The sequence below is a fragment of the Citrus sinensis genome, chromosome 2, assembly GCF_022201045.2.
Source record: "Citrus sinensis cultivar Valencia sweet orange chromosome 2, DVS_A1.0, whole genome shotgun sequence".
NCBI classification, from domain to species: Eukaryota; Viridiplantae; Streptophyta; class Magnoliopsida; order Sapindales; family Rutaceae; genus Citrus; species Citrus sinensis.
Genome location: NC_068557.1, coordinates 18,682,839 through 18,743,786, shown reverse-complemented (window position 1 = coordinate 18,743,786; position 60,948 = coordinate 18,682,839). Strand labels below are relative to the sequence as shown.

The window sequence follows — 60,948 nt, the reverse complement described above, 5'->3', positions numbered from 1 at the left end:
TTATGTGTCTTCTAATATGTTTCTCATTTATAGTTTTTTCTCAACATAATTTCAAAGGAGAGAATCAGTTGAGCTTTTGAAATTATTGTCAAAATTATATATTAATTTTTAGGTCCTTTAGGGAGATGATCACAGAATAAAATCACAATCCTTTACAGTCATTTAGAGATTGATTTCTTCCACTAAATGTTTTAGTACTACTCATTATCTCAAACATGTTAATACTAATTAGACTTTAGTAATTCAAGATAATCATAAAATAATCATTCATCAATAATCTAATAAAAACATACCGATCAATTAAAAAGGACCAAATACATATATACTAATTATAACTCATTCCTATATTTTATTATATTAGACTAATCTTGAAAATGATCTAATATAAATTAAGTGTGCAAAAAACTATAAATAAGAGTCTAAGAGATTAAAAATAAAGCAATGAGCCAATGAAATCAAGAAGCTATTCAAACTAGAAACAAACAATTTTTTTTTATTTTATAAAATGATCACATTACTCAAACACTTTTGATTGTCATATTTTTCCTTCAAATTGTTTCAAAGAAACAATTGTACGTTATTTATATATTTGTTTGGTAAATCCTTCTAGGAGATATGAAGAAGGAAATTTGTATATAGTTGTTGAGTGCTGGGGAATGTGTATTTATAAAGGATAAAATCATCATTTTGCACTCCAAGTCTCACTAACATTCATAGTTTTATGTATTTAAGTCTTTTAAACTTTAATTGTCTCTAATTTGGTATAATTTGAATATTTTATGTATTTCAAGGGTATTTTGCTTATTTCACAATTAACGGGAAAATGGACAGTAAAACGGACAACATTTTTGAGCTAAAAATAGCTAAAAGGTAAAATCGTAATTTTAGGATTTTGGTAGGGCCCAGCTAATGTGACATTGACCGATGATGTGACAACCTTTTATTGCGTTGACTGATGACGTGACAATATCATATCAGACCCAAAAATTGGCTTAAAATATTTGCAATACACTCAATCAATGCTAGTTGGCTTTTATGTTGACCGATGACACGAGAACATGGCAAAAAAAAAGGGTATATATTAGATGCGCTTCATTGAATCATAGCCTTCGTGACATGTTCCATCCAATTAGAACTTGCTACGTGCAAATTTTATTGAACTCACAAGCACACGAATCTATTGTAGAATAGATTAACGGTGACGAGTGTCGATCCTACGAGGAGGTGGATTTTAATTATGTTTAGAATTAATTTTCTATGGTGGTTGGATTTATGGTGAAATTGATTTAGACTATCCTAGACTTTAAATGGGAATGACGGAATTAAATTAAAGTGGAAACTATTATAATTGAAGCACTTGGGTATCTGTATTTGCATCAACATGCACCATGGGCTAAATATGCCTTATTATTGCCAATTAAATCATGAGGGAGATTTTCACTCCTCATGAACCACACTCTAATCAATATGGTGCTAAGAGCTTATCGTGCCAAATAAGGTATCTAGACAAGATTATCACTATTTGTCGACGAAAAGTCAAAACATCCACAATAATTAGAGGGTAAGAGAAAGTAAATTTACCAAATAAAGCCCATGGCACATGTTAAGACTTCACCTTCAACCCAAGCTTGAAAGATAATTAGCTACTGATAATTGAACTAGGGGCAAAATGGAAATTTATTAAAATACGCCGAAAATACAAGATAGAGAAGGAATTACAGAAAATTGAACTAAAAAATGAATTCAAGGATGCCAAATTAGGGGGGAGAGCCCCATTTTTATAGATACATTGAGTAAATTATGATCATCGAATTAAAAATATTTTAGACACTCAGGATTGTGCCACATCATCAGTCAACAATACGCGGTTTGACCACAAGGTTTGAATAGTGACATGGTTTGAATAATGACGGGGTTTGGATGTAAATAATCTTGTGTATGTGCATGTACCGTACGTATGATTTTTGGTCCACTGATATGCTGCCACGTCACTGATCAACAATGCATAAGAATTTTAGTCCAATGGAATCGTGACACCTTATTAGTCAATGCCACATCATCGATCAATTCCATGTCATTGTTCTGTATATGTGAACAATATCGTGAACAGTAACATGGACAGTACCGTATATGTGAACAATGCCATTTTTCCTTTTATACTCCTCCTAAGATTTTCGACTGTCCTAAGTTCAAAACTGATGTCTGTTTTGTTGTCTGATCTCTCGTTTATTGTGAAATAACAATGGTGCCCCTAAAATACATAAAATACTTAATTAAAATAAAATACACATAATTAAATCACAAGAAGCTTAAATACATAAAAGTAAGGATGTTAATAAGACTTGAAATGTAAAATGATGATTTTCTCCTTTATAAATATACACTTTCTAACGCCCAACATGCACCACAATCTTGATCCGATGCCATGATTTATCCGTTGCATCTGTAAATAGGGGATTCCCCCTAATTTAACAGCTCTGAATTCAAATTTAAGCTGTATTTTATGTAATTATCTCTCTATATTGTATTTTCTTCAAATTTAATATTAAAATTACTGTTTACCCCTTGTTCAATATGAGTGGCTAATTTAATTCTAAGCTTAAGACGAAGGTGAAGCCTTAACATGATTTATGGCCTTATTAAATCACTTAACATTAGTTAGACGGAAGTGGATGAGTGCAATAAAAGGCAAACTTCAGGTGACGCGCTGAAAAAAGAAAGTGCTTGTGTATTTTTGAAAAAGGCAAAACAAACAGGTGGACGGTGGATATTTTCCCTTATTTCTATTAATCTTGTGAAATGTATGAGCAATTTTCATGGATTTAACCCAGGCAATTATTTCTTTATCTCTATCTTTGATACAGTCCAAATCTAACCATATTCCATCATGACTGATTGGTCTTTCTCGATACTCTTCTGGAGTTTTATATTCCTTTTTATGTTTAATAGCCTAAAATATTGACTTTGTAGTCTTTTATAAGTTGGTATCTCTTCTTTAGTATAAAAGCTCTATCATTAGGTTTCCTTTGTTTAAAGACTATTGGCTTTGATTGATTCATCTTTAGATGTTCTATTCTATTTTCAATATTTTGTAAATTTATAAATATATCCTCTTCTTCATCATACTCTTCATCTTTGTTAGATAAGTTTGGATTAGATAATTCTTTTAATCCATTGTCTATGTTTTCAATTAACATTCTCAGACTTATTAATTTTTTATTGCCATTTATTTTGTTAAATATTGGTCTTGATCTTGATTGAATTTCATTATTTTTCTGTTCATTATAGTAAATTATAGTATCTTGTAAAATTTTATTTTGTTCTTGAAGTACCATAAGTAATTCTTCCATATTGTTATTAATTTTTTGTACTTCAATCCTTTTGTAATTTTTCATTTATATTTATTCCAAACGTATTATCAAGTTGCTCAATATTTTTTTTCAATTTTATTTAATTGAATTTCTATCTTATTTAATCTTACATTTATTGAATCTCTATTCATGATAATGGTGATTTCTTGTTTTAATTTATCTTGATCTTCGATGTTGAAGTCTTTTATTAATTGTTTAGCTTGATTAAATTCTTCACTCATTTGATCTCCTAATTTTTTAATTTGTTTCATATTTTCATTATTAAAATTTTTAATCTCAGGTATTTCATTTGCACACTGTATATTATTTATGGATAAATTAAGGTTCTTAATTTATTTAATAAATATAGAGAAATCTAGTTTAAATGATTATTTCCCTACATATCTGAATCATTTACTAAATCAAATAGTTGAAATCTTGCATAGGTAAATCCTCTATGTCTGTAACTAGAAGGTGAGAACTTGTTTTTATATTTTGAGAAATTATTAGTGGTTCTAGTAATTTATCCAGTGTACCATCTTTCTAATAATTCAATCGATTCAATAAGATATTTATGACATGATATTTCTTATGTAATTTGGAATATTGTTCTTTTCTAATCCTTTATATATAAAACAGAGTTTATACATGAATAGATCTTTATATCCAATTAACATACCATAGAAAGGATAATTTTTATGCATAATCCTATTATTATTCCAATTATATTCATCTTTTTGTTTAATAGATAATTGTCTATTATAATATATTACTAGATCTTCGACATAATCATCAACAAAATTGATATTCTGTGTTTTTCCATGAAATATAATTTCTAGAAATTTCTTCTCTAATTTTACTTAGTAGAATAAGATTTATGTTTAAATTTCTATTTCTTATTATTATAAGTACTTCAACTCTAAATCCATGAATACATGATGAATACAGTTGTTCTAATTATTTAATATCTAAATCATTTTATTCTAATGAATAATATTGTTTATACTTAGTTATATATCTTTGACTATCATTAGATTATATCCTCCATTATTTATGAAATAAACAATTATTTCATTCATTTTTATTTTTTATTATGAAATAATTAAGTACATGGCTTGTTATACTGACTGATATAATTCTCATTTGGGTTAACCATCATAATATATGTTGCTGGTTTTCCGCCAATATAACATAATATTTCAAAATGTTTTGAACCAAAACTTGGCTCTGATATCATTTTTGTGGAATAAAATCAGCCCAAGGTTCACAATAGGTGTAAATGATTAATTTTTAATATTTATGATTTTTTTTAATTTTATTTTATTAAAAGAAAAAGGACAGTTACACTTCCATAATTTATGGAAATGGTCATGGAGACCCCCATAGTTTTTGTAAGGGATACCAAAACCCCCTTCCATTAACTTTTACTGTTAGCTTAGATGGAAAATATTAAATTTACTTTTATACCCTTATGTTGCACTTACTTTTCTTTAAATTGAATAATTAAATATTTAACAACTGTGGCTCAACATAATGACATTAATGTACAATTTTGTCCCTACATAAATTATAAAACTAAAAGATATTGTTTTATAGAATCATTGTCAATGAGATTTTTAAGTTATATTTACACCATTGTGAATCATTTTAATCACACAAATACCCTTAAAATTGGATCAATTTTTACAATTTTGATGCCAACTACAATAGTTTAAAATATAATCCATTAATACTAGCTAGGTGATTGCATTTTCCCGTGAAAAATCAATTTTAATTCAATCAAGTTCCATTGTTCATTAATTCATCAAGTTCATTTCATGGAAATAAAATCCCGTTAGGTTCAAAATCAATGACAAATACTCATGAAAATGTAAATGGAGGCATGATATTCAAGAACGAGTCATGCTATTGCAATAGTTGAGCTGTTACAAACAAAATGATCTTGATCTATCAGATCAATTCAAATGCATCACAAAGTCTAATTAAAAAAATATGTCTACGATCCAAATGCATCATATCCAAATCCATTATCAAATTAATATGATTTCTTACTCTTTGCGGCTGTAATTGTGATTCACTACTAGAAAAATGACTTACTATGACAGATTTTTTGTGATAGATAATAAAAACTTAGTTATTTATCAAGAATGTATGATAAACATTTGACAAAGTTTTTATCTATCACAACTACATGATACTTATGTGACAAACTAAATTTCTATCACAAGCTATAATAAAAAAATAATATATTTTATTTATTTTTGATTTATTTTTAATTTATTATTAAGTTGTTCACAAAAGTGACGTCTTTTCAACAAAACAGAATGACGTCAATTCATTAATTTATTACAACAATTGAAAGCTTTTAATTAAACTAAAATCAAAATAGAATTTGCGAAGAGGAAACTACGTCATTTATGAGCTAGACACTTAACTAAAATAATTTCCAAGTGTTCCACAACTTTAATAAATCACATTTCTCGCTGCAAGTGAGAAATCCAAAATAAAAACCCTAAGTCAAAATTTGAGGCTCTTCACTCACTAATAAAGAAGACGAAAATACACCCTTAATCCTTCAAAATCGTTGTTATTTGCCATGTAGAAGTTGATGTTCTCCTCCAAACCCTAAATCCTTTGCTATTGAGTAATCCTTCAAACTCGCCGATCGTTTTTTAAGAAACCTTCACTATCGCTCCTGTTGATGAAGGTAAATAAATTTCGTTCTTCTCTATTCTTTTGTTCCTCAATTGGATTTTTCATAGATTGAGTAATAATAAAGGGAAATTAACTCTCAATTAAATTACTAGGGCTTGGTTGGTTGTAATTTGGGGTTAATTGCAATGGTTTTGTACAATAATTCTTCCAATAAAATTTGATTTAACTTGTTGTGCATTTAGTACAGTAACTTTGGAAAACTTAGGCTCTTCTCTAAGAACTACTGACCCTCCTAAGACGCGTGACTTTCTTAAAAAAAAAAGAACTTTAAAGAACCTCTATTATCGTTATAGCTAACATGTGCCGTTGTTATTAAGTTCATTTCGATACTTGCTGTAAAGGGGGTTAGTTGTTCTATTCTCCCCTGTTTATTTTATACTCTATCATTTTTTTAATTTATGTTTTCTCTTGACAAAGCTTTGTTGAGGTTTATTAAAAAAACTTACATTATGAAATTCTTTTGTTAGTAATTATGGGTTTTTGTTACGTATGTGAAATTCTTCATCATTAATTTTGATTATTGAATTTTGCGATGACTTCTTTTCAGGGGTTAAAACTGTTAGAAAAACACTAGATCAGTTCAGAAAGGACCTATGTAGTCAGGCAAAGGTAGACAGCAAGCCACTGTGGTTTGGCTTCACGACTTTGGTGATAATGGTTCAAGGTAATAATGTTTTTACATTGGTTTGTTTTAGCATCGTCTTTGAAATATTTGATTGCATAAGTTTAAGATAGCTCATGACAACTATTTAATTATCTTTTTCCTATCACTCAAGTTATGTCCTGTCTAAGGGGGTCATTGATATTTATTGAATAGACGGTGACGATACCAGCATTGCACAATGGTAGAATACATCTCTATATCTTTTCTAATTTTATTTTTATGTTGGTTCTGATTTGTTACCAATTAAAATGCTAATGTTTGTTGTTTTGCTAAAAACAATAGGACTGACTGACAAAAACACAAAGCAACTTTACGTTTCAAGTTGACAATAATGTTTTTATTATTCATACTATTATGGATTGAATATTTGTTTACTATTAAGTTTCCTTCAAATTTTTAGATCTTTGACATGAAATTTATTTTTTCTCAACTTATATAGATGATGGATTTTATTATTTTCATTAGAAACTTATCCACTGTTTATGGTTCCAATTGTCCTTACTAAACCAATGACTACATTTAGAGGTTTTCCATTCATTGCCTATAAGAATAGTTGTTCATTCTATTTTCTTGTCTTGGTTTATTTTTAAAATCAAGATATATTTGTATTTTTCAGTTTATCGTAGTTTAACAAGAAAAAAAAATAAAAAATAAATTGTAAACAAACTTATTCTTGGCATTCTTTTAAATCCTTGGACAATGAGCATTCCTTTTAACATATTTGTTGAAAATCTTGCTTTAACAAAAATTCTTCTCTTTGAAACATTAAAGTAAAAATATCTCAAATGCTAATGTGATGTAATCCAGATGAGAATACTAGCCTGCGTCTTCTTTCTTTGAGTTGGATATGGTCAATGTTCACAAGCCTACAAGCATGGAATTAAGGTTGATAGAATGGGGAGATTCTGGTGATTCCAGAATTTTCTAATATTTCCTCTTTTGGATTTTTAGAACTTTTACCTTTCTTTTTATTAGTTTGATTTTGGTGGATTTTGTTTAATTATGTATGGAAAGTTGTTATGTTTTTAGATGTTTTGCATTAATTAATTTGTAGTCTTTGAAATATACTCAATTTGGTGCATAAAGAAATTCAAAATTGAAATCTATAGAAGGCTAGACTAAAAATTCTCTTTTCTTGTATTTGGCATTGCACTTGGTTCAATATTTCTCTTCAGCACGTATTTTGTTGCACAATAGTTTGTTTATACTTAAATCTTTTCTAATTCAACAACTCTTAATGAAGACCTAGTTAATTGTCACTGTTATATTGTTAGATTAAAATCTTATTGACTCCCTTATTAACCAATAGGAATAGGAGAATAATTAGATTAACAAATAGGAGATGCATGCATTGAATGAATATCCTTTTTCCTCTTAATACATCTTTAGGAACAAAAAAAAAAAGTTAATATAAACTGCATGCATTGAAGATGTCCCTTATTTTCCCTTACCTATTTCTCTTTTACAACTCGTGAGGCTTACTGCTTCATTATGTCAATTGTCAAATGTGATTTTTTTTTCCTCTGGGGCTATTTATCTCATTTTTCCTTTTGTATCAAAGCTGATTAAATCAATTACACACTGGTGAACTTTATTGTGAATTTGATTAATTGTATTTGGTCAACATGTTAATTTGTATTTTTTTGGTTAATCTATTTTTCAGATGATGTTGGTGGCTTTCGGGAATTTAATATCAGTGTTTTTTTATGGATTAATTGTTTTTCTAGTGATAAGCTGATGATTGGATATTGTAAAGGATTTATGAGATATGTTATACGATGAATTTTGATGATGCTATTTGTTGGAAGTTTAAAGTGATTGAAATTTTTAGTGTATGGTGCTCTTTGGTATTAGATAGTTTTATGAATTTGAATGTAATTTTATTTTGTGAATTCAAGTTTTAAAATATGGCTTTTGCTATTTCTATTTCAAAATTCCGGAATTTAAATAATGTTAATTACTATTAATATAATTTCAAAATTGAAAATAATAATTTTATTTTTTTAAACCTTAAATCTCTTGACAGAGAATGTGAATCATTAATATATGATAGATTTTGAAGAAACCCACCAAATTCAAAATAATTTAAATTACCCGCTAAAATTTTCAATTAATTCTCGAAAGCTTTGCAAAACGAACATCACTTGGTTCATGACATATGTGTGATGAATATACGCTGTCATAGGAACATGTGATAGATAAAATGTTGTCACAGATTCATGAGAGGGGCTACAATGACAGATGGAAACTCTGTCATAAGAGGGGTCGGATGACAGATATTCTCTGTCATGGTAGCCTTTTTTTTTTCTAGTACTGATTGTCTTTCAGATTGAGTCGCATTTAGTTACTTTGCTACCTGCACATTACCATACGACAAGAAGACAATAAAGTAAGTTATTATAGCTAACACAATAAATAATTTGAAATTTCAAGTTAACATAATGTAAAATAAAGAATATACCTGAGATGAACTTTTTGTAGGGTTCTTAGAAGACCTTTTGTTGTGCCCTACACCACTGCAGTTAGTGCACTTGAAAATTTGCTTATTCTTTTTTTTCCTAAGCAGTTCATTCGGTTCCTTCTTTCTTGCATGTTTTTTCAGCTTGTTAACTTGCACTAGCATTTCTGGTGGATTAATCTCAGGTCCTTGAACACTAGGCCATATTGCTTGATTTGGCAGGGGCTTTATAAACTCCGAATAAGTAATAATATAAGCTCGAACTGTTAGACGTGGATCTACATAATTAGCAGCACATTCACACTTCATTACAATACATGGCATTGCATGCTTACAAGGGATGCTACTAATTTGATATGCCCCGCAACCACATGTTCTTTTATCTAGATCAACTACAAAAGATTCATATGTGACATCGTCAATGACTTCAAAATCATAATCGTCAATCTCTAAAACCTTGCATGTCCTTCCTTCATCCCTATTCACATATAGTTTCTTTTTGACATCAAGGGGTAGTCTACCTTTCCATGTCCTAGCCTCTTTCATTATCTTATATAGTCTCCTCATTACTTTCCTTCTAATGTAATCCATGAGAGTAAGCACTGGACTACCCTTACGCTCTTTTAACCAACCATTCCATAACTTTGTTATATTGTTGGTCACATGATCAGACTTTGCAAGATGATCAGAAGCATGTCTGGCCCACTAAGTTTTGTTAATGTTTGCCAAATATGTGTATGCTTTAACTTTTTTCTTTCTTAATCTTTTCGATGTAGTTATTATATTCATTTTCTTATGTTGTTCTTGCTGCTGACCAAAACAGAGTTCTAAACACTTGTTTAGGCCATTTACTTCTCACATTTGCAAATAAATGCATAGCACAATATCTAACAATAGATCTAGGCTAGAACATTGCCAAACTAGCCAATAAGCCCTGTTTATCTGTCATAAAGGTAACAAAACTATCATATTTAATTTCAAGCCACTTCCTCAAAATGCTAAAGAACCATATTCAGGTCTCTGGACTCTTTGTTTTACAAATGCACACAACATAGGGAAAACACCACTATTTGCATTTAAAGAAATTGCTGACAATATAATTCTACCATAAGGCCCCTTCAAATAACACCCATCAATATAATAAACCACCTGCAACTCTTGATAAACTCATTCTTCAAAGTTAGAAAACTTGGCATAAACCTTTCGAACTTAACTCTGTTAGGTTTACCCTGATCAATACATTGTAGCCTGACAAGTACTCCTGGATTTATTTGTTTCAAGATTGGTTCATAGTTCCTTAGCAACTGATAAGACTCTGAATGACTTCCACTATTTATAATCTTGGCAATCTTTTTAGCTTTGTTAATCTTCTTAATACTACAGTGTAATCCATATTTCTATTCTCATCTCTTTATACATTGCTTTTGGGGGAATTGCAGGATTATTCTGCAATGAGATCTAAAAATAATTGGCAATCCAGTACATGGAAGCCTCTTTTGTCTTAGAGTTTCTATCACATTCATGCTTCTCATTGAGTTGTTGAATTCTAAAAATAGTTCCAAACTTTACCCTAGCTATATAAATGTACTATTTATATGAACTTCTTCTTCAGTCGCACCTATACATCTAGCCTTGAATCTCTTCTTTTCACTCTTAAGTTTAACAATATCAAATCCTTACTCAATTAGATAAATTTTTAACACTCCTTTAAACTCAACCACAGTGTTAAACTCATCTCCAATTAACAATACCAGCTTACCATCTCGACCAACCTTGCTTTTTTGTGTTTCTACAGATTTCATAACCAAACAAATTGTCATATCTTCATCTGATTCAATTACAAATCCTTCATCTCTATCATCATACTTATAATTGGACAAAACCTCATCATTCTCACCATCCCCAGTATCATTTTCACCTTAATCATCTAGATTTGCTCCATCTTCTTGAACATTATGCCTATCCTCTTCAATAAGCACATCATCATCATTGTCATTATTTGCCCAAAATGTTTCATCTTCTACAAATTCAACAACATCATCTTCTTCAACATATAATTGTGTTTAAATTGTTGATAATTCATTTTGACTTTTTTCCAGCTCACCTATTTGCATTAACTCATGGTTATTGGGTTCAAAGTGTTGTTATTATTGGTTGACAGGTTCATTTGGTGGAATTGGGTCCGGTGGTAGGCTTGGAAATTTTGGGGTCAGTTGGTGGGCTTACAAACTTTGGATTAGTGGTGAGTTTCTACTGTTGTGTAGTTTCAGTGGATTGCATATGAGAGGGACAAAACATCTGCAATCAATATTTCATACACACATCAAATGATCATCTTAACCAACAATCCAAAAAAAAACTAACATGGCATAAATTAATTCCATACATTTTTAAACCCAAAAGTAAACAATATTTTTAACCCACTCAATATACAATTCAAATCTCCTTCAAAATTAATAAGCAATAAATAATATAACAACCAGCAAATAAAATAAATGATTGGCTTTATGCACATTAATATTTTAAATTATTTTATATAAAAATAATTTTAAAGGAAAACAAAATTTGTCTACTTTAGAATCTTTTTATTTTCCTTTCACTTGGTCTTCTATTGCCACTGAATCCTAATATCAATACTTAACCCATTTTTCAATGTATGCACAAATCGATCAAAGCATGCAAAGTTAGTGGACAATATTGATCATGAACATTAAAAAAATGTACACATACACACAAAACAAAACCAAAAAACATTTGCCAAAGCCCCTGAAAACCCGCAACCCATTGACGAATTCTTAAGCCATGTGCTTGAAAATTATTGTATTATCATTTACTTAGTTGAAATCATCAAATAAGTAAAAGCAAATAAAGAGAAACTTTATTTTTTCTCACCTTTGCATTACTAGGCAAGTGTTTTGTAAACTTCAATAGGACGTTGGTGATTTTGAAATCCTCCTCCAAAACCATTGATAATTCATACTCTCTATATACTACTTTTAGTTTGATAAGGATTAAAAAAATAATCTAACAAAATTGGTTATTTTTTGTTATGTAGAAGTATGTTGAAGAGGACGATGAATGGTAAAATACGTTTTAATTGGCATAGTAGTGTATAAAATTTTGTTCAATTAAGTTTTGACATGTGGCATTGATTGGATACTTACATGTAATGTCTAATCAATATTTTTAAAATTATAAGTTAACTCAAAGTAAAAGTATTGAAATACCATTTTTCCATTTAAACTAATAATAAAAGTTAACAGAAGGGGTTTGGTGTCATTTATAAAAGATTTGGGGGTCCTCATGGCCATTTCCACAAATTATGGGGATGTAGCTGTCCTTTTTCCTTTATTAAAATGCACAATGTGAATGTCCATTTGTTCAAGCTAAAGGACATCTTCTCAAAATTTACAAAACTAGTTCACTTATCGAAATAAACTAAAACATTATTATTACCTCCAATAATGATAAGGATCCCAATTTAAGTCCCAACTAATGTGGCATTGTCACCTCAGCTATGTCATTAATATTTATTAGTTTAGGATTAATTATAATTTCACCTCTTTATTATATGAATTTTATTTTTTGCCTGCAATAAATCTCAACTTACGATATCCTTAATACTCCCACATAACCTAGCTGCAATTCAGACTTATTCAACAAATAGAACTCTAAGGTTTTTTTTTTTTAATTTCGTTTTAATGATTGAAATGGAAGAACCTGAAAGTATTTTTTTTAGGTAATTTTTTTTTGTTAACGTTATTCATGAATTTCTTAAAGATATGATTTGAAGTTATACACTTGTTAAGAGAACTAGCAAAATGTGTACCTGATAGTATTGATTTTTAGGTAATTTTTTTTGTTGACATTATTTATGAATTTCTTAAAGATATTATTTTAAGTTATATGCTTGTTAATGTATTTCAACTAGACAATCTAATTTCATTTGAATCAGGTTAATAGTGAGAACGAAATAGAAAAAGGGATAAATGTTGAAGAAGAAGTGGAAAAGCCCAAAATTGGAATGATCTATGATACCACTGCTGAGTTGTTTCAATTCTACAAATTGTATGGAAAACTGATGGGGTTTGAAATTATCAAAAGACCTTCACGAAAAGATGACGAATGGGTGTTGAAATTTATGAGTTTCAATTCTTCACGGAATGACAAGTTAAGATGTAAATAAAGGCATGCATTTAAATTGCATCCCACAACAAAAACAAATTGCAAGGTTAAAGTTAGTGCTTCTATGCTTCGTGATGAAAAGTGTAAAGCGAGCTCTATTGTTTATGAGCATAATCATGAGCTTAGCATACTAAACAAAGCTTGGTTTCTTAAAAAAAATAGAAGTATAAGGGCATATTGAAGAGAAAGCTGGAATTAGGAAAAATAAAAAGTTTTATTCTTTAGTTATTGAAGCAGAGGGATATGAGAATTTATCTTTTCAGATAAAGATACCAGAAACTATCTAAATAAAGAAAGATGCTTATGACTTGAAAAATGAGATCCTGCTGCAGTACAAGACTAGTTTTAAAAAATGCAGGCTGATAATCCAAACTTCTTTTACATTTGGTGAAACGAGCCACCTCGAATCCCTAGGGCGAGTCTATCTAATCTCATCAAAATTGGATTGACAATAATCTAATTAGTAAGAATTCTTCCAAAAATTCAGCAAAGTCTCCTTTATAAATATAACACTTCTAGCCTGCAAATATGTAAAACAAGCACTCCCTTAAATAATTCAATATACAACAAACTCCAATGATCAACACCCTCAACCAAAATACTGAGTTTTATCCAAGATATCTCCAGAGTATCAAAATTTATATTATAACTAATATTAACATACATTGGTTTATTCTTAATCTCAAAAGAATAATACAACAAAATTTTACAATCCAAAAAAAAAAAAGATGATTTGGATGTCCTAACAAAAATCATCTATATCTTATAACACTATCATGTGACCAAAATTCAAAATATTTACAGTCTTTGGGTCGATTTGGTGTACCTGCAATCTCTTGTTGGGGGGGGGGGATATAATAAAATGGGATATGTATAAAACTTAGTGAGCTCAGTGAGTGGATAATAATTTTGAAAATAAATTTTTACTTTTAAAAAAATAATTATATCATTTCTAAATAGGATTTCATCAAATCATATACGAGAAAACATTAATAAATCATTTAACATATAAATCAGATTACTAACCTTGAAGAGCATATATAATATCATATGTATTAACCATGGAAATCATATCACAATATCATATAAAATACACAAATATGAAATCATCACTAAACAAGTACCCAAGGAAATAATCTCGTCGTATCCGGACCTCAACGGATGGGCAATAACCTATTATGTAGGTATCGTCATGCCCCGGAGCTACACGGATAAATAAGGGAGTGTCATCTCACATCCCGTCATATATGTGTATGCATAATCTAGTCCCTAAAGGACAAAAGTGCCCAAACACACTGTCCAAAGCCTCTATGTGTGCTCAGATATGACCAAAGACGTGTATTTCATCTGTATCATATGTATCTGTGTCACTGTTATCATTATATCACATGTATATGCCTCTAAAAGGCAGAAGCGCCCAAACACACGGGCTAAAGCCTCTATGTGTGTTCAGATGGGCCCCAAAGGCCTCATCATAAATGTATCACTGTATCGGGAGAAGGGTATTATCCAATGATTTTGCAAACAACCTTTTATATACATATACATAAACGTATAATCATACTTTAAATCTCATTTCTTTTTCCATTTACATACTTTAAATCCACTTTATTTTTTAAAAACTATTGTCATGCATTTACTCAAAATCGATAATAAAATCATTAATCATACGCATTTTTAATAATAAATAACAACATGTAGATAATAATCCATTTCCCAGAAAATCATTAAATTGAAGTATTAAATACTTATTTATCAAATATGTTGTACTATATCGTAAAATCATAATATATTATGAAAATAGGTTTTGTATATTCCACTTACAGTGACGATGTTCAGATTCGGTTTTCGTCCACGTCCACGGACTGGTTCTTGCTCGCAGATCCTTCCCTATCAAGGAAACAACATAATTATTTTCAGTAAATCAGAGTTAGGACTAAATTTATTCGATAAACTCGAAATGAGCATCTATTAATAATGTACAACTCCAGTGTCAACAAAATTACCAAAATACCCTCACATCCATAAATTATTAAAATACTCTAAAATTGCAAATCACCGAATTATCCTCGGAATCATAATTACAATCAATCCTTGATTTTAAAAATTACTAAAATATATATAGGGTCAACAATTACAAAATTGCCTCAAAATATGAAATTACCGTATTATCATTGACAGTCAACGGTGACCGAAATTCAAGCGGCAGTGACCGAAAAGCTTGGATTAGACACTTCTGGCCAAACTGAATTCAATGGTATCGACAGTGAGCTCCCACGCGTGGCGCCGGCATCGAAATTTAGCTCAACAATCGTAAATCTCTCAATGGCTGATGGACAGCAAATCAGCTCCCCCAGTGGCTGTGGATGGTTTGAAATTGAAGAAGGGGTTGTGGGAAACAAAACTTAGCAGGTGGTGTCACCCAAAACTGGCAAAAATCGTGGCGAAGCAAGTTGGAAAAGTCGTGGGTTTTCAAGCTTTGATTGCTGTCGTTTTAGTTGTTCTTCGGCGGCGATGATGGCTAGGATATGATGGCCGATCTTCAAGCTTCTGATCAATACCTTATTCGGCCAGTCACGTGGCCAGAATTGTGAAATACGATTGGGTCAGTTCTTGGGTTTGGGTCGAGTTTTCTGGGTCGGTTGATAGCTTTCTCTCTCTCTTTCACTTGTGAACCCCTTCAAAAGTTTGCTAAGCTTCCTTTTTTTATTTTATTTTATTTTATTTTATTTTTAACCACCTTTTTTTCACGTATGTTACACTTGGGTATAAATAAAGATTGTTGTTTGTTTAAGAAATATACTTTGAATTGATGTAAGGAGTAAGGCTACAAATAAAGAGTTTGGTAATGTTATCATATTTGACTTGATATATTTAACAAACAAGTATGATATGTCATTTTGTGCCTTTGTTGGGGTTAATCATCATGGTCAGTCAACTTTATTAAAATGAGTTTTAATTTCTAGAGAGATGTTGAGACATATGTATGGCTTTTTAAATCTTGGTTCGCATGTATGGATGATAAGGCTCCAAATGCCATGATCATCGATCAAGATCCAAAAGGGAATTGAAATCATTTTTCCTAATGCACGATATAGGTAGTGCTTGTGACATATAATGAAAAAGTTGCCCGAAAAGTTAAAAGGTTATCAATAAAATGAATCAATTAAGGTTAATTTGCAAAATTTTGTGTATAATTCGACTGTACATTCAGAAGACTATGGATGTTGGTTTACTGTTTGAGCGAGATGATACACTTGGTCAAGGTGTGATTGGGTATGTCGATTCTAATTATGCTGGTGATTTCGACAAACGACGGTCAATCACCGGATATGTATTTACTTTTGTTAGAGGGTCAATCAGTTGGAAATTTACACTATAGTCTACAGTTGCATTGTTGACCACAGAGTCTGAGTACATGTCAATTGCAGAGGCTGTTAAAGAGGTTATTTGGTTATAAGGCTTACTTGAAAACTTAGGATTGGTACAGAAGCACATAAATGTGTATTGCAACAATCAAAGTACTATTCATTTAACAAAGAACCAAGTTTATCATGCACATACAAAGTATATCGACGCACGATTTCACTTTTGTGCAGGAAATTTGTTGATGAAAGGAATATTCTTCTTTAGAAAATCAAGACTGCAAAGAGATCCTGCAGATATGTTGACTAAGGTGGTGACAGTGATCAAGTTTCAGCATTGTCTAAAATTGATTAATATCCCGCAAGTTTTAAATAATGAGAAAAGCAGAGATTGGAGGATGATTTGATATATGGGGGAGTTTAGTATTCAGCTCATATTTGGATAAATTTTTGTCAAGGTGAAAAATTGTTGAAAAGTCAGCATCGAATCCAACTTTTGTTGAGCACATGGATAGCAACGTTTGACTGCAATTGCATGTGCTAGCATGAAATTTCTTACTCTTCACAAAGTGAGCACAAAAGCCATTAAAAATGAAAAATGGCCAAGATTTTTTTTCATGCATTCATATTATAAGCTTTGCCTATAAATAGAGAAGCAGAATGCATTTGTAACCCATCCAAAATTTGTGAGATCTAAGCTCATTCCAAGTGAGTTTTAAAAGAGGATTTCCTTAAGTGCTAAGGGGATCCATTTGGGTGTATTGGGGTTGTGGGTTTCGAGAGTTTTTCCAATTTTGTAAATTCCTATTATTAGTAAAATTATCTTCCAGTCTTTATTCGTAGACGTAGGCTTTACGCCAAACCACATAAATTATTGTGTCCTATTTTCTTTACATTTATTTGTCACATTTATATTTCTTCAAAAGTCGCAGTCACCATAGTATTAGTAATTACCCAACCACACGTTTTTGCAACATCATATGATAAGGTTGAAAAAAAAAACCAAGTAGACTTTAGCTCTTTTAATTATCGGATCCCTTGTATTACTCAATATGCCTTTGAGAAACAATTTCAAGATGCATGTACATCTGTAAAGTTTGAAGAATTTCAGTGAGAGCTAGAAGTTAAAATCTACTATGAATTATCCTATGATAAAGATAATGTTTCAAATTCAGATTTTATAGTAAATGAAGATGTTATAGTTGAAGGGAACCATCATCGTGTCTCTTTTACAGTTTACATTAATGATGCTATTGGTGAAGTTAAATGTAATTGTCGATTATTTGAGTTTAAAGGAATATTATGTTGGCATATACTTGTTGTGCTTATTCACAAAAGAATTTTCTATGTTCCTACACGATATATTTTAAGGCGATGAAGGAAGGATATTAAATGATGTCACACTAAGGTGAAGGTAAGTTACAATAACTAAAGCACTAATGGTGCGTTTACTTCATGGGAATGAGAATGAGGTGGAATGAGAATGGGCTGGGAATGAGAATGAGGAATGGAAATAAGATTTCAATGTTTACTTGGCAAAAATAAATAGGAATGAGAATGTGCTGGAATGCCATTGATGTATTTACTTAGCAAAATAAATGAGAATGAGGAATGAGATTGAGAATCAATTTACCAAAATACCCATAGTATTAATAATTAATAAAAATAATTAATTTATCATTATTAACAATATTATCATTATTGTTTTTGTTGTCATTATTATTATTATTATTATTAAAAATAATATTAACAATAATTAATAATAACTAAAATAATAAAGTTAATAAAATTTAATAATAATAATAATATTATTATTAAAATTTATTAACTTTATTATTTTTGTTATTATTAATTATTGTTAATATTATTTTTATTAATATTATCATTATTAACATTTATTATTATTAATTTTATTATTATTATTAAAATTTATTAACTTTATTATTTTAGTTATTATTAATTATTGTTATTATTATTTTTATTAATATTATCATTATTAAAATTTATTATTATTAAATTTTATTAACTTTATTATTTTAGTTATTATTAATTACTGTTAATATTATTTTTATTAATATTATCATTATTAACATTTATTATTATTATTATTAAAATTAAATTTTATTAACTTTATTATTTTAGTTATTATTAATTATTGTTATTATTATTTTTAATAATAATAATAATAATAAATGTTAATAATGATAATATTAATAAAAATAATAACAATAATTAATAATAACTAAAACAATAAAGTTAATAAAATTTAATAATAATAATAAATTTAATAATAGTAATAATAACAACAATAAGGATAATATTGTTAATAATGATAACTTAATTATTTTTATCATTATTTTTATTGTTAATAATGATAATATTAATGAAAATAATAATAATAATAATTAATAATAACTAAAATAATAAAGTTAATAAAATTTAACTATTATTATTATTATTATTATTAATGACATTTAAAATAATAAAATTATTTGTGATTTGAATAAGGGTAATTTAGGAAATATGAAAAAATTAGAAGGATAGAAAAGTAAATTTATGTTTCATTCTCATTCCTACATTTTCATTCACAACCCCCTATGGGAATGAGATTTTTATTTCTTATTCCCAAATTGTGTGGGACCCACACATTTTATTCTCATTCCCAAATTATATTTTGCCAAGTAAACATAGGTTTTATTCACATTCCCCAAACCCACAAGTAAACACATCATAAACCTAAAGGTCTTAGAGTTGATAAGATGAGTAGTTCATTTTATAAAGTAATAGATTTGGCTGCTGATAGTGAGGATAAATGCAATATGGTGTTGGAGGTAATGAATAATCTAAAAAAGAAACTAACGTCTAAGATAAATATTGGTGGAAAAGCTTTTGTAACAATAATTTGATTGATGACAATATATAAGGAAAAGATCTTAATAATATTTCAAATGAGAATTCTAAAATTCTTACTCCACTAGTTGTTAAATTTAAAGGTAGACCCACATTTAAATGGAAGCAATCAAAAGTTGAGCAAGTGATTTGAAAAAAAAAATGAAGAAGAAAGTGAAGATAAGAATTAAACTAATCAAAGAAGCTTGTAGAAGATTCTTATATGCTTGCATGTATAAATCTTTGATAATTAATATTCTTTTTCATCAAGGATGTTAAAAAAAGTAAAAGCAATTATGTTGCTGGCATTGACATCCAATCTCCTTCTAACCATGAAGTTCAAATTTTTTGGACACAAGAAAGCACTATTGTGCAAGTATTGTTATTACTTGGCAGTTTTCAATAACAAAAGTTAAACATGTTGTGTTAATTACTGTACTAATTATGAATTCCATTATTTTTTTATTGTCATTTTCATCTATTACTTGTTTTATTTATGTTTTAATAGTGATTATCTATAATTATAATGAATTCTGTATAGAATCCTGGGATCCCTCTTGGTATAGATGGAGATGTACTTGCAAATGCATTATATGGAGGAGTAGATAATATGATTCATTCAAAATTTACTTATGGAAATCATATTTAGGTCATTTATCCCCCACCACCTTTTTTTTCAATTATTTAATTTAATAATTATGGCATAAAATATATAATTGTAACTGTTTTGTTAAAATTGCATTTTGTACAGGACAACACCAAATTTCAAAGAGATGGCAAAAATATACAGTGTCAATGAACAAAAGCTAAGTTTGCGAATGATTTGGTGAAGAAGAGCTTGGTTTCTGGAAAATTCATGTCATTAAACAATATGGTTATTTTGTATTTAAGATAAAATTTGTGTTAATTTGGGTTTTCCTTCTTTTTGGTCTCCGTTTATTAACTCATCTTGAAATTTATTTTCAAATAATGTGACTAAATGGAAAAAATTTTCTTAAAAAAATATTTCTCATCCTATGCAATTGATTTTTTATAACTTTGATAAACTACCTCAAAACATCTCTCCGCTTATGGATTTGTTTTGAAGTTACAACTTCTATTAGCAGCATCTGCATGGCAACTTATATATTGTGCATAAAAATATCAATCAATTTAGGATTTAAGCTTAACTTTCTAGATTTTGTATATAATTGTGACAATAGTTGCACAAGAAGATGTAGTTCATCTATAATAAAGAATCATTACATCTCTTGCCTATAAATAATGAATAAAACATAATTTGCAAAATGTATAGCCAACAAATATTAAGTAATAAAAAAATGAATTAAATCCCAAGAGTACGTAGGAAATACAGGACTTGGTGTTAAAAGTTGATAACTAAACACCTTCAACACAATTACAATGAAGACATTAATATGCTAGATCCAGTGAAATAACATCAAAAGTAGCATAGGCCAAATCTTAAAATAATTTCTCATGACAACAATTGACTAGAAGCATTACATCCAAATAATGTTGGCATTTTTCAATCATAAGGAAAACTTGTACTTCTCCAGTGCCTGCAAAAATTACCGAACTTGAATATTGTATGATAGTGATGAATGATAAAAAAAAAAAATGCTAAAGCAAGATAATGCACATCAAGAGGTGCAATCCTAGCTTCAAAGTCTTTATAACCGCTTTATTATGCACAATTGTAGAATCTTATTTAATAAATAGAAACAAGAGGCTATGCAAAAGGCAATTGAAATTATTTTTCCTAATGCACAATTCTAACTTTAAATTCTAATGCATAATCAAGAAGTACAATTCTAGATTTTGAGGGAAAACAAGTGAAGAATATAATTCAATCACAATGGAAGAAACTAAAAGTTGCAACCATAACCACCATTTATATTGAAAGATGAAATGAGAAACGATTTCTTTTTCATCCTATAAATTATCGTTTCAGCTTAGTTTGTCAGCAACCAATGGACCATGTTATCAAATGATAAAAGTTATTTTATTAGCAACATAATTAAACTGAATTAGGATACATTTTTCACTTTCAAAAGTTCAGAGAAGTAAAAAGCCCAAAACAAATAATATGAAATATTTCAGCAACACCTTGAATCTTAACCAAAAATATTTAATTATTTGTTATCAAAAACATGAATTTAAGGTCTGAAAATAAAATCTGAAATAAAAATACATGCATAAATTAGAATGATAAAAGAATTAAGCAGTACCTAAAGTGGTAGTTTAAGAATCAACCTAACAGAAATTTCAACACCCTTTCATCATCTTTATGTGAGGTTCTTTTGATAACTTCAAGCCCCACCAGTTTTCCATACAATTTATAGAACTGAAACAACCTATAAAACATATCGAAGATTATACATTAGCAAGCATCATAAATTAAAAAAAAAAAATCTTAGAATTTTATTTGTTGAATAAGTTTGGATTGCGGCTAGATTTTGTGGGAATATTAGGGATATTGTAAACTAAGATTTGTTGGAGGTGAAAATAAAATTCTTATAATAGAAAGGTAAATTCATGTAATAGAGGGGTAAAATTATAATTAATCTAAAATTAATAAATATTAATGACATAGTTGATGTAGCAATACTACATCAGTTGAGACTTAATTTGAGATCTAAATAGTGGGATCCTTGTCGTTACTATTTTTACCTCACTAATTTTTACTTTTTTAGTCCTTGAATCAAATAAATATAATATAAAACTAAAAAAATTAAAAATTAAAAATTAAAAAATAAGAGAACAATAAACCGATCCCATCCAAAACGACGACGTGTCGTTTCAAACTGGTACTCCGTTATATGTAAGAAGTCAAGGACAATGTTCTTGGAAGATCCCCTTTTCACTCTTTCACTCACTTACCCCATCAGAAATCACATCAGAGATTAAAATTAAAAATGGGAGCTTTTGTAAAGTTAATAGATGCAATACTGTTTGTATTCTTCGTCGCAATCGCGTTGGCAGTGCCGTTGATCGACGCCCAGGCCTGCCTCCCCGTCAATTTCTACCCACCGTTCCTCGTCGATCTAAAGACATGGTACACCGATGAATACGGCGATTATTTATTCACCGAGAAGCCACATTTCTTCGTCGGCATCATGTGGCTCCAGCTCCTCTTTCAGTGGCCACTCGCCCTCGTCAACATCTTCGCAATTCTTACATCTAAGTCCTGGCTTAACACCACCTGCTTAATCTACGGTTCCTCTGTGCTCACCTCCATGGTAAACAAACAATATCTTCTGGTTTTTCTTCGATTTTCTTGAAAGGATTAGGGGTAAGTTTGTAATTTTTTGTGCATCGTGCGCAGGCGGCTGTGTTGGCGGAGCTGATGGGATCGGGAAAGGCGAAGGATGAGCTGATTACGATTTATTGTCCGTTCATGGGCCTCGCTGTTTTGGCCTTTTTGCGTGGCCTCGTGGGTCAATCTTCTAAGACGACGTCGTTTAACATCGGCAAGAGACCTGCTTTGGCTAGAAAGAAGAAGGCTTGATTTATTACTTTATGATTTCATGAATTACTGCTTCGATGGTTTTACCACAATTTTGCTTGATTTATTTTGCTGTTTATGCTTCCACTTCCATAGCAACAACTTTGATGATTTTTTTTTTTAACTCCTAATTTTGTTGTTTTACGTGAATTAACATTTTGTTGTCATTCTTTTGATTGGGTTGAAATTAATGATCTTTGTTAATAATTGAACTCAATTTTAGTGTTAATTATTGCTTTGTAATTCTTCAACAGTAAACCGAAGCCATTAGCTGACGAATTCAAATGTGTGAACTGGTCTCATGAATGAGTGAATTATGGCATTGACGTGAGGCATACTCGTAATTAGGCAAACAAGACGACATTGGAGTCCCTAATAAAATGTTGATTCAGTGTAAAAATGTATTTGCAGTTGTGTCTTGTGTAATTAATTAAGCTCGATACTGTGTTCGAATAATCAAGCCGAAGTCCCGAGTCTGCTTCGGAATCTCTATCATCCATATGCTCTATCAAAAACAATGAAAAACATAAAAGAAAAACAAGATCGAGAATCAATCTACGGTTGAAATATCTTTTAATAGAAGTTATACGATCCCAAATCCAAAAACCAATGTGGATAAACTAGTGAGGAGAATGCAATGCTCATAACTCAACTCATGCTTGCATTTACTAGAAATGGTAGGATACAATCACCTCTTAGGACCTAACATCCTCGTGAAGATCATAGAAATGAATTAAAATCTTTCAATAGATAGGGCCACGAGCTAGCTCTGATATACATTATACGTAACGATACCAGCTTAACACCAAGCAGACGTGTTATGCTCGATTTGTTACGCATGAAACCTCCTTTCATTCAATTAATTGAATGAGACACTTTCATGAATGAATCACCAAGATTCTCTAAACTGAATATTGACATAAACGGAACAAAATAATAATAAAAAAGGGGGTTATGGAAATATAAATATTACTGGTGAAATTGAAATGATTATAAAGTTCAAACTTTAAAAGGTTCAATGCCTAAAAAGCACACGTCTTCTCCACAGGAGAGTTATTAACAGAATAGAAGAAACAAGCAACATAAAACTAGTTATTAGATGCCTACATGTTATAGATACTTCTCTTTCATGCATATGTTGATGCAAATAGTTGTAGGTATCATCACTACTTCAAATTCAACTCCAGTTGATCACGACACCTCCAGAAGCCGCTACCGCCTGATTGATCTCCTTAAAGGCCTCTGAAGTTACCGACGAAGTAGCTCTGATCAGCTGTTTGATGTTTAGTTCCTTAATGGACCTTGAATTTCTTAGCAAGAACTTCACTAGATCAATTTCACATATCTTTCCTGTAAAGCCCTCAAACTGAACGCATTCGAGATGATCAAGAATCGAACCATTATTTGTCCAAATTTCTCCACGAGATAGAGGGAAATAATTGGGCCGAAAGTCCTGAAAATGGAGCAAAAGCTTCAATTAATTAATCTGAAGGAAATGAAATGATCATATATTCCCCAAATGGACGGATGATTGGTAACGACATAAGGAACTTACAGGGGTATGCATTATGGCGCCAGTCGAAATAGAGAGAGTTGTAATATATGGTGAGCTAATAAGCAAGCATATTATAGCGGCAAGTTCAAAACGTTCCAAGCCTGTATTCAATGTTAAATGCTCCAATTGCCAAAATTGAAATAGCTGTCGTCCACATAATAGGCACTCAGTGGGGAAGATCTACAAAATTATCAGAAGAAGCTATTTGCTTAATTTTGTTAAACTTATACATTAAAAGCATGCATATAGGTAGTCATTTCATTACCTCAAGACATATAATTATTGTTAGTTGTTTTTGAGGTAACACTTGTTTTGCCCCTTCCTCTCCTTTAACTAAATGTTACTTGTATTATTTACTTACATTCATAAGTTGCGTATACCAACGCGCTTAACTACTTTCCATCAATTAGTAGTTATTCCGTATCTGTTTTAGTAGGGATAAAGTAATCATTAATATGTCAGTTCTCGCATAAATGAATATTGTCATTTTGGTACAACTCCAAAATAAAATTTTATTATTTAGAAAGCGTCTTTTGCCCCTTCCCCTCCTTTAGCTAAGTGTTACTTGTATTACTTACTTACATTTATAAGTTGCATATACCAACGCGCTTAACTACTTTTTACGCGCTTTCTAAAATAATAAAATCTTATTTTGGAGTTATACCAAAACGACAATATTCATTTATACGAGAACTGACATATCAATAATTACATGATCCCTACTATAACAGATACGGAATAACTATTGATCTATGGACAACAAACTTAATGCAAGCCTATGTAACTACTAATATATGGACAACAAACTTAATGCAAGCCTATGTCGTTTGATCGACCAATACATATGAATTTATTATATGATTGCAATTAGTTTGGATACTGAACTTTTGATACTAAAGTTTAAGTAGATCATAGATGATGAATCGCTACAAGTATAGCTGATGCAGAAGTTTATATCCTTCCGGATCTTTCAGTAAATCAAATGTTGAATAAATGTCCTAACCCCGATTCATCTGATTACAAACATTATTTCCCAAAAATGCAGATGAAGAGTGACACAATAACTGACGATTCAAAATCAAATGGAGAAAGAGTGCAAATTTTAACTTTCGTATGATCATCATTTGTCTTAATTTATGAATCATGTTAATAAATCAAAAATAAAATAAAGAAACCAGTAAATAAAAATAATTGTTTCAGAATAAAGATAATTCTTCTCACACATATAACACAAGATTAAGAGTAACTAAATCTATTTAAAGGAAGAAATTAAATGAGATAATAGTGATTTTCAAGGAAATTTTGAATTTACCTTTGAGAGAGCCCAAAAAAATATTGTTTCGATTTCTACAACATCAGCAACTCAAATATAAAACAATATATTTATGCATATAGTTTTATGTCAAATGAATTATATAAATAAATAAATATATACTGGCGCCTGGAAGGTGGAAAAATATATATATATATAGAGAGAGAGAGAGAGAGAGAGAGAGAGAGAGAGAGAGACCGAAAGAAAACAAATCAATTCGAAATAAAGAGTAAATAAAGAGAAAAGGAAATTAATATACCTTGAGGGCAGAAGTGGATACTTGAAGGATCCTAGCGTCAGAAAAGGGATTAAAGAGAGACTCAATATCGTCACCATTATAAGAATATCGAGTGTCCAGGCGATAATCCAAGACCACCACCTCAAGATCATCCATTCCTCTCATATCGAACGGCACCATCTTGCCTGCGTACTCAAAATACTGAAGCCTTGGAAGCCAAAGCTCGATCCCTAGACTGAGCGACTGACAGTGCCTCACAATCAACTTCCGAAGCCCCAAAGTCCTCAAAGTAATTTCAACCTTAAAGATTCTATAACACTCCACCAAGCTCAGAGTCTCCAGAAAGGGACAATTATGAGCTATGTTCTCCATCGCCGCCCAGGACAGCCGAACCCGAGTCAGGGCTAAGCTTGTTAGCTGGATGAAGTTGACGAAGTTGCATAATCCCAAACCACATGAATTTATATTCAAAACCCTAATGCACATTCCCTGTTCGTAGAAGAAATGTGGCAACACATACTGTGGATTGCGGAGCGTAGGCTGGGGTACCACGGGGTCACCATCTGAAAAGTCCAAGCTTAACTCCTGGACACTTTTTTCTAAAACAATTTCAATCCATTTATCTATGTTTTGACGGTAAATATTTGAGGAGTAATACAAACGAAAACTGAACTTTGTTAAGAACTCCGAGGCTAATCGACAGACAGCTCTGTCGACAAAATGGAAATATTTGAGTCTCCCGATCCTTTTCATGTACATGACCTGGGTCCGTCTGCCAATACTCAACCAGTATTGCCTGGAATCAGGCATCATGAAGCTGGCTTCATGAAGCTCGAATGAACGACAATGCAGCCACAGAGAGCGATCGTACCATTTCTTTTTCGACATGCAAAGGCGGTAAGCGTCGATAAACGGGAGGAAAGTTATGATCACGATGATTAGGTCGTCGTGAAAATCTGAGAGCGGATCTGTGTTGGTTGTCATGGCGAAAATTGTGAGAGGAGAGAATAGATGATGCGGAAATGGGAAAGCTTGTTTTTGTTTGTCAAGGGAACAGGGTGGTGGGTTTCATGGGTTTTTGTATTGAGTGGAGTGACACCAACTGCTTAACGTGACTGGTTGTAGGATGGAATTTACGTAAAACCCAGTAGGAATTCATGACACGTGGAAGTGATACTTCAGTGTGGACCCGGGTGACAAATTAGGTTAGACGTGTGGAAATCTCTGAGGCTCTTAATATGGCAGTAGCTTAAATAGTTCGTGTTGGATGTTGTTAATATAATAATTATGCTTGAGTGTTATAAGAGCTCCGTCGTTGGGCTCAGACAGAGACTAACCCACACGACATTTTGGCGCGTGCAGTGCACTTGGCTAACACTTAGCAGGCAAACAGTAGAAGAGCTTCTAGAGTCTTCTACCTCTTCTACTGGTTATAGGTTTCTCTAATCAAGACTGAAACTAATTGTTTTTCCAAATATTAGGCATCAGAAAAAAAAAATTGTGAATTTTCATCTCAATATCGTACATCTCAGTATAAAAGGAGAAAAAAAATGATTTAATTAATTTTCAAAATGATAATTTATAATCTTGAAAAAAAAATGGAAAATTGAGACACCAAATTCCAAAACCAAAAGCCGTTTCTGGTTTTTGTGATTCCTGCATAAAAAAAACAAACGGCATTTGGGTTTTGGAGGTTAGCGCTTTCAAATTTATCTTAAGCTTAACCAAACATGGAGCTATTGATTTCAGTTTCACGATTTAATTGTGGTTTGCTTCAATGATTTTTTTAAGTGAAAAGTTGTCCAATTATTGCTCTCTTAAAAAGTTGGCAAAAATAAGAAAACATTTTTAAAAAAATCTCTCTGGCCATTTCACAATATTGTTCATTATTACCACTAACTTCCATTACAGAAAAGGAAATTTATTAATCGCATTTTTTAACTTAAAAATTGACAATATTGTTCATTATTACCACTAACTTCCATTACAAAAAAGGAAATTTATTAATCGCTTTTATGAACTTAAAAATTGGTATTACACCAATTGTGGTAGGATTAATTTCATAATACCTTTATCATGAAATGATAATTTTTTGAATACTTCCCAAATTAATTTAAACCTCAAGTTACCCCTATTTTTATTAAGAAGTTTAAAAAATTTTCATCAACACATCCCATTTTTTCCCTTGTCTTTTAAACAAAATGATGTAAGTTAAGATTTACAATAGTTTAGAGATGATTTTAAAAAATTATGATTTCACAAGAGATAGTGTGGAAGCCATATAGAGACAAGTGGGACAGCTGCCCCCACAAGTCTTAAATTTTTGAGAAACTGATGTTTAATTTTCAACCAAAATTTTTGTTTATCTACAATAATATTTTCAATGATCTTTGTTAATCATTGAACTCAATTTTAGGGTTAATTATTGCTTTGTAATTTAGAATTTGTAATTCTTCAACCGCAAACGGAAGCCATTAGCTGACGAATTCAAATGTGTGAACCAGTCTTATGTATGAGTGAATTAGGACTTTGACATGAGGCATACTAGTAACTGGGCAAACAATATAACAGTAGAGTCCCTATTTAAAATGTTGATTCAGTGTAAAAATGTATTTGCATTGTGTCTTGTGTAATCAATTAAGCTCAATACTGAGTTCTAATAATCAAGCCGAAATCCCAAAGTCTGCTTCAGAATCTCTATCATCCATGCTTGTCAAAAAATTAAAAATGAAAAAAAGATCGAGAATCAATCTGCAGCTGAACTATCTTTTAACAAGAGTTATACGATCCCAAATCCAAAAACCAAATGTAGATAAACTAATTAGAAGAATGCAATGCTTATAAGTTATCTCATGCTTGCATTTACTAGAAATGGTAGGATACTATAAGTTATCTCCAAGGATCTAACATCCTAGTGACGGTCAATGGAAATCAATAAAAATCTAGTAATAGATAGGGCCATCTGCCGGATCCGATATACATGTTGTATGTAGCAATACGGCTAACACTAAATAGACGTGTTATGCTCGATTTCTTATATGGATATCCTCTTTCCATTCAATTAATTCAATGAGACAATTTGATGAATGAATCACCTGTATTCTCTAAAGTGAGTATTAACATGAATATGAAAAAAAAAAGAAGAAAAAAGAGGGTTATGGTATGGAAATGTAAAGATTACTGGTGAAATTGAAATCATTATAAAGTTCAAACTTTAAAAACTTCAAAGCCTAAAGAGCACAAGTCTTCTCCACAGAAGAGAGTTATTAACAGAACAAAAGAAGCCAGCAACACAAAACTAGTTATTAGATGCCTACATGCTATAAATATTTCTATATCATATATGTCTTGACGCAAATAGCAGTAGGTATCATCACTACTTCAAATTCAACTCCAATTGATCACGACAGCTTCAGAAGCCACCGCCGCCTTATTGATCTCCTTAAAGGCCTCTGAAGTTACCGATGAAGTAGCTCTGACCAGCTGTTTGATGTTCAGTTCCTTAATGGACCTTGAATTTCTCAGCATGAACTTCACAAGATCAGTTTCACATGTCTTTCCCGTAAAGCCCTCAATCTGAACGCATTCGAGATGATCAAGAATCCAACCATCAGTAGTCCAAATTTCTCCAGGAGACAGAGGGAAGTAATTGGGCCGAAAGTCCTGAAAATGGAGCAAAAGCTTTAATTAATTAAGCTAAATGAAATGATCATATATTCCCAAAATGGACGGATGCTTGGTAATGATATAAGGAACTTACAGGGGTATGCATTATGGCGCCAGTCGAAATAGAGAGAGTTGTAATATATGGTGAGCAAATAAGCAAGCATATTATAGAAGCAAGTTCAAAATGTTCCAAGCCTGTCTTCAATGTCAAATGCTCCAATTGGCAAAATTTAAATAGCGGTTGCCCAAAAAATAGGTACTCAGTGGGGAAGATCTACAAAACAATCATAAGAGGAAGCTATTTGCTTAATTTTGTTAACACTATGCATTAAAACATGCATATATGCAGTCTTTCATGAAGTCAAGACATACGATTATTTTTAGTTGTTTTTGAGGTAAGGTTTGTTACGCCCCTTCACCTCCTTCAGCTAAGTGTTGCTTGTATTATTTACTTATATTCAAAGGTAGCATGTACCATTGCATTTAACTATTTTTCATATGAAGCTTTCATACGCGCTTCATAGAGCAATGATCACACGTAAAATCTTATTTTGGAGTTATACCAAAACGACAAAATTCATTTATGCGAGAGCTGACATATCAATGATTATATGATTCCTTCTACAACAGATGCAGAATAACTCCCAATACGTGGATAACGAACTTAATGCAAGCCTACGTTGTTTGATCGATCAATGCATATGAATGTATTATATTATTGCAATTAGCTTGGATAATTAATTTTTGATATTAAATTGAATTAGATCATATATGATGAAGCGCTACAAGCAAAGCTGAAGCAGAAGTTTATATCCTTCCAAATCTTTTAGTATATGTTGAATATAAGTCCTAACCCAAATTAATCTGATTACAAACATTATTTTCCAAAAATGCAGATGAAGAGTGACAAAATAGATGAGGTTTCAGAATCAAAGGGAGAAAGTATTTAACTTTGTATGATCATTATTTGTCTTAATCTATAAATCTCATAAATCTCCATGGTCACTTAAATGTCAATATATCAAAAATAAAAACAAAGAAACCAGTAAATAAAAATAATTAAAATAAAGATAACTCTTCTAACACATATAACACCAGATTGAAAGTAACTAAATCTATTTAAAGGAAGAAAGGAAATAAGATAACAGTGATTTTCAAGGAAATTTTAAATTTACCTTTGAGAGAGCCCAAATACATACTGTTTGGATTTCTACAACATCAGCAACTCAAATATAAAACAACATATTTATCTATATAGTTTTATTTCAAATGAATTATATAAATAAATAAATATATGCCGGCGCCAACAATAATTTTTTGTGTGAATATGAGACTTCACACTGGTGTTAAGTACTTTTATATTGGCATGAAATAATATTCGAATAGTTTACAACATTATAAAGGCATTAAATTGAGCTAGTGTGAAATCTCAAATTCTTTAAAATGCGGGCGCCTGAAGATGTAGAAAATAAATCAATTCGAATTAAAGAGTTAATAGAAAGGAAAGGAAATTAATCAACCTTGAGAGCAGAAGTGGATACTTGAAGGATCCTAGCGTCAGCAAAGGGATTAAAGAGAGACTTAATATCCTCACTATTATAAGAATATCGAGTGTCAAGGCGATAATCCAAGACCACCTCCTCAAGATCATCCATTCCTCTCATATTGAACGGCACCATCTTGCCTGCGTACTCAAAATACTGAAGCCTTGGAAGCCAAAGCTCGATCCCTAGACTGAGCGACTGGCAGTGCCTCACAATCAACTTCCGAAGCCCCAAAGTCCTCAAGGTAATTTCAACCTTAACGATTCTATAACACTCCACCAAACTCAGAGTCTCCAGCAAGGGACAATTATGAGCTATGTTCTCAATCTCCGCCCAGAAAAGCCGAACCCGAGTTAGGGCTAAGCTTGTTAACTGGATGAAGTTGACGAAGTTGCATAATCCCAAACCACATGAATTTATATTCAAAACCCTAACAGACATTCCCTGTTGGTAGAAAAAATGTGGCAAAACATACTGTGGGTTGCGGAGCATGGGCTGGGGTTCCACGGGATCACCATCTGAAAAATCCAAGCTTAACTCCTGGACACTTTTTTTTAAAACAATTTCGATCCATTTATCTATGTTTTGATGGTAACTATTTGATGAGTAATACAAGCGAAAACTGAACTTTATTAAGAACTCAGAGGCTAATCGACGAACAGCTCGGTTGACAAAATGGAAATATTTGAGTCTCCCGATCCTTTTCATGTACATGACCTTGGTCCTTCTGCCAATACTGAACCAGTATTGCCTGGAATCAGGTAACATGAAGCTGGCTTCATGAAGCTCGAATGAACGACAATGCAGCCACAGAGAGCGATCGTACCATTTCTTTTTCGACATGCAAAGGCGGTAAGCGTCGATAAACGGCAGGAAAGTTATGATGATGATGATTAGGTCGTCGTGAAAATCTGAGAGCGGATCTGTGTTGGTTGTCATGGCGAAAATTGTGAGAGGAGAGAATAGAATTTGCGGAAATGGGAAAGCTTGTTTTTGTTTGTCAAGGGAAGAGGGTGGTGGGTTTCATGGGTTTTTGTATTGTGTGGAGTGGCACCAACTACTTAACGTGACAAGTTGTAGGATGGAGTTTACGTCAACCCTAGTGGGAATTCATGACACGTGGAAAAAACAGTAGGTGATGGTACTGTTTGGACACTGGTGACAAACTAGATTAGACTTGTGTCGGAATCTCAGGCTCTTTATTGGGCAGTCGCTTAAATATTTCGTGCTGGATGTTGTTATTATAATAACAGGCAATTGCCACTTTCTCCCTACAGTAATTAATATATATTATTTATTTTCTTGTTATTTTTATAATAACCAAAAATTTCCTTGACAGAATAAATTTATAATATTACTCTTATTTTCAACTACTCTTTTATTTATATTTATTATAAATTAAATAAATTACATGAATAGAAACTAAATTAAAAAACTAAGTATTAAAAATAAGAAATATATGTTTTGATTTGGCCAAAAAAATTAATAATATATTTTTTTTGTAATTATTTATCTTGTGAACATTTTCTTATAATAAACATGGTGTAATATTTTAAAATTAAATGTAAAAAGTATAGGTAAAATATTTTATTATTTATCTTATAATAGATTTTTATTTGTCATTCAAGTTTTCTTATACTATTTTTTTATCACTTTATAATAATTTTCTTATATATTTATTATAAGAAAATTTTCACAAAATAAATAAGTACAAGAAAAAAATTTATTATTATATATTTTTTTACTCATATCAAAACATATATTTCTTATTTTTAATGCTTCATTTTTTATTTAGTTTCTATTCATGTGATTTATTTAATTTATAATAAATATAAATAAAAGAATAGTTGAAAATAAAGATAGTATTGTAAACTTATGCTATGGGGGGTTTTGGCCATTATAAAAACAGCATAGGAAAAAATAGTATATATTAATTACTGTAGGAGGGAAATTGGCAATCTCCCGTATAATAATTGTGTTTTGAGTGTAACATAAGCTCTCTCTCGTTGGGTTTAGTCAGAGACTGACCCAGACGACATTTTGGCGCGTGGAGTGCACTTGGTTAACCGGCAAACAACAGGAGAGCTTCTAGGGTCTTCTACTGGCTATAGGTTTCTCTAATCCAAATTTATACTAATTGTTTTTTCAAATACTAGCCATGAGAAAAAAAAAAGTGAATTTTCATCTCAATATCGTACATCTGATACTGAGATGATAAAACGAGAAAAAATGATTTAATTAATTTTCAAAATGACAATTTATAATCTTGAAAAAAAAAAAGGAAATTTGAGGACACCGAATTCCAAAACCCAAAAGCCGTTTCTGTTTTTATGATTCCTGCATAAAAAACAAACGGCATTTGGGTTTTGGAAGTTAGTGCATTCAAATTTTATCTCAAATTTAACCAAAGATGCAGCTTTTGATTCAGATACATGATTTTTTAAGTGAAAAGTTGTCCAATTATTACCCTCTTAAAAAGGTTGCAAAAATAAGAAAACATTTTCAAAAAACAAACGGCATTTGGGTTTTGGAAGTTATTGCATTCAAATTTATCTCAAACTTAACCAAAGATGAGCTATTGATTCGAGTTTCGCGATTTAATTGTGGTTTACTTCAATGATTTTTTGTGAAAAGTTATCCAGTTATTAAGAAGAAGACTAAAGATTTTTTTTTATCAACCCAATCTTTTTTTTTCTTGTCTTTTGGATAAAAATAAGGTAAGTTGATGTTTAAAAAAGTTTAAAAGTTATTTTAAAAATTATTATTTCACAAGAGACAGTGGCAGAAATATATAGAGACAAGTGGGGCAGCTACGCCCACAAATCTTTAATTTTTTAGAAACTGATGTTTAAAATTCAACAAAATTTTTTATTAATCTCCAACAAATTTTTTAATTTTTCTCCATCAACTTCGAATAATATATAAAAATGTAGCTCAAAATTAAATTATCATCGTTAAAATCACTTGAGAAAAATCAAATTCTTTTGAGGATATTAAATTTACCCTTACTGGGTTTGAATCCTGGCTACGCGACTAACTAAAGAGGTAGTCCGATATTTTCTCATTTTTGTCCCTGTATATGAGCCAGCCGATCTGCAAACCGTCTCCACTATGGCAGTAGTAACCGTTACTTGCCAAGTATGCTTATATACGACAAAGGCTAAACATTTGAAAAAAAATAATAACGAAAACTTTTGATTTGGGTTAATTAATTATAGGCAATGGTCATGGTATTTCCTTAATTATATTGCCAACATAGCTGGGGCCTTAATTATATTGCCAAGTAGACTGTTTGGTTGCACATGTATTTCCTTTCAAATTTTAAATGGTCATGGTATGCGTGAATTTAATTAAATTGATAATATTTTACATCGCAGGGATTATCATTTTTCAAAACCGAGAGTACAAAAGAGTAAAAATATGTACAAAAGGGTTTCTTCGAAGGTGAAGAAGAAGAAGGAACCCAAAAAGATAGAAGTGTAACTGAAATAAAAAGGAGAACGATTTTGTCAGCAATAGACGCATAGTGCTAAAACATTAGGTAAGAAAGAGCCAACAGTTTCATAAATTTGCGTGAGACCAAAGAGGGCTATGACAATTGTGCCACTCAAATCGCGACAAGTGAATGGTGAAGCAGAAGTGGGAATTCCATTTGTCATTGGCGTGCAAACTCAGCGCCACCAAGCCGCATGCATAATGTCATGTAATCTTCTTTGCTCAGAGGCATTATGAGCTGATAATCATTAAGTTCTGAGAAAACGAGACCATTTGTTTAGAGTGAAAACTGGCAATTTCCTTGTGCATACGTTACTTAATTAGCCATATTACACGACCTAAGCAAAAGCTTGCACATGGAAATTGCCACCTTTTAATCTAAATTAACATGATTGTCACCTTTTCTTAGAACTAATTATCAACTTGACAATATGGTTTGGAATATTATGCACATAGCTTGGCGGCGTCCAGTTTATCACGCCAATGAGAAATGTTGCCCGCTTAATTAACCATATCAGCTGATTTGCCCGTTGGGCATTATTCGACCGTCTGTGAATACGTTTTGCATGGCGACCTGAGTTCAAATAATAATAGGGGGGTAAAGTTAGTATTCAGTGAGTGACATTTCTCATCCCAATCTAATTTTTTTTTAAATAAAATAATATTACATTTTTTAAGAACAATAATAGATTATTTTCATCCTAAGAGTTAATGAGGCATTCACTATTGGTTGGTCAATTTCATAATTAGTAAAATTACGTATTATTTTATTTAGTAATTCAATAAAAGAATGACATATAAGTTGATGATAATGATTGAAATGTAGTAATACATACATACATACATACATACATATATATACATGAAGTTTCAAATGTGCGAGTATGTACTGAGTCCTAATTTAGTATGATTGGTATTTGATCAATTTAATTACTATTGCATGTTTTAGGAAATTCTTATACAACACAATGATTTGGGAAGGAGAAGATTGTTAGTTTTAATTTTTTTTTCCCTTTCCTTTATTTTCTGGGAAAACATCAATGGACCAAGGGAAAATATTATTAATTAAAATAAAAGAGAAATACATGGATATGAAAAAATTATGAGTATTTATATCTCATGAAAAAAAAATAACTAAAAAGAGGCAAAGCCAATAAGCACATGCACTATAAGGAAAATAGAGATATAAAAAAAAGGAAAAAACTTTTATAGTTTTGGAAGCAATTAGCATGGAGCAAATAAACTTATAAACAACAACCATGAGTTGATCATACCAAGTTAAGCACGACCAGTGAAACCCATCATTGGCTAAATGATCTGAAATAGAGTGATTCTCTCAAAATGTACGGGTAAACTGAAAATTCAGAGAGGAAGTTTTCATCGACATTTAATCTATCATACATTCATTTTCAAGGTGAGTCTATAGAGAGGGTCTTCAAAGAAAATTAGTACTATCTAAAGCAGATAACTTTCAAGTAAAAGATTTGACCACCCTTTATTGAAAGAAATTTCAATAACTTGAACAACCACAATGATTTTTGTGTGTTAAGGAAGCTCATAATGCATACAAGAAGGTTGAACACTCAGTACGTGCAAGTCGAGGATCATTCAACAAAGTTAGTCGGGGAATATGCCCGCTTAACAAGTTTGTTAAGCACATATTATGTTTTGTTTCAATTGTTAAGCTTGTGCAGTTTGTTTTCATTGTAATTAATTAGTTGAAATATAAATGCTTGTGTAGTTGTCATTTTTTAACTATGAATTGAAAATATAAGAATTCTGGAACAGTCATCTCAATTTTCTTAACTTCCAAACAGAATTTACAGTTTCTTTAAGCTTTCAAACATAGTATCAGAGCCAAACAGAGCAAGCTCCAATAATCAGCAAACAACTTATAGAAATTTAACAGCCAAAAATACAAATCAACAAACTCAAATCAATTTCTCTTTCAATACTCCAATCAAGCTGGATCGATCTAATTATCTATTGTAGCTTTCATAAGTCTTAGCTTCTATAGAAGGCAAACGATTGGAAGGTTTCATCAATGGGACAAAACCAACACCTAATGAACATTTTCTTCTTTGTGGAGCTAATGGATTTACTCAAGAAATTGATAATCCAAAGTATCAAATTTGGAGATCACAAGATCAGACTCTACTTGGATGGTTGTGTATCATCAATTAGTGAAGGTACTCTGAGCCTTGTTATAAATTATGTGAGGTCTTTTGATGTTTGGCGAACATTAGAAAAGAAATTTGAAAGATAATATGAGGGTAGTGTTTTTCAACTTAGATACTAACTGAATACACTTAGGAAGGAATCATTAAGTGTTGAAGATTATTATATCAAGATGAAATTTATAGTTGATAAGCTTGCCAGTGCTGGGAGCCCTATCACAAAAAAGGATCTTATGTTAACAATGCTCACTAGATTAGGATCAAGTTATCGTGATATTGCTACATTTATAACTGGTTCCAAAATGGAATTTGATGATACATATGCACTATTGCTAACATACCAAACCAGATTAGAGTAAGAACAAGATGATAAAAGCGTGTTTAATGCAAACTATGCATATATTAATGTATATTATCCTAAGGCTTTTTATACTTAGTCTAAGGGAAATTTTAGAAGAGAGGAGACATATTAGTGGTAATTTTAGTAATCTTGGTGGAAGAAATCATGTGTTTGGTAAAGGGAGTATGAAGTATCATTAGAAAATATTCAATTGCAATTTTAGAAGTGGGTATGGTAGAGGTCAATCATTTGGTTAGAATAGTCTTCACTCTTTTCAAGCACTCAGAAATCTATCTCCATATGCTAGAAGTGGAATTACTGGGGTAAATAGATCTCAAGGAATATGAGGTAATGCAGAAGAATTGATTTGTTAGATTTGCTTCAAAATTGGTCACACTGCTGATATTTGCTGGCATAGATTTGTGGAAGATTATATTCCTGTTGCAAGAGGTTTAGTAGAGGCAAAGGACCAAATTAATTTATCTTACTAACTTTGATGGTTTTAATACTTCATACAAAATTTTTGATAATTATGATGTTTCAGTTATATGCCCCAAGCTTTTATTTTACCTTTAGAACCAACTATTACTTTGGAAATAATGCTTATACTCTTTGAGCAGCTTATATGGCCAACTTTAAGGCAGTTGCTGATGATGGTTGGTATTTAACTAGTGGAGCAACTCATCATTTAACCAACAACATGGAGAATATGTAGCTAAGAGAGGAATATAAAGGAACTGATCAGCTTATTATTGGCAATGGTCAAGGTCTATCCATTTCTCATGTTGGACATACTTTTCTGTCATTTAAAACTTCAAATCATTCACACACACACTCTACCATAACACTTAAAGACATGTTGCTTTTTCCATCAATTATTAAGAACCTATTAACCATTTCTAAACCTACTTCTGATAACTCTCTCTCTATTGAATGTTATGGAAACATTTGTTTTGTAAAGGACATGAAGGGGCAAATTCTTTTACAGGGCCTTGTTGAGAAAGGTTTTTACAAGCTGCTATTGAAATCCAATCATTTATCCTCATCATCTACATCACACTCATCATCTGCATTCCAAATATCCCAGTTGGATAAACCAATCTCTATTTTGTCATTTTTCAATGTGTCATATGCTTTTTCAAAACTGTAATGTCTTTGATAAGGCTTGCTATCAATCTACTTCAAATAATTGTAATCACGAACCTGATGAAATAACTTTGCTGCACAAGAATTTTGATCATCCAAACTCAGCAATATTGATACATTTGTTTAAGACTTGTAAACAATTTAAAGTCTCTCATAAAGCTATCTCATCTTCTATGCATTCTATATATGAAGCTTGTCAGTTAGGAAAAACTTGTAGACAACATTTCTCTACAACTAAAACTAAAACTTCAAAGATGTTAGAATTGCTTCACACTTATCTTTAGGGACCTTCATATACTGTATCTAGAAATGGATGTAAGTATTATATCAATTTTGTTGATGACTACAGTAAATTCACTTAGATTCACCCTTTTAAATTCAAATCTACATCCTTTGAAGTCTTTAAATTATTCAAACTTCAAGTAAAAAACCAATTCAGCACAACCATCAAGACGTTACAATCTAATTGGAAGGGGAAGGGGACAGTTTAGAATGCTTACTGATTTCTTAAATCAAAATGAGATCATCTTTAGACATCCATGCTCATATACCCATCATCAAAATGGTCTAATTGAAAGGAAGTACAAACATAGAGTTGAACTAGGATTAACACTTATGGCTCAAGCCAATCTTCCTTTCAAGTTTTTGTGGCATGTCGTTCATACAGCAGTTTATCACATAAATAGTCTACCAACAACTGTATTCAAACTTATATCTCCATATGAAAAGTTGTTTAAGCATAAATCAAATTATAATTTTCTTAGATGCTTTGGTTGTCTTTGTTATCCTTACATGAGAGACTTTAACAAACACAAGTTTGATTTTCATACAAGTAAGTGCATCTTTATTGGATATAATCCTTCACATAAAGGCTATAAATGTCTAATAAATTTTTCTCAAATTCACATTCTTAGGCATGTTGTCTTTGATGAAACCACATCTTTACACTCAACAAACAATGCTCTTTCTTCATCTGAAACAACACAGAATCTGAAACTCTAGTATGAAAATTCTCTCCTAAATAGATCTATTATCTTTCAACCTTATCCTTACCTAATAGCAGGTTGGAAGATACTTACTTAGCAGAATTAGGAAAACATGAAAAAATACATTCATCTTCTGCTCATACAGATGCTTTGCATGAACAAGAGCAACCCAATTGTTCATTATCAGAATCATCATCATCTCATTTACCTTGTCAAATTCCAGAACCAACTCAAACACAACCTGATCCACAAACAACCTTTTAACACTAGCAATATACAAGATATAACTTAAATAAAAACTTTACTCAACAAGCATCCTATAGGATGATCAACAAATCAAAATTTGAAATTTTTAAACAAAAATTATACACAGTTACCTTTGAAATACTAGTTACGTAACCCAAGAAATAGGGGTGGGCATCGGATCGGATTCAGATTGACCTCAAAATCTGATCGGGTGAAAACTTTACAATCCGATTATATTGCATTTGCAATTAATAAATATATATAATTGAATTTAAAATAAAAAATAAAAATTGAAAGGCAGCCCTAAATCCTTAAAATCCCAAATCAGAGTAGAAAGAATCGAAGAAGCACTTGCAAGCTGTTGTCGCACGAACCCAGCCAAATAGTCGAAAAAGAAGTTGCAGACTGCAACCACACAAACCCAATCAAAGAATAGGAGAAGCACTTGCAGCCGCACAAACCCAACCAATCTCTTTAAGAAAAAGCCGACTAGCTGTCAAGTCTCAAGCCGTGGATGAGCTGTACGGGTTTCAATTTCATTGTGGCTGGGTTCGAGTTCAAGATGAGATTTCAATTTCACAATGACTCTATCTTTTATTCTAGTTTGCTGTTGAGAGAGAGTTGCTTGGGAGAACTTGATGATGACGCTAGTATATTGAATGTGAAGCGGTGAGGTTTTGATTTTGACGTGGATAAAGGAAAGAGCAGAGAAGAAGGTGAAAGAAAGAGTGTCATTGGCTTTGTTTGGTTAGATTCAAGATGAGGTTTTGGTTCGGGCTCAAGATGAGGTTTCAATTTCACTCTGGTATCACCTGAAGCTGCAAGCAAAAATTGAAGTCCAAACCCAGCCACTGCATTTTTTTATTTATTACATGGGTTTCCAATAGAGTCGGATCCAGCAAAGCTTGTGAGATGCTGAGTTTTTAAGAATAGCTACTTAAGACTTTCAAAAACTTGCAGAGGTTTGAGTCTTTTGACTTTCATTTTTTGCATTTCTTTTCCTCATTTGCTGGCTTGCTGCATTTTTTCTTATTTTTGTGATTTCAATTTTGTATTTCAACTTGAAAGTGACATGAATTCATTTGATTTGTTTGAGCAAATTTGAATCTAATTTCAATATGGTATTATCGAACTGAATCTGAATTAATCCGAATTATTCATCCGATCTGGATCCGAATTTGCCCATCCCTACCAAGAGAGGGTGAATTGGAATGTTAAAACTTAAGCTAAACAAACCACACAACAATTCAATCTATTGCTTTAATCAAATAAAAAATAATAAATTTAATAAAGCACAATAATAAAATAGTAAGGGAAGAGAGATCAAACACAATTATTTTTACGTGGTTCGACAATCTTCGCCAACGTCCATGCCTCCAAGCCAACTAAGCTTGAAGATTTCAATATCCAAGCCTCCCAAGGCTTCAAGTTCTTTACAATTGACTTCCAATGTGTTAATAAACCTTTACAGCAACAGATTATCTTTCAATCTCTTCACCACAAGTGTTTTTCACACTTATACACTCACAAATTTGATAAGAAAATAAAGATTACAACAAAAACTCTCTTTTAGAGTTGATATATAAATTATAGTACAATGATGATTCAATAAATGATGATTTGAGAAATGGAAGCTCAATATATGTTGTATACTTTTTGTTTTTGCTTGCAAAAGTTCATAAAAATGAATTAGATTTGAATTTATATAGTTTCGGCCCAAAAACTAACCGTTATAGGTAAATTCCAGCAAGCAAGCGGCTAGCCTCTTAATTAGCTGGCTCACCTCTTCTATACATTGAAAGTTACCGTTACAATTTGAATTTTGCTACAGTAACACTATTTTCCAAAATTACGTCTTTACCTTAAACTTTTGTTAATTGGACTATAGCCCAAAATGTTATAACACTTTGTAAACAGATCAAATTTCAGAATTTTCAAATAATACTCGTTATTCTCAAAACTTTCTAAAATTATGATATGGCCCAAAATTTTATAAAACTTTTCAAAGAGGTCATATTTAGAATTTTAACATAATACTTATTTATTTCAAAATTCTCAAAACATTTTCACTTTAATCCAAAATTTGAAAATTTGAAATTTTCCTCAGGTTGTTAATCGCTAACTCTATGTCTATTTTTAATATTTATACTTTAGCCCTAAAATTTTTAGAAATTAAAATATGGCCTAAAATATTTCAAATGTTTGGAAATAAGTCCAAATCTAGAATTTAAAACAATACTTATTAAAATCAAAGATTGCAAAATTTTTCATTTTAGTCTACATCTTGAAAAACAACTAATTTCATAAAATATTAGGCTTATAATTACAAAACATTTGGTTTATGAAAAATGATGATCTATTAAACAAAATTTTGAGTTTCTCAAATGGTAAACCATACATGTATTAAATCATATTGGTTTTACAAGAATTTGTCGCAATAATGACTCATTTGAGCTAAACTATGTTCTTGATCACGCCGTTGTCCGTTGAGTGTCTTGAACTTAATTTCACATGATTCACTTGCATAAATATTATCCTTCAAGAACTAGTGAAAATGTGAAATACAATATTTTTCATGTTACTTTAGGCATATGTTTGTTATCATCAAAATTACAATGTGTGTAGCCCTTTAGACTAACAACCCTAACCAATAAAGAACCTAATACAGTCCAAGAAGCATTTTGTTGATTTAGGTGATTATGTCTCCTTGTTTCAAGTGATTTTCCTATTTTATATGTATAGGTCTATTTAAGAGGCCTACTTGGACTTATATGAAAGAGAAAAGTAATAAGAATTGTTTTTATTCTTCTCATCAACTTTTGCTATTTTCTTCTCTACATTTCCAAACAAAATTCTATACCATTTTTTGTATTAAAGCTATAACTACCATAAATCAATTGAATGTTGAATTTCGTAATGATGTTTATGAAGGTTTTAGGCCGTCATGAATCTAGCTTCGATCAAGTCCATGCCACCCTATAGATTGTATTATCAAAACTCTAATACTTTCGCTCCTCCCAAGCTTCACACATAAACTCCTCTGACACTAATCCATTTGCACCTATAGAATCCTCATACTAAACTGTCAAACTTACCCCCTCAAATACCTCAAACCTTCCTAACCATAATTACCATCTTAAATTGAATTTTCCGACCTTCAATGGAAAAGATCCAATTGGTTAAGTCTACAAAGCAGATAATTTTTTGAATCAAGAATGTAGCTCCAGAATAATAGGTACAACTGACGTCATTCCATCTAGAGGGAATTGCCCTACAATGGCATATGTGGTTAACCAAATTTCGTGGACCATTGTCTTGGGCATAATATATAAATGCAATCCATCTACGCTTTGGACCAATAAACTACGAGGATCCAAATGAAGCTTTATCCCGTCTTAAGCAAACTTCCACAATGACAGCATATCAACAAAAGTTCAAAAAACTCTCGCACCATGTAGATAACCTTATGCCCCCAAGGGTGAAGTCGGGTTGGTTGTAGTGCAACTGTAGCCTTACCAAAATTCTGGTTCGATTCTTGGGGATGGTAAAAGGGTACAAAATTGTATTTGGGCTTGCTCACCCCCCTTACCTTAAAAAAATAAAAAATAGATAACTTTACTGAATAGTTTTTTTTGGGTTGTTTTATTGCAAGGCTATGAGATGAAACTTGATTAGACATCAAAGTGAAACAACCAAAAACTCTATCAGATACATTTGGAGTGACACGCTTGATTGAAGAACGAAATTCCTTACAAAAGAAGCCTGACAGTAGTAGTAATTTTAGAGCCCTTCACACAGGCCTATTTCAGCAAAACCAATAAAATACGGTAGTAGGACTGTTTAGTCCTCCTCCGATCTAAAAAACGGCCCCAAGCTGCTATCTGGTCAAGAGGCAAGAGATCGTTGCAAAAAAACGTTCTGCTTCTACTGTGATGAGAAGTATATTCCAAGTCATAGATGCCAATGCCCACAACTATTCATGATCGAGGACTGCCCATCACACCTACAACAAGAGAATCATGACACCAATGAGGAATCATCACCTATCGAACCACAACCTGAAATCTCATTTCATGCAATGGATAGAACCAATCACCCTCAAACTCTTCGCATGACTGGAAGAATTAGGAATAATAAAGTCACAGTGCTTATCAATGGTGGAAGTACCCACAATTTTATTGAACAATTAATTGTCAAGAAATTGGCCCTACCCGTATAAGTGATCGATCCTTTCATGTAATAGTGGGAAATTATGAGAAAATTGAGTGCATAGGCAGATGCTTGAATCTTTCATTGATCATAAAAATTCATACCAATATAGCTTATTTTTAAATCACACCATTATAAGGGTGCAATGGTTGGAGACTTTAGGTCCTATCGAAATTGTTTATCGCAAGTTGACTATTACTTTCACTCATAACGGACAACAATAGTAGCTTCAAGGACTTGATCACACTAAATTGGAGCCTTCAGACAATAGCAAATCACAACAACTAACTAGCATGGGCTACTACTTGCAAATTACAACTCTTACTGAAATCAATTTTCCATCATATGAAGAAAAAGCAACGTGCCAATCAACAGGCTCGAGATAATTACTTGACGAATTTCCTGAAATCTTTGCTGAGCTAGTAAGCCTTCTGCCTCACTGATGCCATGATCACCAAATTCCGCTGAAGCCAAACCAAGAACCCGCCAGCATTAGAGTATATCGATACCCATAATATCAGAAGGTTGAGATAGAAAAAATGGTGCAAGAGTTCCTTAATTTTAGAATTATTAGCCCAAGTACTAGTATTTTCTTATCACCTGTGTTGTCAATAAAAAAAGTAAATAGAACTTGGAGGTTTTGTGTCGATTACAAGGCACTTATCAATGTTACCATCAAAGACAAGTACCTGATTCCAATCATTAATGAGCTTTTAGATGAACTTTACGGTACTCATTTTTCTCTAAAGTGGATCTCCACTTTGGTTACCATCAGATCCGAGTCAACGAAGAAAATATTCGTAAGACCGCTTTTCGCACTCATGAGGGACACTATGTTATCTCATTGTCGAATTTAGATTGATGGGCCACTCTCAAGGTAGAAGTTTTGTTAGATTTCTTCTATGAGCAGATTAAGTTACTTCACAATAAAACTCGTACACTTTATCTTTAGAGGGATGGAGTTTGGTTTAAAAAGGGCAGAATCAATTTTAATCCTACTTCATCTTTAATTCCAGTCATATTGGCAGATAATCACTCATCATTGATGGGGGGACGTTTTGGAGTTCAAACGACTCTAAACCGGATATGATCTATGTTCCTTTTGGCAAGAATGTGAACTGCAATCAAATAATTTATCCAATAATGTGATACTTGTCAGCGTTGTAATACTGAGACAATGCAACCAGTTGGGCTCCTTCAACCTTTAGCAATTCCTAACAAAATATAGACTGATATTTCCATGGATTTCATTGAGGGCCTTCCCACTTCACAAGCATACACAATTATAATGGAGGTGGCAGATCGTTTGTCAAAGTATGTCCACTTTGTTCCTTTAAAGCATCTGTTCACAGCTTTAATAGTAGCTAAGGCTTTCCTAAGTTGTATTATTAAATTACATGAGGTGCCAAGATCTATTACTAGTAACCGTGACAAGGTTTTTGTTAGTGTTTTTTGGAAAGCTTTGTTTTAAATGCTAGGAACTTCTCTCTACATAAGTTCCATTTACCATTCACAAACAGATAGGCATTCTAAAGTAGTTAATCTCACCCTTGAGCAGTACTTTCATTGGTTTGCACACGATCAGCTAAAGAAATTGTTGGATTGGCTTGCTTGGGTAGAATCTAGTTACAATACAACGGTCCACCCCACTACTGGCCTCACTTATTTTGAAGCAATCTGTGGCATTCCTCCACCTAATTTGCTCTTACATGTTCCAAGAACTATAAAGGTGCAGGCAGTTGATGAGTTTTTACAAGCTCAGGAAAAGGTTTTAAAGACATTCCGCCATCACTTGGTAATGCCTCGAAATTGTATGAAGGTTCAAGCAAACTAGTATAGGTGTGAAGTAACATTTGAAGTGGGTGATTATGTTTATTTATGGTTGCAGCCGTATCAATAGCAATCGGCTACATTCTGAAGCTCTTTAAAATTGTCCCCTTGGTACTATGGCCCATATAAATTCTTAGCTTACATTGGTGTTGTTGCTTACCATTAGGAGCTGCCAGCAAGGTTTCAAATTCATAATGTCTTTCACGTTAGTTTGCTTAAGAAGTATGCTGGATGCCCAATAACAGTAATGCCCAAACTACCACGTGTAGCTGCAGACTCTACTTTGTTGCCTCAACCAAAAGTTGTCCTTGATAGCTGTGTAATTCAGAAGGGTAGTTATCACCAAAGGGGAAAATTTCTTGTTAAATAGGGGTGCCCCTATTGAGGATGCTACATAGGAGAATAAATAGAGGTTTCTTCGTTTGTATCTAAATTTTCATCCATGAGGACAAGGACAAACTTAGAGGGGATAGAATGATACACACACTATAATTCACAGGGGATCAATTCTTTTGTCGCTTCTTTGTTATTTGACTTAGTCAGAATAAGTTGTAGTTGTTGTGGCATATGTTTAGGTCTGTTAAGCATGTTGCTGATTTAGGTGATTGTGTCTCCTTGTTTCAAGTGGTTTTCCTATACAATAGTTTACTAGTATTGTGTACATATTTATTTAAGAGGCCCACTTGGACTTGTATGAAAGAGAAAAGTAATAATAATTTTTGTTTCTTCTCATCAACTTTTGTTCTTTTCTTCTTTGCACTTCCAGACAAAATTCCATACCAATTGAATACACTTCATTGCCTATAATCCGATGTGACAATGTCAGTGCAACAAAGCTAGCCAAGAACATTGTCTACCACTCAAGAACAAAACATATTGAGCTAGATATGCACTTCATCAGAGACAAATCAACTACATTCCTAGTGAAGAGCAAATTGCAGATATCTTGACAAAACTTCTCACATTCATTCATTTTAACCACTTTAGAGCCAAACTCAATGTGCATCCATGCCTCTTGAATTTAAGGGGGGCTGGCTGTTAAGGAAGCTTATAATGCATACAAGAGGGTTGCACACTTAGCATGTGTAAGTCAAGGATCAGTCAAAAAAGCTAGTTAGGGAATATGCCAGCTCAGCATTTGTGTACATTACATTTTGTTTCAATTGTTAAGCTTGTTGCATTTTGTTTTCATTGTAATTAGTTGAAGTATAAATACTAGTGTAGTTGTCATTTTGTAACTATGAATGAATGTTATGGAATTCTTTATGAATGAATGAATTGAATAAAAGAATTCCATAACATTCATCTCAATTTTCTCAACTTCCAAACAGAATTTACAATTTCTTTAAACTTTCAAACACCGTGTAAAATAATCAGTTTTATAGCCTAAATTAGAATACCCTAAAACTATGAAATTAAATAAATAAAAGTAAAAATCAGTGATGGAGTTTTCGAAAAGACTACCACAAGTGGAAACATTAGGATTTCCTCTAGATAAACCACCCGAGTTGCTTTTTATCCAACCACGAGTAGGTTAATGCAAAAATAATCATAATGATAGTAGCAGCAGTAGTAGTAATAATAAAAATAATAACTCAAAGGGTGATATCTTTGGTTTTAAATGCTAAAAAATGGTTCCAAAACAGCACCAGTCAGCAAGCGGGTGTTATTTTTGCACCCCTTTATCAGCAGTTTGGTCGAATACCATTATTCTAAAGAAAAATTATTAATTTAATGTATTCTTTAAGTATTTAAAAGGAGACGAACTAATTTAGTAGTAAGGAGCAGTGTTTCTAAGACCCAAGTGCTAAATTTAAGTCTCAATAGAATAATTTGCATCCAAGGATATGGTTGAGTGAATTTCAAGCAGTTTTATTGGATTGCCTTCCTAAGTTCAAATTTTGAGGAGGTAAGAGGGTAAAAAATGAATTAATAGCCTTTGTCCGTCCCTTACCCTTAAAAAAAAGTTGAAAAACGTAAAGGCATCTTTGCCCATCATAGAATTTTTTTTTTAAAATCCAGATAGTTACAATTTTTTAATGCCTCATTTAGTGTATTTTATTTAATGTTAATTTATATGTTAAAATATCAAATTTACCTTTGAACCATGGTGAACCTACTTGTGGCTAGGATTGGCAAAAAGCGGGCTTGGGCTGGGCTTTTCTAAGCCCAGGCCCAAGCCCACTTAAAATGAGCATAAGGCCTAGGCCTGGGTCGGGCTCGAGCTTTTATTTATTTTTTTAATTTTTTAAATTGTTGTAAATTTGAAATAAGTTAATAATCAATAAGTTGTTATAATCAATAATAAATTTTAGTTTTTTTAATCATAATTGATTTATGAATTAGGAATTTAATTTTTTTTTCTTTTTTAATTTTCTATTGTTTTTCAATTTTAATATATTATTCTAATTTATAAATTTATTTTTTAAAAAAATTGTGAGCCTGAGCTTGGCCCTGACTTTTTTTTTCTCAAATCCTTATACAAGCCCTCACACTCTCCCGACTTTTTTGTTAATCAATCGACTGCTTCGGGCATTTTTACCCACCCTATTTATGGCCAAGCCCTCGCACCCTCCCGGCCCTTTCTACAATTTTAGCGAAGGTAAAAGTCTGAAATGTTAATTAGACCAATTTTTTAAAGATATTACGTTATGCCCCTTAATTTTATGTTATTTTGTATTATAGTCCATTGAAGTTTATCATCTCTTCATGATAGCCCCATGGAACCACGTTCGCACCTGCTTCGGACTTTGCATTTTGTCTAAGAGTAATGAAACAAAAGTGTAAAAGCCTCTAGACAATTTGTTTTCGACCCATTAAAAGTCGATTTAAAACTTTTGAGAGCAAACGCAATGACTTCACTTTCATGTTGTTTAATTGCATTTTCAGTTACATCTGTTAATTGCCAAACTAATCCACCATTTATGATGTGCATTAGTGCTAAACTAGCTGTGAATCATAAATTTGTTTCTGTAATCACCAAAAGGGATATCAAATCCAACGTGACGGATTATTTTTCCAACATAAACGGACTAGTAACTACTATAAGTTCAAATCCGTTGAAATTTAAAGTAAGGCACCAAAGCAGGCAAATACTTTGGAGTCAATTCTAAACTTCAAAAGAATTCATCTCAAGTCGTTTTGCTAATCAATCGACTTCCAGCATGTAACATTAACCAATATTGATAGCATTAATTGGTCTAAATTTTTATTCGAGACAATAAGAAATGGGAAAAAAAAATCGTTAATTGTCGAAAGACTATTTAATATTAGAATTGCGACTCCTAATTTTGTTGATTTTGGTTGTTCATGATTTGCCTTTTGTCGTCTTTAATATTTTGTTTTGGTAAATGAAGGCACCGTCTACTTTATCTTGATTCTTGATTATTCTTCCATCTACTTCTAAATACGATCCAAAAGTAAAAGGAATGAAGGCCGTGTCCTGTAAGGAGCCAAGTCAAAATTTTGAGTTGTTCGTAAAAACATGAAATTTATTAGGGCCAATTTAATTCACGATTCGGGCCAATTTTGAGTTGTTTTTAATTTTTTTTGAAATACTTTGGATTACTGACCAGAGTTGGTCCCCGTCACCATATTAAATCCCATTTGAAGAATAAGGTCAATAAATGATGTAAAAGGAAACTCATACTAATATGTTAACAAAGAAAGCGAAAATAAGCAGGCAAAAAAAGAAGGCAGTCCATTTCAAAAGCTCTGAAATTGGGAAAAAGGAAGCCAATGTCTGCTAGTAGGAGTGAGCCCTTGCACACCCACTAGAGCTTCGAAAACACACAAAATAACAAAAAAAAAAAGAAGGAAAAAAGAACATAAAATAAGGAACTAAACCGCACTTAACACAAAAACCTAAATAATTAAAACCCTAGCCACAAAGTTAACAAGGTCTTTATAATTCATTTGCTTAATTTTACTCATGTTTGGGAAAGTCAATACCCGAACCTCTAATCCTCACATACTTTGAATATGCCCTAGGATGTTTCACTTTTCTTAAAGAAGCACCACATCCAGCACCATAAACAAAAGAGGGTCATGTAAGGTGCGCTCTTGACTTTAACCCCATCATCTATAAGCCGATATTTCCCATCACTTTTGTTGTTTCTTGATGTTGTTTTCCTTCTTTTTTCCTTCTTCTGTTGATCTTTCTGCAACCACCAAACAAATTAAGTAGTGAACGTTTCAAAGCACCTTGAGAATATAATAAAGACAAGAAGTTGTATTGACTATTACTAAATCATTAATTTGAAATTAAATAGCTCATATAAACGTGTAATTCATCATTTGCCTTATTATTTTGGATACAAAGTTTATTTCTCAGTTAATAGAAATATCTTAGATAAGACCTAACATACCATGTCATTTGTGGGCTCATAAATAAATCTTACTAATACATTATTTTAGAATTACGGTTACGAAACATCATAGTGATCAAGGAAAAATTCTTGGGGTGTTCTTGGAGTATTGCTAATTTTTCAGTCACATCTTGTAATTTGTATACTTCATATACACATAGTAAATAGTGAATAGATAAGAGCAAGGCTTTAACAGCAGTAAAAAACTTCTCAAGATTATGATAAATGAGAGAAAATAAAAAATAAATGACACAAATTGATTGAACAATTAAATCACACTAAAAGATTTTTCCTATTATTTTTTGTTCAGCGTTAAATCCATTTTTAGAGCCGACATTTTTTTCAAAACCCAAAGAGTAAAATTGAACATTAAGAAACCAACACCTTAGGGAACTGAGAACCTAATTTTTTTTTTTTTTTTTTGGTCAATGAGAATTAAGAACTTAATAAAAGTAGTGAGAAGATTCACTTCACCTAAAATTGAAGCTTTAAGGGGTCATGCAGACTCGCATGACAGAGAAGCCTTTATCCTCTCAACAGTGCAAGCAATCAAGTTGTTAACAGTAGCAACAGAACCAAGCGACAGCTTTGCTGTAGGAACTGAATCTACCAAAATCTGAAATGCAACAGTTAGTAGAGATCCACCGGAAGCAGCCTCACCAATGTTGGCCCCGTGCAATGAAGTTCCATCAGGAAGTATGGCAAATCCAGAGGGTAGAAGGGCAACATAATCGGGGTCTCCCCCGTTAAGAACGACATTCATGGCAACAATATCAACAGGAGCATAGATAACAAAAGAGGCCGTTGGATCAGTGCAGCTCTCTTGTAAAATCAGCATGTTGCTCTGGCTTGAATTGGCACTCTGTAGGCACTGATGAATCGTTAATTACTGAAAAGGGAACATTAACATTATATTTAAAACAATAATACTACTCAATATATGTTACCGACTTACGTTCACTCTTAGTAAAGACACACAATTTCCTGTATCCCGGCCGTTTGCAATGTGTGCCATTTCTTGGACAACTCCGCCATTTGACAGAATATCCCACTGCAATTATGAGAAATTAATTTTGATATAAATTTACTAAAGACTATGAGATTGTTTTTGAGGCAAAAATCTTACTATCATTTCATTTATAATCATTGGCATGAGAGAAATGGTACAAAACAGATTTAAGAATGATACAATATATATTCAAATTCCACATTGGTCAGGCACATTAAAAATAATCCAAATAAAATACACCTTAATTAGCCAGGAAATAAAGCAGCCAGTATGCAAACAAATCTAGTTAATATCAATTTTAAATTTAAAATTGTTAATAGACCATGTCAAAATACGGTAGCCGTAAAGCATAACATAAGATCTTATTAAGAAAAAAACACTTATTAAGAAAGAAAAATGATATTTGATCACCAACAAACACTATCATAATCGAAACGGCAGCACCATATAGCATGAACAATACTGTCATTTTGTGTGTTACAGTGATACTGTAACATAAATAGTATTCTATTTTCTGTGGTGATGGTGTTCAAATATCAGTGTTCATTAAAAGATAATACTAATAAAAATATTAAAAACCAATGCTTCAAGATCAAGCTCCTATACCTCACTTCTGGTGTTCTCATCACGAAGAAAATCAAAAACTCGTTTTGGTGGAACAGGAAGCCAGAAGGAGGTTGCAGCACTTAGTACAATGCCAGGAGGTCTGCCTGGGTCATCTACGCTCTTTCTAGTCATGACTCTTACATCATCAGCTCCAGTTCCAGATAATGTCGTCCACGTATGAGCAGTTGAAGCACTCACTCCAGCGCAAAAGCTTATTACCATTCTTTCAGCGAGCTTCAGCATACTCTTCCTCCCATCTTGATTTGTTATCACTGAAGAATAACATCAATTGTAACTTATTACATCATATGCTAGCTGAACATGTTACGATATAAAGATATGATTAACTTATGTTAGTGATGATTAATTCTTCATTGATAACTTAATTAGAAGAGAAAATGAAATTTGTGACAATACCACCAACTTCTCCAGTTGGAATATTGGTTGCCATGACACTTGCAAGTCTTTCACATTGTCGATCTAGGGTAGCAACCCAGCGTTTTGCCCCAAATGCATTGCCAGTGCTAACTAGCTGCTTGTATAGATTATGTACACCCCTATCATCAACCTCAACATGCTCAACCCATGTAACCTAGTGCATTAAAGGTAATAAAAACGTAAAATGTGAGTAGATGTACCAAAATCAAATATCAGTAGAACTTTAAATTATCATTTAATTCTGTCCCAAAATAATAATATTCTCAAAACTGTTTACCTTGGAGTATCCATTGGGCATTTCTTGGATTAAACATCCTGATGGCCTTCTCCGGCATCTAACTGCAGGACTGGGGCGTAAGTTGTCCAAGGAGACATCAACTACAGCCCAAGTTCCTTCTCCATGTTGCTTACAGTATCTCACATAGTAACTCTCACGAGTTGGAACTAGTGGCGAAGGGACTTGAAATTCTGCAGTCATCTGGAAAATCAAAGATTTAAAACAATTTAAGAAGCATTAATTGGTTCCAAAAGACTCATTTTATATGTATGGCTCATATCTTTCAGCTATGTAAGCCATTAGAGGGTTTGCAATTAATCGTCTTCCTTTCATATCAAAGTACAAAATTAAATGTATAGGTGTATAATACGATGCATAAAATTGATTTTTTTTTTTCTAAATTGTTATCAAAGTGATGGGAGAAAAAGGTATAATTTATATATTACCACTTGTAAGGCTCCATTGTAATTCCCTGCAACGCCTGTTGATAATACCTCTAGAGTCATAGCTCTAGAAACAATGCCAGAAAACACAGTTGACCACTGATTCTGAATATCAAAAAATTAAGATGATAGGTCAAACATTAGTTTTCATCATAGTCTATTGTACTAATAATAGAAACCCTAACAGATAGAAGACATTAATTTATCTCACCACATCCATTAGAATTTCAACAAGGCTAATGTGGTTCATGATAACAACGGCAGTTTCTCGAGAAGCCTCGCATTTGAATCCAGTTGGTTTAGGTCCGATTCCCCGAGGAAAAGTCCTAACGTATTCATCTTCGTTTAGTACAGCCGCCGTGCCATCAAGGCTAGTCATCCATAGAGGTTCACCCATCTGAGCCATTCTGATAAGTTCTTCCATGGCTGCAACTGCGAGCTCAATTATCATAGGTTTATCAGCCTCAGTCGGGGCACTGATTGACCTAAGAAGATCAGCAGCTCCATACATCTCACCGCCTCCAATGCCTGGCTGAGCACCAAAATTACCAACAGCTAGTTCAAGGGGACGAGAAGGTACCGGTGGAGAGAGAAGCGGGTAGTTAACCACAGGCTTGCCAACATACTTTGCCGCAATTGCTGAGATGCGATCAATCTGAATATCGAACAAACAAACACAATTGGAAGATTCTTTTATTACTAAATATTATTTGGAAGAAAGAAAATAAGTTAATTATCATATATAACAGTCCCATTTTCTTGTCGTACCTCTTCTCTTAATCGAGCATTTTCAAGTCTCAAGTGATGTTCATCAAAAGACATCTCTCCTATAGCAGTAGGGCCTCCACAATTGGGACATGAGGCATTGCTAAGAGCTTCTCTGTACCTCATATTGTCAGCCCTAAGCTTTTCATTCTCGGTTCGAAGCTGTGTGTTCTCATGGCGCTCATGTTGGGTCTGTTGAAAGAGTCAAGAATGTCTTAGAGGTTGATTAGCAACCGAAATAAACCAAACATTCCGGCTGAGAAGGAAAAGAGATATTACAACGGCTCCCTTGATCAAATAATATGTCCAAATAAAACCGTAAATAGAGCTTTAATTAGACTACCTTCATTTGAGTGCGCTTGTTTTGGAACCAGAATTTGACTTGCAAAGGCTCTAACCCTAATTCACGGCTCAACTCTTTCCTTTGCTTGTCATCTGGGTGTGGACACTCTTTGAAGAAACTAATAATACGAAAAAGATAATCGAAACCAAAGAAAAGAAAGAGAGTTTAAGAAAATAAGGAAAAAATAATAATATGCTTACAAAAATATGTTCAATTAACTACCAATATTGAACTTACGCTTCCATTTCTTGGATCTGGTGCTGAGTGTGGCGGTGATATCGCTTCTTCTTATTAGGACGCTGTTCTTGGTCATCACCTGAAGCGCCTTCATGATTTTCGCTTCCAGATTTAGTACTGTCGAATTCTTCTTCTCTTAAACGTGCCATTTCGCTTTCAGATGTGTTTTGGGTCATGTCTAGAGGATGAAGCTGCCCTTCCATCATGTTTGTTGGCTGGAACATTTCTACAGATCTTTAAGATTCCGAAGCTTATGGTTTTTCAATCTAACAACAGAATTTGGAAATTTAATTCCACTCAAAGAATAAATGGAAAACCGATGTCTCTTAACACATCCAAAACAAAATTAAAAAAATGTATGAGTTTATGATGAGAAGAAGCTTTGCCAGGACTAAATTCAAGGGAAAAAAGAGGGGGGGGGGGGGGGGGGAAACTATTTCGTTTTTGTGAAAGAGAAAGAACCACAGTTTAAGAAGATATATACTACTACTACATCGGAAAGTGAAATAGAAGCTGTGAAGTCAGATTTTATAAGAGATGACTTTTCTTTTTTCTCTCTGTGTATGACTGTGCAGAGCAAAAGACTTTACGCGTTTTGCAAATATCGAGAACGATTTTGCTTGAAATAGAAAATTAGTCCCACTAAAGCCAGATCACTGCCGTAATCCAACTTTTTAAAGTCCTCTTTTTTAAAAATAAAGTTGAAGACAATGATAAGATGATTCAGGATTCACAAATCTAAAATACCGGCAGCAGAATATGTCGACAATCACATAATTAAAAGGTCTTTGCAAAAAAACATGGATTCAAAAGAGCAGAAACACGAGGAAAACTCAAAACTCGATCAAGTCCTGACCTGACTGAGGGTGAGTCCTGAGGATGATCCAAGTCCACCAACATTCCCGTTACGACCGATCGTCGACGGCATGTTTCTTGCCGGAATCATTACTCCGGTTGGCATGTTTTCAGTCTAGCTACTCAGTGTGTCCTTGGTTTTGGGGGAGCTTGATAAAGAAATTAGGGCAGATAAGTTTGGTTTAAATTCGCAGCTGTATATTGTGTTTTGTGCAAAACCAAATGCTGATGAGAGATGATTATACCATGTGCAGAAAAAAAAATGCAAAAACTGAGCTGACTAAGGTTTCTTTGTCCGTTGAAAAGAAAACCTATTTGATTTTTAACGAGCCAATGCACGGGAAAGAGAATATTAATAGATAGATAAAAAGAGTTGACAAATTTGATACGGCCCTTTGACAGACAAAGCCAAAAAAATAATAATAAAAAAAAAAATCCGGTTTCAAAATCTAAATAACGCACAACGAAGATCACGGAGAATCCAACTATGCTTTCTCTGTCTATCACAAAACCGGCGTTTCCTTTCCTTATACTACTGACTTTAGCTCTATCTGCAGCACAAAGACCAAATAAAAACGTAAAAGCATAAGAGATTCTCAAATTAAACACCCTTTGGATGCCCTAGCCAAGAGAATGGTTTAGATCTGTTTTAAGGTACCTTTGTTGCTTGTAAAGCTACTGCGTTAAGGGTTTTAAATTGGTTTTTGTGGTGGGTTTGATGATTGAGCTTTTATGGGAAGTGCTAGCTTATGTGGTTTTTTAGAGAAATTAGGGTAAAAGGTTAGAGAAATAGAGAGTGAAAAGAGAAAAAAAAAAAGTGAGAAAAGGAACAGGAAAAGTGAAGAAGAAGAAGAAGAAGAAGAAGAAGATGATGAAGAAAGTATCAATGGAGGAAATAGATAGAGGGGAACAGATGGAGAAAATTCTGGCAGCGAGGAGTTATTGCAGAGCGTATAGAGAGGGTGCAATTGCATTTAATGGTGGACACTGGAGAGGTGTAATTACTATGAGAGGGAGAGAGAAAGATAAAGAGCTAGCATTTGGTGTTTTATTTTTTTATTAATTTATGAGAGCGTATGGTGCAACGAATGACGGCTACCAAACTCCATAATTTTGATTTATCCCCTTCATTACACCACCTTAATTTCTACTACCTTCATTTCACTTTTATGTTTATTTTGAATTCTTTCAGAATATGAGCGGACGCATAGAAACTTTCTTATTGGGTGGATGAATGTGAATTTATGAATAATGTTGAGTAATGTGTCCCAAGTAAACTCTCGTATGCACAACTTATCTTTAAATAATGGCTTTGATTTTGTAAAAGATTCAATAGTAATGATACATGTAAAACAAAACAAAGAAAAAATGATTTAACAATTAATTATGTTTTAATTGCCGGTATATATAGACAAGAAAAACTATGAAATTATGTATGTAATGAACATGGATTGGTTCTTCATTAACACAACATATAATAGAATATATGGATTTAATATATTGTAGAAAATACGAATCTTTATTATTTGAACAACTTATCTGCTATCAGTAATAAAACTTAATCAAGAACCCAAAAAAAAAAGGCCAAATACTATGAATCTCACATACACTACAAAATTTCTTGGCACGAATTAACGTTATTTCTTAATTTTTTAATCGATTTTTTTCTTTTCTTCCCCTAAATGAGTCCCGTGTTTTCTGCCCATCCATACAACATATTGGATAAGCTCTTTTTATTTTAGACGTTGCTCATAGTCACTATGGCTATCTCTAACCTTTGTTTCAAAAAGTTTAGAAATTTGAACTCATTGACAATAATAATACATGTTTAGTGAAACTATATATTAACTTAAAAAAAAAAATTGTACACTATGATCTTCCAATTTTTTTAATATTATTATAATTATTTATTAATCATTAATCTTACCTGAAAGTAAACTCTTATAGACTGTACTTTGCAATTTAATATGTAAATTAAATCCTGTTTGTAATGACATTTGAACACACGCACGCATTCAAACAAAATCTAAAGTGTTATTACAATACTGATCAAAGTGCGGCCTGTTGGTTTCAAAATCCTATTCAAGCATAAGTATTTAAAACTTTTCAAATACTTATTTTAATTTCCTAATTAATTACGTGATATAATAGTTCATTCCCTCACTAATAGATAGATTATATAGGAAACTCTATCATCTTATATTATTTGACATGACTGACAATAATATGATCCACAACTAAACTGTAGATTATATTATTTAACATCGTTTTTATTCATAAAAGACTTCACAAGTTTCTATCCTACGTTATTCATTGGATCATGACTTTCATCAAACTGAAATTGCAAAGCCGATCATATACAACTCCATTTTACTCCAAAAACTAAATAACTATTGAGAAAAAAGTGATAACAAAATTAAAATATCATGTCATTTGGATTTGAAATGTCGAAACAGAAAAAGAAAATGCCGCATGTGATGGCAATACATGCAATTGTGCTTGTACTTAATCTGTATATTCTTCTCTCAATGCAACATTGTCTTGTAATCACTTTAGGGCTCCATTAAATATAAAATGCAAATACAAATTTATGAATTAAATGAACCTGAGAACATTGAACTTTAAATGTTGATTTTGATATGAATTTTGGTCTGCCAAGTAATATATATTATTAAAATCAAATGTCAGTTATTATAGAGAAGGAAACAAATTTGAAGGATACGCCATAATCATAATTGTTTCAAATGTTAAGCATTTATTATTGTGAAGAAGGTGCTATGAAATAAATACATCTTGAGGAACACTTGGCTGTCACGCTACATAATGACAGCCCCAATAACGACCTTGAAATTCTTAGAATATGCTATAATTTTTATTGACCATTTCATCATTCGGAGACCCAGTAATAATCAATCCTAAATCTATCTTTGTTTCAAAATGTTGAAATGACGACATATTAGGAGAAAAAGAAAGGATGTAATTTTTGAACATATGAAAGAATACACACACACACACACACATAAACATACATTACATACATATATATGTTACCAAGAAAGATGACGAGTTGAATTTAATTTCAGGGTGAGTTACTCTCCTTGGACAAGCTTACCGAGCACATTTTCAATGTGATAAATCATTTAAGTAGAGCAAAATTTGTGAATTGATAAGTGAAATGATGGCGTGAATCGATTATTGCATCAAATTAACTTGTAGGTAATAATTAAATTAAACAAAAGATTTTTTTAATATCTATATTACTAGTTTACTAATTACTATATATAATTATCAGAACGTACTCAAGACATACATAAATTCATCACTTTCCTTGTCTAAATTTTATATTTCGTTATTTACTTGACACGAGGCATTGTTTATTACATCAATCTCCAGGCTATCAAAGAAGGTGCAATTTGCACAGTTGTTCCCTAATTAATGATATTTTTTTCCATGTAAAATAGTTTGATAACCATCAATAACATTAGCTAATAAGTCATGCACGCCACACAATCTTCCCTTTCACGAAAATATTGCCAAATAAACCATACTTTCCAAACATGGCATTGCCAAATTGCCTCTTAAACCAATCGGTTGCATACTCGTGGTTAAAACTTAAATGACCTTATCAAGTCCTTGCTCATGAACTTAAATTTTCGATATTAATATATAATTTTTCATCAAGTGTCCAAATCTAATTTAATGGATTGAGAGGTCTTGCATTCGAATCCTACCTGGATTCATAGAATTTTATTATAATTTTAAAAAAAAAGTAATTTATTCACATTTTACCGAGTCAATAAGCAACTAGGGTTTTAAGTGAAGGTGGGCATTTGTTGGATGTTAGGGTTTGTTACAAACAATGGTATAATAGATGTTTGAGGGGGGGCCTATGGTGAGCTACCCATTGAGCCCAAACAAGCCATTTTCCATCTCTTGCCTTTGTTTACAAATTACACCATATCTCTCTTCTTGTGTCTTCCCATTAATTGTGAGGCTGAGCACACACAGACTCCGCATGGCGAAGGCCATTTACTACGTTCATGCCACTCTCGCAGTCGCTCTTATGATTCTTCATCACGTACTTTTTACCAATATTATTTTATTTTTCGGTCTATTATAATATCACATTAAAAATTATTGTTTCATAAATCTTAAAAAACAAATCAAAATCAAAAGTAAAAGCTTCCCGTTGAAGGTATCTTCACGCGCCTTCTAGTTTACTGTGTACCTTTTACTTTGGACCAGCGCAGGTCCAGAATGATAGAATATGGATGAAAACTGAGTCTATTCCGTAACGCGGCGCTGTGGGTCCCTCTCAAATTTAATGTCGTCACACGTCAGGGACGTGTGATGGAGCGTTGACAGAGCGCGTGTGAGATACCAATCGTTCTTTTCTTCTCCTTTTGTCTTATGTAAACGTTTGTGAAACGCTGCGTTTTTTGATAAGTGAAAGTGAAAAATGTCAAAACATGGGCATCTCTACAGTTTCCTTGTGGGGAAATTTAGGTCGGTCTGTCTTATGGGGCTAAAACTTAGCTTAATTTTGTTTCTTTACACCAAGAAAGTAAAGTAAATAAATAAATTCTTTCTCCCATACATCAATGACAAAGAATCCATTGTATAGATAAAAGTTAACTTAAAAAATAGTAAGAAGAAAACAATACTTTAGCTTCTTTCCAAAATGAAGAATATCTCTAATTTTATACTTGATTCTCAAAATATTTTTTGTATAACTATTACAATATTCATGATTAGGAATCTATGGGAATTTTATGTTTGATTCTAAAAAATAATTTCATTTGAATATTACAATATTATAACAATTCATATATTTGGGGTCAAACGAGACGGCAAAGAATTGTGAAACAAATATTTTCTATATATATTATAGATAAAGAGATTCGAACTCCTATCTATACAATGATTTACCACACAATAAATAAATTTTTCTAAGTTATTATTACATTGTTTATTAAGTTTTGCAGACCGATTTTGTAGTATATATTTTTTTAAAGAACTTACATTTGCTTTTAGATTTTCTTTTGAAGCAAATACCTCATATTTAAAGACGAAACAACATCGTGACTATAGTATTTTCAGATTATCATATTCTATAGTCTAGTCGTGGCAAATAATTAAAATGGAAAATAATTAAAATTTATTATATATATATATATGTGCATATATTTTAATCCAGCGAGGATACTAATAACAGAAAAAAAAAACAATGTTCAATATATTAAAATATGTTTTTTTAATAGTTTATTGACATTCTCATTTTAATAAAATAAAGATATTATTGGTCCAGAACTGTATATGATGATGGCAATGGTACCATTTGCTCAGGATTTGCCATTAAATTAGCTGCCGCAAGAAATTTAAATTACCAAACTTGCTCCAGGTTTTTATTTTTTAAAAAAATCTGTCCGCTGTGGGTTTTAACAATTACCAAACTCACCCACAATCTGCAGCCGACTTTTCTGTAGGTTTTCTCATTTAAAATAAAAAATATTAAAAAATATTTTTAATAATACAAGAAAACCTTATATTATATAATTCAAGGTATAAATTTATAATAATAGCCTAAAAACTGCATAAAATATTTAATTCTAGATTTTATCAATGCAAACAAAAAATTAAAATTTCAACGTTAAAAAAAATACACGAAATATATTAAACTAACACAAAATATTTTTGTTATAGGCAAATCATCATCACTAATATCAATGCCTT

The 60,948-nt window shown here is 32.0% G+C and overlaps 4 protein-coding genes and 1 long non-coding RNA gene across 9 annotated transcripts; 2 read left to right on the top strand and 3 right to left on the bottom strand.

Annotated features, from left to right (window-relative positions):
- The first annotated feature begins 5,790 nt into the window (after positions 1–5,790).
- LOC102612531 (uncharacterized) lies at positions 5,791–13,428 on the top strand. 2 transcript variants are annotated; one of them, XR_008052610.1, is made up of 4 exons: positions 5,791–6,057; positions 6,613–6,729; positions 11,349–11,429; positions 13,143–13,428. It is a non-coding gene; the product is annotated as an uncharacterized LOC102612531 (long non-coding RNA). The 2 variants fall into 2 exon arrangements; XR_001507232.3 differs by lacking the exons at positions 11,349–11,429; positions 13,143–13,428 and adding an exon at positions 8,393–8,521 and having other exon boundaries at positions 5,795–6,057.
- An 8,978-nt stretch (positions 13,429–22,406) lies between these two features.
- LOC102612719 (hypothetical protein) lies at positions 22,407–23,626 on the top strand. Its single transcript, XM_006469631.4, has 2 exons — positions 22,407–22,865; positions 22,952–23,626. The coding sequence occupies exons 1-2, from the start codon at positions 22,542–22,544 to the stop codon at positions 23,132–23,134; spliced, it is 507 nt and encodes a 168-aa protein (XP_006469694.1). The 5' UTR covers positions 22,407–22,541; the 3' UTR covers positions 23,135–23,626.
- Positions 23,627–24,308: 682 nt separating this feature from the next.
- Positions 24,309–27,220, bottom strand: LOC102615095 (F-box protein At3g62230-like). Its single transcript, XM_025094995.2, has 2 exons — positions 26,258–27,220; positions 24,309–24,584 (listed from the first exon to the last, which is right to left on the bottom strand). The coding sequence occupies exons 1-2, from the start codon at positions 27,218–27,220 to the stop codon at positions 24,309–24,311; spliced, it is 1,239 nt and encodes a 412-aa protein (XP_024950763.2).
- Positions 27,221–29,623: 2,403 nt separating this feature from the next.
- LOC102615373 (putative F-box protein At3g29830) lies at positions 29,624–32,385 on the bottom strand. Its single transcript, XM_052434939.1, has 2 exons — positions 31,423–32,385; positions 29,624–29,899 (listed from the first exon to the last, which is right to left on the bottom strand). The coding sequence occupies exons 1-2, from the start codon at positions 32,383–32,385 to the stop codon at positions 29,624–29,626; spliced, it is 1,239 nt and encodes a 412-aa protein (XP_052290899.1).
- Positions 32,386–49,550: 17,165 nt separating this feature from the next.
- On the bottom strand, positions 49,551–56,225 carry LOC102613029 (homeobox-leucine zipper protein HDG2). Of its 4 annotated transcripts, XM_015527521.3 has the most exons (14): positions 55,874–56,225; positions 55,678–55,766; positions 55,217–55,364; positions 54,361–54,575; positions 54,124–54,241; positions 53,784–53,972; positions 53,227–53,670; positions 53,019–53,120; positions 52,573–52,773; positions 52,275–52,449; positions 51,858–52,129; positions 51,198–51,293; positions 50,717–51,113; positions 49,551–50,035 (listed from the first exon to the last, which is right to left on the bottom strand). In XM_015527521.3, the coding sequence occupies exons 3-13, from the start codon at positions 55,319–55,321 to the stop codon at positions 50,739–50,741; spliced, it is 2,292 nt and encodes a 763-aa protein (XP_015383007.1). In that variant the 5' UTR covers positions 55,322–55,364; positions 55,678–55,766; positions 55,874–56,225; the 3' UTR covers positions 49,551–50,035; positions 50,717–50,738. The 4 variants fall into 4 exon arrangements, with proteins under 4 accessions (XP_015383007.1, XP_015383009.1, XP_024950958.1 ...); XM_015527523.3 differs by having other exon boundaries at positions 54,361–54,626; positions 55,217–56,224; XM_025095190.2 differs by having other exon boundaries at positions 50,717–51,104; positions 55,217–56,223.
- Between the last annotated feature and the right edge of the window lie 4,723 nt (positions 56,226–60,948).

What these genes read in the sequence shown, in the direction of transcription:
- LOC102615095 (XM_025094995.2), bottom strand. Translation starts at nt 27,220, where the DNA reads ATGACAACCAACACAGATCCGCTCTCAGATTTTCACGACGACCTAATC. An exon ending in TATCCACTTCTGCCCTCAAG is followed by an intron (nt 24,585 to 26,257) that starts GTATATTAATTT and finishes CTCCATTTTCAG; the next exon opens with GACTTTCGGCCCAATTATTT.
- LOC102612719 (XM_006469631.4), top strand. Translation starts at nt 22,542, where the DNA reads ATGGGAGCTTTTGTAAAGTTAATAGATGCAATACTGTTTGTATTCTTC. An exon ending in CCTCTGTGCTCACCTCCATG is followed by an intron (nt 22,866 to 22,951) that starts GTAAACAAACAA and finishes CATCGTGCGCAG; the next exon opens with GCGGCTGTGTTGGCGGAGCT.
- LOC102615373 (XM_052434939.1), bottom strand. Translation starts at nt 32,385, where the DNA reads ATGACAACCAACACAGATCCGCTCTCAGATTTTCACGACGACCTAATC. An exon ending in TATCCACTTCTGCTCTCAAG is followed by an intron (nt 29,900 to 31,422) that starts GTTGATTAATTT and finishes CTCCATTTTCAG; the next exon opens with GACTTTCGGCCCAATTACTT.
- LOC102613029 (XM_015527521.3), bottom strand. Translation starts at nt 55,321, where the DNA reads ATGCCAACCGGAGTAATGATTCCGGCAAGAAACATGCCGTCGACGATC. An exon ending in ATGCTCGATTAAGAGAAGAG is followed by an intron (nt 53,671 to 53,783) that starts GTACGACAAGAA and finishes TTCGATATTCAG; the next exon opens with ATTGATCGCATCTCAGCAAT. An exon ending in TGTCTTTACTAAGAGTGAAC is followed by an intron (nt 51,114 to 51,197) that starts GTAAGTCGGTAA and finishes ACGATTCATCAG; the next exon opens with TGCCTACAGAGTGCCAATTC.